Source organism: Sparus aurata, unplaced genomic scaffold (genome assembly GCF_900880675.1).
Source record: "Sparus aurata unplaced genomic scaffold, fSpaAur1.1, whole genome shotgun sequence".
Classification (NCBI taxonomy): domain Eukaryota; kingdom Metazoa; phylum Chordata; class Actinopteri; order Spariformes; family Sparidae; genus Sparus; species Sparus aurata.
In genome coordinates, this window is record NW_022045100.1 from 254165 (window position 1) to 326253 (window position 72089).

Below are 72089 nucleotides of genomic sequence, written 5' to 3' on the forward strand. Positions count from 1 at the left end.
AGATTTAACATGATGGATCAATGAGACGTTTACTGAAGACTGATGATGATGAATCTGTTCATATATAAAATCTTTACGGGAGGGAAATTGACATATTTTCTTCATAACTCATCAATAATATCAATAACTCATTTAACTTTTTGTTGTGTTTATTTAGAAAGTCATTCTGGAGTTTATCGGCGTAAATTTAAATCTAACCTTCAGAAGAAGTTCCAGTGTGTGTTTGAGGGGATCGCTAAAGCAGGAAACCCAACCCTTCTGAATCAGATCTACACAGAGCTCTACATCACAGAGGGAGGGACTGCAGAGGTCAATGATGAACATGAGGTCAGACAGATTGAAACAGCATCCAGGAAACCAGCCAGACCAGAAACAACAGTCAGACAAGAAGATATCTTTAAAGCCTCACCTGGAAGAGATGAACCAATCAGAACAGTGATGACAAAGGGAGTGGCTGGCATCGGGAAAACAGTCTTAACACAGAAGTTCACTCTGGACTGGGCTGAAGACAAAGCCAACCAGGACATACAGTTCACATTTCCATTTACTTTCAGAGAGCTGAATGTGCTGAAAGAGAAAAAGTTCAGCTTGGTGGAACTTGTTCATCACTTCTTCACTGAAACCAAAGAAATCTGCAGGTTTGAAGAGTTCCAGGTTGTGTTCATCTTTGACGGTCTGGATGAGTGTCGACTTCCTCTGGACTTCCACAACACTGAGATCCTGACTGATGTTAGAGAGTCCACCTCAGTGGATGTGCTGCTGACAAACCTCATCAGGGGGAAACTGCTTCCCTCTGCTCGCCTCTGGATAACCACACGACCTGCAGCAGCCAATCAGATCCCTCCTGGGTGTGTTGACATGGTGACAGAGGTCAGAGGATTCACTGACACACAGAAGGAGGAGTACTTCAGGAAGAGATTCAGAGATGAGGAGCAGGCCAGCAGAATCATCTCCCACATCAAGACATCAAGAAGCCTCCACATCATGTGCCACATCCCAGTCTTCTGCTGGATCACTGCTACAGTTCTTGAGGATGTGTTGAAGACCAGAGAGGGAGGAGAGCTGCCCAAGACCCTGACTGAGATGTACATCCACTTCCTGGTGGTTCAGGCCAAAGTGAAGAACGTCAAGTATGATGGAGGAGCTGAGACAGATCCACACTGGAAAAAAAAGAGCAGGAAGATGATTAAGTCTCTGGGAAAACTGGCTTGTGATCAGTTGCAGAAAGGAAACCTGATCTTCTATGAATCAGACCTGAGAGAGTGTGGCATCGATATCAGAGCAGCCTCAGTGTACTCAGGAGTGTTCACACAGATCTTTAAAGAGGAGAGAGGACTGTACCAGGACAGGGTGTTCTGCTTCATCCATCTCAGTGTTCAGGAGTTTCTGGCTGCTCTTCATGTCCATCTGACATTCATCAACTCTAGAGTCAATCTACTGTCAGATAAAGAGCAGTCAAAATCCTGGCGGCCTGAAGTCTTTGGAGACAAATCAACACGGTTCTACCAGAGTGCTGTGGACAAGGCCTTACAGAGTCCAAATGGACATCTGGACTTGTTCCTTCGCTTCCTCCTGGGTCTTTCACTGCAGACCAATCAGAATCTCCTCCAAGGTCTGCAGACACAGACAGGTAGAAGCTCAAAAACCAATCAGCAAACAGTCGAGTACATGAAGAGGAAGATCAGTGAGAATCTGTCGCCAGAGAGAAGCATCAATCTGTTCCACTGTCTGAATGAACTGAACGATCGTTCTCTAGTGGAGGAGATCCAACAGTCCCTGAGTTCAGGACGTCTCTCCACAGATAAACTGTCTCCTGCTCAGTGGTCAGCTCTGGTCTTCATCTTACTGTCATCAGAAGAAGATCTGGACGTGTTTGACCTGAAGAAATATTCTGCTTCAGAGGAGGCTCTTCTGAGGCTGCTGCCAGTGGTCAAAGCCTCCAAGAAAGTTCTGTAAGTGTGGAGAAGTTTTTTCATCATGCAGTAAATGTGCTGTTATTGACCCAAATACAAATAATTTTCATGTTCTGTTCATTATTCTTTATCCAGACTGAGTGACTGTAACCTCTCAGAGAGAAGCTGTGGAGCTCTGTCCTCAGTTCTGAGCTCCCAGTCCTCTAGTCTGAGAGAACTGGACCTGAGTAACAACAACCTGCAGGATTCAGGAGTGAAGCTACTTTCTGCTGAACTGAAGAGTCCACACTGTGTCCTTGAAACTCTCAGGTCAGGATTCATTATTTTATGTCATTAGTTCATGTAACCTTACAATTGGAGCAGGTATTGATGATACTCCTGATATAATTCAATTTATTTCAGAGACCCAACATTTTCCTCATGAGCAAGCAGTTGTTACAGTGGCATGAAAAAAATGACTTTTAACAATCAGAAATCTCAAGCACAACCGGACTAAGTAGTGAGACGCCATCTGTCTCAACTGGTTGGGTCGAGAGAGAGAGAGAGAGAGAGATCATTCACACTGCCTTTTCAAGGCAGGAATCTTGCATCGATATTCCACCTTACTGTAGGTGTGAAAGTTACAAAGGTGGAATTGGGAAACAGTTTCATTCCACCTCTGATCCTCCTACCGAGGTAGTAACAGAGCCACAACAGAGGTGAGACGACATCTGTGTGGAAAGGAGTGTGATGTTCTGATAGTGTTCACAGTCTGACAACTTACTATAATATATATATTAAAATATATGCTTCCCTCAGGATGAACTGTAATTACTTTTCTTGCCATCATCAGGTCATCATTTTAATCTGTACAATATGTTGGTTCATGGCCAAATATTTGCAAAACTAATGGCATTTCCATCAGTTTCAGTTATACTCAATGTTTAGTGCTGATTATTGAAAACTAAGATAATTAATATAATAAATGTTAAACCCTTCAACACAGATGTGCACTGAATTATCAGGACTCTCAGCTGATCTGTGATGTGTGTTGTTTTGTGTGTCTGCAGGCTGTCAGGCTGTCTGATCACAGAGGAAGGCTGTACTTCTCTGGCCTCAGCTCTGGACTCCAACCCCTCCCATCTGAGAGAGCTGGACCTGAGCTACAATCATCCAGGAGACTCAGGAGTGAAGCAGCTGTCTGCTCGACTGGAGGATCCAGGCTGGAGACTGGACACTCTCAGGTATGTAGAGTCCTGCTGCAGCCACAGACAGTCAGTAGCCCAATTCACACTGCACACTGCCAATTCTCCGCCTCTGTGTGAATTTCTCGGAGGCAGCAATGGGTGAAATTTCGCCCCGGCGCTGATCCGCCTCTGGAGGTAGCATCAGGGGCGCATTATTGACGAACTGAACCAGTGTGAATAAATAAGCCAGCTGTGCATATCGAGGGCGTGTCGGTCTGACAGTCTGATAACAACACAGGTCCTTCACTCAACTAAGTAAAGAGAAATGTCCCACAAACCAAAGTTACAGGACCCAACAAAAGCTGAGCAAGAAAATACAGCAGATCCATGTGACTTCAGTGAATTTTCCCCCAGAAAACAGCCTCCATCCCCGTTAGTGAGTCAGACAGCGTGGAATTTACTGATGGAAATTATTTACTTATGTAATTGAGATCCTGACCCACCAATTATCCTTGAAAGTGACAAAGTAACGTTTTTAGCTCTAAATCACTACACATTATAACAACATCCATATGATTATAAACTATTCGAGGGTTTAGATTGACAGAATGAAAACGGGGAAACACCTTAAACACACACTGACGTCATCATCATGATGTGTAGGTCACGCCTCTATAGGAGCCGCAGCGTCGGCTTTCTGTGTGAATTACACGTCAGTTTGTAATCAAGGCGGAGCTGCTTCACTCTGTGTGAGCGACCAACGGCAGAGAATTGATGAACCGCTTCTGCGTTTGGGTAGTTATCATTATAACAGCCTGCAGGGGCAGGAAAGTTTCAGTGTTTTGCACCACCAGCTAAATCAAATGACAGAAGAAGACATTCAGTGATCAATCATCTGCTCCATTGATTAACATGATATGTGACCTGTGCAGAGCTGCAGCTCTCTACAGTAGTTGGTGGACCTCTGGTTTAATGGTGTTGTAATTTACTTCAGCCTGGCTCGTAGCTGCTGACTCAGTTTCACTCTCAGCTGTTCTGGAGTCTGTTAAAGTGCAGCTGGTGGAAATCCAATGTTTCCTGATTTTGCTGCTTCAAAGTAAAATCTGTTGAATAACTACATAATGCAGGACCTTCATTTTGAAAGATTTATAGGAAGTGTTGTATGCAGGAAGATGGCGTGACAACGTTGCATGAATGGACTTTTAATTTGTCTTCTGTGGCAGCAAACAACACATGGTTTCAGTCACTAACTGAGTCTATCCACACACTTTATGTCCGACTACAGTAATAACAGCAGCACTTTACTGGGACTGCAGCAACGTGCTCGTAGCTCTGTCACATACCAGAGAGACTCACTCCCTACCAACACAACACAGAGTAGTGTTTGTTGTCACAAGTTATAGAGCTGCAGCTAACAACTATTTTCATAACTTACATTTTCCTCTTTGGTCTTGTTCAGTTCACTTTCAAACAACTTACAAATTGTAAAAGCAACATAAATGTATTAGAGGTGATGAAATGTCTCCATTATAAGATGCATCATGATGCAAAGACAGAGCATCTTCAAGAGTCTGCAGCTCATGTTAATTGTTGATTGTTCAGCACCAGTGTTGTATCTTAAAGCTGCCATGTGAAAACTAGATTATTGCAGACAAACGTGAAAGACGCTGCAGATGGATACAGGTTTGATTGAAAAGATGCAGCTTTTATTTTGTCATCATTTTGCCAACAGGGATGTTGTAGAGCAGGGTGCACACACTGTTTTAACTTGTGAGCTACTTTCAAAATGACCAGGTCGAAATGATCTACCTACATAAAATATACTAAACATCTCTTTATTTATACATACACTGAGTATACTTAATATAACACAATGCATAACTGATATTGAGAGAGTAATGTAACCCTTGGTGCTGCACATAAACATTGACAGCAGTAATGCACATAGGTGACAAACAGCCGTCAATACTGCACAGTTTACACACCAGGAGCTGCTGCTGGTTTTCTCCTGAAAGTCTTTGAATGACTGAAAAATGTCCTCTCACCACGTGTGTTCTTTCATGAGCAGTAATGTTAACAGCTCCTCTTTTACAGTCATATCTGTAAACATCATCTGAATAAAAATGCACATCTGGGCTGTAACGCTGGTGTCTGTAGACACAGGTGGTGAATAACCCGAGGTTTGTTACCCTTTACCATTTACAATAACTTAAGCAAAATATATTAATCCATTAAACATTTTTTTTACTGTCTTACTGAGTAAAGCTTTAAGCTTCTTGGGGTCCAGAGGCTGCGTCTCTCTGCAGATGGACCGACCTTGTTGACCCCTCCCGTCAGGTTGGACTTCAGTAGGACATCAGTGCTGAACAGGCCCAGCAGAAGGGTGCGGGCCTTTCCTTTCACTGTGGGTTGAGCTTTTATAGTCCCCCAACAATGAGCAGACACTCCGGTGGAGTCTCATTCCCTAGTTGCACCTAATTAATTGTAGGAAGGAAAGAAACAGGAATAAAAACAAAGAAAATCACCAGTGACAGAATGTTTTATGTTTTTAATTGATCATTACAAAAATGTACTTACTGATGTTGGTTTGGGAGATGTGGGTTAAGGAGGTGGTGATTGTAGAGCAACACTGGCCTCATATTCACTTTCACCTTCACAGCCTGAGCTCTCTGTGACCTTATCTGAAATGAGAGTCTTCACAGCTGCAAAGAGTGATGGAATTTCTGGAAAATATGGCCCACCGAATTTACCACAACAGGACTCCAAACAAGTTGTAAACACATAACATGTCAACAAAAATAAGCAAAATACACCTGCGCTCATTTTTGGTGTCTCAAAGTGTAACAAAATGTGTGAGGGGTTCTGAAGTAGCTAGCTAGCTAACGGCCGTTAGTCACTTGAGTTCTGCTTCATTAGCTAACGCTAATATTAGCTAGCCAGCTAACATTAGCGGCCGTTAGCGCGCTAGCTAACGGTCGCTATCGATAGCTAGCGCGCTAACGGCCACTAACGTAGCTAATGTTAGCGAACGTTAGCTAGCTGGTTAAAGGCCGCCAACGTTAGCTAACAGCCGTTAGTCACGCGAGTCCTGCTTCATTTGAACTTTTAGCTAGCTAGCTAACGTTAGCTAACAGTTCTGGAGACGTGAACCACAGACAGACAGAAAGAAAGACAGATTCCTGGCTTCATAGTCAGATGTTCCTCTGGTCACATCTGGACACATCATGTTCACCACAGCAGATTTCAGACTAAGAGACATTTTCTGTCATTGTTTCTGCTTTTAATGGCATCAAACATGACATGAAGTTTTCCTCACAGTAACTATTACTGCTGTAATATACATCAGATATCAATCCAGCACCAAACTATAGTAACATGAACATGTCAACACATGAAACCATGAAACTGTTTCTATCACAAACCGGTTCAGTGACACTTGTGAGGTTCTGGAGGGAAACAGTCTGGGAGTCTCTGTCACTTGGTTTTGTGGCAGAGGGCGGGAACCAACGTCCAATGTTTTCTGATTGATTTATTACGTATAAATTGTATTTGTTTCTTTGCACAGTAAAACAAAGCAGCAGAAACACAGCAAGAACAAAAAGCAGACTGTGCAGCTGAGATTAAGAAAAGCCCTCCAAGCTTCAAACAGGAATCGGACCTCAAAAGTTCTGACGTCCAAATACAAAAGTCCTATAATATAGAAACATAAGCACAAGTTGACATTGGATCAAACAGCAAGCGTAAGGTCGCCCACAGGAAACAGCAACAACATCCAATAAAATAAAGATGAAGTGATAAATCCAACAGGAGGTTTGTGTGTGTTCTCAGATGTTGTGGTCCTCTTTCACACACACCAACATCCTGTGGCTCACTCTCAGTGTGTGAGGAGAGTGGCAGAGGTGAAGAGGTTCAGGGAGAACAGGGAGAAGCAGCCTGATGGACAGATTGTGTTTCTGTGTATGAGAGTCATGTCATGTCCATGTTTGCATGCTGAAAGAGGATGTGCTGCTCTGACCCCCCTCCTCCTTTCAGGGTGGAGCCTGCTGGAGTCCGATGGTTGACACCAGGTCTGAGGAAGTGTGAGTGTCTTTTTACTTTCATTCATGAAAACACTGTGACATCACTCATTCACATCTGTGATGTCATCATCACACTGATGACACATTAATAACTGCAGCTGTGTTGTGTCTTTTTCTCTCCATCAGATTCCTGTGAGCTCACAGTCGAAACAAACACAGTCGACAGAAACATCAAACTGTCTGACAACAACAGAAAGATGACACGTGTGTTAGAGGAGGATCAGTCGTATCCTGATCATCCAGAGAGGTTTGAGTGGTGGCCTCAGCTGCTGTGTAGAACTGGTCTGACTGGTCGCTGTTACTGGGAGGTCGAGTGGAGAGGAAATGTTTATATATCAGTGAGTTACAAAAGAATCAGAAGGAAAGGAAACAGTAAAGACTGTGTGTTTGGATGTAATGATCAGTCCTGGAGTCTGTTGTGCTTTGATGATGGTCGTTACTATGTCCTTCACAATAAGAGACAAACACACATTTCCTCCTCCTCCTCCTCCTCCTCCTCCTCTGGTAGAGTAGCAGTGTATGTGGACTGTCCTGCTGGCACTCTGTCCTTCTACAGAGTCTCCTCTGACTCACTGATCCACCTCCACACCTTCAACACCACATTCACTGAACCTCTTTATCCTGGATTTGGACTCTACTGGTCCAGTTCTGGTTCTGGTTCCTCCTCAGTGTGTCTGTGTGGTGTTTAGTGTGCAGAGTCTCCTCCTGTCACAGAAACATTGTCAGTGCTGAACAGTTGAGTCTGTACAGGATCACAGTCACATCAATCTTTCAGCTTCTTGTAATAAATTCATCAGTCAACTTCGTACAAAATGATTCAAACTGATTGAAAAGATTCTTCATTTACATTTTAAACTTCTTCCATTAAATTGTGTAAAATGCGTTGACTTATACTTTCTGTCATGTGTTGTTTTGAATTCTGGCTCTTGTTCCAATAAAATCCACAACTATTAGTGAAATGTAAGAAACAGAAAACATTGACTCGTCTGCAGCTTTAATGTAAAGAATCATTGTGAACAAAGTTGTGAATGGACAGTAAAATCTGATCAAATGTACTCGACACTCCACCTGAAACACTCTGACTTGTTTCATATGTTTCTAATGATGAAACTAAAAGTTTGATGGTGTTTGTTAACATAATTCTGTCTGTAGTAACAGAGTCAGAAACTGCACAACATCTCTTCATTTCTGTGTGATTATTATATGAGAAAAAACACATTTGAATGACAATCATTGTGTTTCTCTCAGTGTTTTGTGGCTGTTGAAGTCCGGCTGCATTTTCAGGACGTTTGTTGGATTTTAATCTCTTCCGTGAAACTAAACAGCTGTGTGAAAAGTCTTTCTCTGTCTGACCCAGTGGCTCCACTTGTTACAGACCAGTTTTAAAGTCCAGCAAGAACCACTTGATTATCAGTATATAGAGGGTTTTGTAGGTAAAGAGGAATAAAGTAGAGCAGGTATAGAAGATCCCCTACAGGACGATAGTTCCAATTTACACCAAGAGGATTCAGGAGATTTGAACCAGTAGCAAAGTTTATGGATGTGAGCAGCCCAATAGTAAGTTAGAAAATGAGGTAATGCAAGTCCTCCACTAAGTCTGCATCTCTGCAGTAAAGTTTAACGAACCCTCGGTGATTTCCCACCACAAATAAAAGAACAAATGATCTTATCCAATGAGTCAAAGAAATATTTTGACAAAAAAAAAGGAACTGACTGGAATAAAAATAGAAATGTTGGTAAAATATTAATTTTAACAACATTGATCTTGCCAATTAATGAAAGGGGAGGTTACCCCATCTTTGAATATCAGATGTAATCTTTGAGATGAGGAGAGTGAAATTAGCAGATGCAAGGCTCGATAAAGAACGAGTCACATTAATACCTCAGTATTTAAACCCTGATGGACTAAATTGAAAAGGTGAATCTGACTGTTGAAGAGGACGTGCTGCAGTATTAATGGGAAAACACTCACTTTTCCCCAAATGTAATGTATAACCTGAAAAGGTGCCGAAGTTCTCCAGAATACTTAAAAGAAATACTTAAAGCTGAGGCTTCACACAAATATATGATTTTTACTACAATAAACTTTATTTATACAGCAGCTTTAAACACAGAGTTTACAAAGTGCTCTGACAATCAAGCAGAATCAAGAACATTACAGAATAAACACTGAACAGAAAAAGGTGATGCAAATAAAGAGATGAATAAAAGAATGAGATCAATAAAGGACGAGAAGACGACGACATCACATCACAGAAATGAAGAGCAGATTCAAAGATTCAGAGCAGTGTTGGGACCAGCAGATGAAGTCGTTCATTGTGGATTTCAAAATGGACTCTAATACACACATAAAGGAGTTGTTAAGGCTTTGGGTCAGAACGTCTTTCCCCACCACAGTCGTTGAGCCGATGTGATTCTGGTTCCTCTGGTTCACACTCCTCCCTTGATGGAAGGTTAACTCCCTCTCCACTCAGACCATGTGAACACTTCCTGACTGACCTCCTTAGTCCTTGGGAATGAAGTCAGCTCCTCAACCTCCATCCAGACACAGAGATAAGTTACATGACTTCCATCTTTCTGAAACAGACAGTGAGGTCACAGGTAGTTTTTCCCCCAGAAGATATTCTAGCCACTGTTCCCAGTCTCTGATGCATGACACCTTCATCAGTGCCCATCCCTCTGAAAGGGAGACCAGATCAGTCCAGGAGTGCCCCGCCTCCTCTCTGCACCTCCATGACAGTGATAACAGCTGTCCTGCCCCTGACACATTTGTGACGCCCTTCAGCAGCAAAACCTGCCTGAAGGACCAAATTTTAAATCTGCCAAATAAGTCTGACTACCACTTAATGAGCATTGTAATCCAAGGAGTGAACACAAACACTGTTGGACACTCCAGAAATGACTCTATCATTGTAGGTGCCACTCTCTGCATCTCACCCTAACAAACTGATATCACTAACTTTCCTGTTCTCACTAACCCAGAGATTAACTGAGAAACAGGTATTTAGTGAATTCAGTATCATAACTATAGTGTTTATCTGGGTTTTTCTTTTCTTTGTGTAACTTCTGATCTTGATGTTGTGTTTACGATTCTTGCTGAGCCAAGATGGAGACTAAGCCGATGCCCAGCTGGTTACTGAACTGCCCAGATGTTACCAATATTAATGAACTGACAGATGAACTCCTTAAAACTCTGGATTATACAAGTAGATTTGTGCTCTCAGGATCACACAATTATTTTGTGGTCAAAAGAAGTGAAATGCTCAAAGAAAGTGATTCATTTAAGACTGATTCATCAGCTCAGGATGGTGAAGTGATGCTGTGAAGTCTGGAGGTTGTGGGTTCAATTCCTGGGTAGTTCAGCTGATTTTAAACCTGATGTCCACAAGAATAAAAAAGGGACAAACTTATTCAGGCCCACATCTGTTTGTTCAGAATAAAGAGTGGTAAGAATACCCACAATCCTTTGCTGCAGTAAATAAAGAGCTGCCACACAGTTAAAGTCGTCAGTACAACAGCACAACTTCAGCAAACCTGTTTCTTCAACACGTATGAATGTATTGATTTGTTATTGGATCAGCAAACATGAGATCAGATCAGATGAGATGACTGAAAACACGACACACGATCACTGAAATGTTTCTCCTCTGCTAAAGTAGCTGAATATAAAACTCTACTTGTATCATCATCATGTTGTCTCTGTCAGTGCGCTGGTGGAAAGTAATTGAGGACTTTTACTACAATTAGTCATCAAATGAATTTCTGTATTTTTTTTAAATCTACTAATATGTGCCCAGGTGAAATTGCAAACAATTAATATTGTTTTCATGCTATATTAAAAGGAACCAGAACACATGAAGTGACATGTAGTCTGTTGATTTGAGATGTGGACCTCCAGAACCTCGTTAGATTGTCCAGCACACATTTTAGATGCTTCCTGTGGTTGTTAACAATCACTTGTACGGAAGAGGATTAGGGCCACACATGAATTTTTTTTGTAGTTCTGACTTTAAAGTCAGAATTCTGAGATTAAAGTCAGAATTCTGAGAAAAAAGTCAGAATTCTGAGAAAAAAGTCAGAATTCTGAGAAAAAAGTCAGAATTCTGACTTTAATCTCAGAATTCTGAGAAAAAAGTCAGAATTCTGACTTTAATCTCAGAATTCTGAGAAAAAAGTCAGAATTCTGAGAAAAAAGTCAGAATTCTGAGATTAAAGTCAGAATTCTGAGAAAAAAGTCAGAATTCTGACTTTAATCTCAGAATTCTGAGAAAAAAGTCAGAATTCTGACTTTAATCTCAGAATTCTGACTTTTTTCTCAGAATTCTGACTTTAAAGTCAGAACTAAAAAAAAAATTCACATGTGGCCCTAATCCTCTTCCGTACACTTGCAACAATCTGAGAAGGTTTTTTTTTTTTTTTTTTTTTTTACGCCAGCAGAGGACAAACACGAACACCAACATGTTACAAGTCATATCAACAACCAGGAGGCGAAGAGGGAGAGACAACTCCCAGACTCCCTTATAAAATCTCTACATTTAGTGAGTTTTTGAGTTAGGAGACACTTTATAAACTCCGTGAAGCTGTTTGTGACTGATTCTTCATTATTTGGGCCTTCTTGTAAATTCGGCATGTGTTAGCTCGTTGTGGGTCGTGCTGCAGCCCCCTCAGTCTAACAGGAAGACTCCCAGTCAGTCACACGCCTCTCTGGGTGTTTCCTCAGAGTTTAGTTTCACTTTCTCTGACTGGGATGTTGCAGATAGTTTTCTCCGTCTGAACCTCCAGCTGAAGGTAATGTAATGAATCTGACATGTTCGACTCGCTAACACAAGCTCTACTTTTCATTGTTACACCGGAAACAGCACAAAAAGTGAAGTTGGGTTGTTTATTTCTCCAAACTCAAGAGTTTAAACTCGGAGCGTCCGGACACATATCCGCCATTTTGTGTCTGCCTGAATCAGCCTGTGGAGGAGGCCGAGACGAGCCGCCGCTCTCCCGCTGTGTGACGCACTAAACGCGGCTGGAGAGCAGCTGTTGGTGTCGGTGAATAATCTGTGGTTGTCAGAACAGTCCAGGACTGATGAGGAGGCAGTAAGAGCAGTGGTGTAGTGGTCCCTGGAGAAGTGGGTATACTCTCAAGTTTTGCCCTTTTTTAACGCAGCCAAGAAAAACGCCCTGTTTTAGAAACAGTGACATGTAAGACTACTCTATTTAGTTTACCCAAAACTCAATAAGTAGTATTTGTTCATTGTCACATAATCTCTGCTGCTTGATCTCAGGGAGGAAGGATTATGAAATTACTAAACCAGTACTGGACCAAAGACTAGTGAGAAACAACTAGGCATTTTGTGTTAACTATTCCTTATTCCTTAGCTCTCCTTTGTCCTGACTCCTGCACTTCCCTTCCTCATAAACATCCTACATAACGAACTCAATGTTAATAATCCTGAACATGGAAGTGTTGAAATATGTTATGTAAACTTAGAACAAACCTCTACAGCCTTGGTTTTGATTAGGAAACATTCCTTTCTTTTGTTGTTCTTTTTTACTGCTTTTTATTAATTATTTTACATATATTTTGTTGTTCTAATCTGTTTTAACTAATCTTTCATCCTAGCCTTTACTGTACTCTATATTATTTCATTCCTCTTATTATTTAAGATTTTAACAGTTTTATTGCATTTCATTGTCTTCATTTATATTCTTTTTTAGTTTCTGAGAGCAGTAACAGGGATGAGTAGATGTAGGAGATTTTCTTCATTGAAGAGAAGATTTTAAGCTCCAACACATAGCTTTAACTTACGTAAATGAACGCCTATGGCATTAATGCAAGAATATGAATGTACTATTATAAACTTGAATTAGTGCATTAGATTGAAAGCGAGCTTTCTGTTTCCATCCTGTCATAACTCCACTTACATGTCAACTTGTTTTGAAAAAGAAGTCAATCTTCTGCTACCTCTTCCCTTTTGGCATTCCTCACAAGAATAATAATGATCATGTTGAATAATGTAAAAATCAGTGGATGTCTCTAGAAAACTGTCAGTTACCATTAACTTTACCTGGCGTGCATTCACTTTGTTTGCCACCTGGCTTGCTTGATATTAGCTGACATGCCACAAAGCAAGACATAGTTTATTTATTTACAGACAAGATTCCACATGATTAACTAGTTAAATAGCCGTTTCATTCACTGCATGAAAAGTGGGATTTTCATCAGTAAGCGGCACTGCTGGTGTAGAAGTTCAAGTTTACGACTGCACATGGCAGTTTGCAAGCAACACTGAGAACTGCGTGAATTGTCAGAAATTGACGTGTGCCTTGCTTGGATGAACATGACCCCCCTCCCCCTGATTCTAGGGGAGGCTTTAACATGTAAATGGAATGGTGTGAGCTGTAAAAATGCAAATCAGGGTAGCAGGGGGAGATTTACCCCAGGTGAACTTTTTCTAAAAGTTAGGTTATTAACATAATTTTAGGAAAATCTCTGGTATAAATAGATCAGGCTCAGCCTAATTACAGATCCTTTAATTTTAGCTTGAATTGATTTATTTAATGAAAGTATGCTAGATTAATCACTGTGTATGTCATTAGCAATGGCCAGTGTTATGTAAAAAAGATACATTTAGATACAAGATACAATTAGCCTATTTATTTGTTTCTCTCAAGTTAACAAGGTATGTTTGTGTGTATATGTACATATACATTTATAATGACCCAAGGTGACCAATAGTGACAGATCACGAGTTAATTTTCTTGTTTATAAGTAATGGTTTCTGACTGAGGACATTCAAGCCAGGCCACACATCCTCTGGGCAGGTGTGGTTTCACTGCTATTCATATGCAAATTGGAGCCGTTCGCACCTCCGCGAGCTCCACATACGTCATGGTTCGTTTCCGTCAATATGTGGCACAGACGATGCGACGCTCGCAGGCTGTAACCTGTCGTTAACTGCCGAAAATTAGGGAGATTTCCGGGCATTTACGGGGACGAAAATCCCCCTTTTCATACACTGATACCTCTGCTCAGTTCGCTGTCTGCGGCAGCGAATGACGGCAGCTTTCGGGCGGCCGGGACTAGTGGGTTTGGTCAAATGGCTGTGATTGGCTTGATGGCTTTGTCAATCAATCTAACTTGACCAATGGGTTTGAGGTGCGCTCCATTTCAGTACGCTGGTACACCGCGAGGGCGGGCAAAAATGTGGGAGGGATGAAATCACATGTTGTTCACCGGTGTGACACTATTGCGTGCGCATCAAGGGGTATTCAGAAGTGGGTATACGCAATGCTGAATGACAAATAAGTGGACTACACCACTGAGTAAGAGGACATCCAGGAGTCTGAAGCTTTATCTAATTAATACAAATATAACTTCATCACTGAGCAACAGTCAGCAGGAACACGTCGGCTCTCAGTGTTAGTACTTAAAGTGCCCGTTACGTTACTCGAGTATTTCTGCTCCTGATTACTTCTCAGAGGAAGAGATTCTAATTATTACTTTGTAGATAAATGTTTTAAATAAACAACAGATGTCCAGATTGACTCTTTTAGATTAAAAGATATCAGAGAAACGTGTGTGTTGACTCCACCACAGCGTCATGACGTCATCTAGTGGACTGATCCAAGTCCAGCAGCTGATGTTCTGACAGGAGACGTGACGTCAGTCAGAGACGTCATAGCCTCTACAGACAAAACCCACCTGAACACACCTGAGACTTTCATATTTTATAATAACACAACAGGTTATTAGAACAATTTCTGCCTCTTGGTTAAATCAACTTGTCAGTATTTGTTTTTAATCAGTTATTTAACACTCCAAGCTCCACAGAAAGTCTCCACAGTCATGTACAGAAGGAAAGTGACTGTTTTTATACCCTTTAAAATGTGATAATGTTTACGTAGAAATAAATAAATAAAATTCACTTACTATATGACAAAAGTCTTTTATTTTGAAATACAACTCAGACTGATGACATCACTTTCCTTCCTACAGATCAGTGAAGACAGGTCCTGGATCAGTCCACTGTCTCTTTTCTGTCAGAAGACATTTTCACATTTGTCTCCAGATTTCACGTCACTGCTGTGAGCGACTTTATTAGTAGAGAACAGTAAAAAACAGAATACAAATGATTTAATGACATGATTTAGTTTTGGTTTGATGTCCTGTAGCAGCCATTTAGTGAAATATGTATTAATAGAGTCGGTGAGATCTGGAATAATGTGCTCTGAGTTTAAATGTTAGAAGAGGAAGTCGACTTTCAGACATTTTGTCCTTCAAGAGTGTTTCTGACCCAAAGGCTGATTTCAGTTGATGTGCAGATGAATGATTTGTGTTTCCTCTCCAGATGAAAGTGTGTGTGAGATGAGCAGCATGAATCAGTGTGAGGACAGAGAGGAGGGAGGCCCTCCCTCTAAAACCACTGGACCTGGACCTGGACCTGGACCTGAACCTGGACCTGGACCTGAACCTGAACCTGGACCTGGACCTGAGCCCAGCTGTGTGTCCTTCAAGAGTGACCAGTCAGTAGATCGTTACATTCATTTTAAAGGACAACCAGCTCCTGCTGTAAAGAGGTGAGCTGTTAATAACATTAATATGTGACTGATTCATGTTTTAACTGTGGAGAAAGATGTTTTATGAAACCTGATGTTTATTTCCAGCTTCGGTCTTCTTCACTTAAATGTATCTTCTCACTTTTGAAAGCTGCCCAATGGAACCAGTCTTCAACTCTTCATTTTACTTTATTGAATTAGTTTGGTCCAATATTCTCTGAAGGTTTATTCCTGATGTTTTCTACGATTTTATGGACAGAAGCTTCTGTGTCTGAAGACTAGAAAGTGAATCAACATCTCTGGTGGTCTTCTTCTCTGTCCAACAGGAGACCAGCCTCTACTGGACCTGGACCTGAACCTGAACCTGGACCTGGACCTGAACATGGACCTGATTCTGGATCTGGACCTGGACCTGATCCCAGCTGTGTTTCCTTCAAGAGTGACCAGTCAGTAGATCGTTACATTCTTTTTAAAGGACAACAACCTCCTGCTGTAAAGAGGTGAGCTGTTAATAACATTAATATGTGACTGATTCATGTTTTAACTGTGGAGAAAGATGTTTTTTGAAACCTGATGTTTATTTCCAGCTTCGTTCTTCTTCACTTAAATGTATCTTCTCACTTTAGAAAGCTGCCCAATAGAACCAGTCTTCAACTCTTCATTTTACTTTATTGAATTAGTTTGGTCCAATATTCTCTGAAGGTTTATTCCTGATGTTTTCCACTATTTTATGGACAGAAGCTTCTGTGTCTGAAGACTAGAAAGTGAATCAACATCTCTGGTGGTCTTCTTCTCTGTCCAACAGGAGACCAGCCTCTACTGGACCTGGACCTGAACCTGAACCTGGACCTGGACCTGAACATGGACCTGATTCTGGATCTGGACCTGGACCTGATCCCAGCTGTGTTTCCTTCAAGAGTGACCAGTCAGTAGATCGTTACATTCTTTTTAAAGGACAACAACCTCCTGCTGTAAAGAGGTGAGCTGTTAATAACATTAATATGTGACTGATTCATGTTTTAACTGTAGAGAAAGATGTTTTTTGAAACCTGATGTTTATTTCCAGCTTCGTTCTTCTTCACTTAAATGTATCTTCTCACTTTAGAAAGCTGCCCAATAGAACCAGTCTTCAACTCTTCATTTTACTTTATTGAATTAGTTTGGTCCAATATTCTCTGAAGGTTTATTCCTGATGTTTTCTACGATTTTATGGACAGAAGCTTCTGTGTCTGAAGACTAGAAAGTGAATTAACATTTCTGGTGGTCTTCTTCTCTGTCCAACAGGAGACCAGCCTCTACTGGACCTGAACCTGAACCTGGACCTGAACCTGAACCTGGACCTGGACCTGAACATGGACCTGATTCTGGATCTGGACCTGGACCTGATCCCAGCTGTGTTTCCTTCAAGAGTGACCAGTCAGTAGATCGTTACATTCTTTTTAAAGGACAACAACCTCCTGCTGTAAAGAGGTGATGTTTTTTTCAGCACCGTTCCGCAACTGTTAAATCAGCTGCTATAGTTGATCTGAAGTTCACAGACATTCACAGATTTAAATACCTGTTTGCAGCGAGTGTCCATGTTCATGTTTCTCTGATCAGATCCACTGGGATGCTTTTAGATTGGAAGACAGGATTACTGACCTCCAGCTTGCAGAGGAACGCACCATGAAGCCAGTGTTTTCCCGTCACTCTTCTCTGGTGTGTTAGTTTTGCTGCAGCCTCCAGACTGTCCAGTTCCATCCACAACACAGAGCTGGCCTTCCTGTCCAGCTTATTCAGTTTGTTTGTACCACAGCTGTTGATGACACCTCTCCATCCACCACAACACAGCTGACACTGGACCACAGACTGGTAGAACATCCGTAGCAGACGAGTGCAAACATTGAAGGACCTGAGCCTCCTCAGAAAGAACAGCCTGATCTGTCCTTTCCTGTCGAAGGCTTCAGTGTTGTCTGACCAGTTCAGCTTGTTATTCAGTTGCACCCCAACGAAACATGGAGGTGTCAAGCATCTCCACCTCCTCCCCATTTATTACAATAGGGATCTGAGGCTTCTTCCACATGACCTTCAGCTTGTGTTTGTCTCTGAGTGGACAGACACAATGTGACTGATTCTTCATGATTCCTCCACAGAGTCGACCAGGAGAGCTCAGAGGTTCCCAGAGGTCCGTCTGTCCAGCAGCATCAGACACACCTGGACTCCATATTTATGGTCTGTACATGAACAACAACTACTTTTACATCCAGTCTGTTCACAATAATCTCCATGCTGCACTTTACAGACCAGTGGTGAATCTGTCCAACATGGATCTGATGTTAAATGTTGTCATTCACATAATATTCTGTTTCAGCTGCTGGAGGAGAACATTGTCACTTTTGTGAAGAACGAGCTGAAGAAGGTCCAGAAGGTTCTGAGTTCAGATTACCCAGAATGCTCAGAGAGTCAGAGGGAGGATGAGGAGGTGTTGGACGGTGAGGATGAAGAGCGGAGGAGGAGCAGCAGAGAGGCATTTCTGAAGATCACACTTCACTTCCTGAGGAGAATGAAGCAGGAGGAGCTGGCTGACTGTCTGCAGAACAGTAAGAGGATTTCTCTAAAGACTTAACATGATGGATCAATTCAGACAATTTGTCTCAACAGATGGCGGAAAAACATGGAAAACATGTTTATATGTGCTACTTAAGGGGAAGAAAATTGTTGTATTTTCTTTATAGATAACTTGATCTTTTTGTTGTAAGTAAGAGGATTTCTCTAAAGATTTAACATGATGGATCAATGAGATGTTTACTGAACTCTGATGATGATGAATCTGTTTATATATACAATCTTTAGAGGAAGGAAATTGTCTTATTGTCTTTATAAGTAGCTTAATGATCGTGTTTGTTGTGTGTTTATTTAGAAAGTCATTCTGCAGTTTGTCGGCGTAAACTTAAATCTAACCTTCAGAAGAAGTTCCAGTGTGTGTTTGAGGGGATCGCTAAAGCAGGAAACCCAACCCTTCTGAATCAGATCTACACAGAGCTCTACATCACAGAGGGAGGGACTGCAGAGGTCAATGATGAACATGAGGTCAGACAGATTGAAACAGCATCCAGGAAACCACACAGACCAGAAACAACAATCAGACAAGAAGACATCTTTAAAGCCTCACCTGGAAGAGATGAACCAATCAGAACAGTGATGACAAAGGGAGTGGCTGGCATCGGGAAAACAGTCTTAACACAGAAGTTCACTCTGGACTGGGCTGAAGACAAAGCCAACCAGGACATACAGTTCACATTTCCATTCACTTTCAGAGAGCTGAATGTGCTGAAAGAGAAAAAGTTCAGCTTGGTGGAACTTGTTCATCACTTTTTCACTGAAACCAAAGAAATCTGCAGCTTTGAAGAGTTCCAGGTTGTGTTCATCTTTGACGGTCTGGATGAGTGTCGACTTCCTCTGGACTTCCACAACACTGAGATCCTGACTGATGTTAGAGAGTCCACCTCAGTGGATGTGCTGCTGACAAACCTCATAAGGGGGAAACTGCTTCCCTCTGCTCGCCTCTGGATAACCACACGACCTGCAGCAGCCAATCAGATCCCTCCAGGGTGTGTTGACGTGGTGACAGAGGTCAGAGGGTTCACTGACCCACAGAAGGAGGAGTACTTCAGGAAGAGATTCAGAGATGAGGAGCAGGCCAGCAGCATCATCTCCCACATCAAGACATCAAGAAGCCTCCACATCATGTGCCACATCCCAGTCTTCTGCTGGATCACTGCTACAGTTCTGGAGGATGTGTTGAAGACCAGAGAGGGAGGAGAGCTGCCCAAGACCCTGACTGAGATGTACATCCACTTCCTGGTGGTTCAGTCCAAAGTGAAGAAGGTCAAGTATGATGGAGGAGCTGAGACAGATCCACACTGGACTCCAGAGAGCAGGAAGATGATTGAGTCTCTGGGAAAACTGGCTTTTGATCAGCTGCAGAAAGGAAACCTGATCTTCTATGAATCAGACCTGACAGAGTGTGGCATCGATATCAGAGCAGCCTCAGTGTACTCAGGAGTGTTCACACAGATCTTTAAAGAGGAGAGAGGACTGTACCAGGACAAGGTGTTCTGCTTCATCCATCTGAGTGTTCAGGAGTTTCTGGCTGCTCTTCATGTCCATCTGACGTTCATCAACTCTGGAGCCAATCTGCTGGCAGAAGAAAAGCAGTCAACATCCTGGTGGTCTAAACTATTCAGAGACAAATCAACACATCCCATCAACTCCCAGAAGTCTGTAGCAAGAAAAAACTTAGTTGCATTTACACAGTACCTCCAGAGTGCTGTGGACGAGGCCTTACAGAGTCCAAATGGACATCTGGACTTGTTCCTCCGCTTCCTCCTCGGTCTTTCACTGAAGACCAATCAGAATCTCCTCCTAGGTCTGCAGACACAGACAGGAAGTATCTCACAGAACAACCAGAAAACAGTTGAGTACATGAAGAACAAGATCAGTGAGAATCTGTCTGCAGAGAGAAGCATCAGTCTGTTCCACTGTCTGAATGAACTGAACGATCATTCTCTAGTGGAGGAGATCCAACAGTACCTGAGTTCAGGACGTCTCTCCACAGATAAACTGTCTCCTGCTCAGTGGTCAGCTCTGGTCTTCATCTTACTGTCATCAGAAAAAGATCTGGACGTGTTTGACCTGAAGAAATACTCTGCTTCGGAGGAGGCTCTTCTGAGACTGCTGCCAGTGGTCAAAGTCTCCAACAAAGCTCTGTAAGTGTGGAGAAGTTTTTTCATAATGCTGTAAATGTGCTGTTATTCACTCAAGTAGAAATAATGTTCTTTCTTGCTCATTATTCTTTATCCAGACTGAGTGGCTGTAACCTCTCAGAGAGAAGCTGTGAAGCTCTGTCCTCAGTTCTCAGCTCCCAGTCCTCTAGTCTGAGAGAACTGGACCTGAGTAACAACAACCTGCAGGATTCAGGAGTGAAGCTACTTTCTGCTGAACTGAAGAGTCCACACTGTGTCCTTGAAACTCTCAGGTCAGGATTCATTATTTTATTTTATTTTGAATGTGCTGTTATTGACCCAAATAAAAATTAATTTTCTTCATCATTCTTTGTCAAGACTGAGTGTCTGTAACCTCTCAGAGAGAAACCATGCTACTTATTATTGTTTAATGTCTGTTGAATCCAGATTTAGTATTAATGATTTTTCATATCCCTGACATATTCGCGTAAAACAGAAAGAAAGTCTACATGTGCCACAATGATATTATGAATACTGCATCGCCTAATGTCTTCTTCACTGTTCACGCTCCAGACTGAGTAGCTGTGACCTCTCAGAGAGAAGCTGTGAAGCTCTGTCCTCAGTTCTCAGCTCCCAGTCCTCTAGTCTGAGAGAGCTGGACCTGAGTAACAACAATCTGCAGGATTCTGGAATGAAGCATCTGTCTGTTGGACTGGAGAGTCCACAGTGTAAACTTGAAACTCTAAGGTCAGGTAGCTCATAGTTTGTCTCAAATTATTTTTGTTATTTCTTTACCATTTGAATTCAATGTTCTCTCTCTCTCACGTCAGAACTCTTATGTTTTGAAACCATACTACTTATTTTTGTTAAATGTCTGTTCAATCCAGATTTAGTTTTGTTGATTTTTCATATCTCCCAACATATTAGAGTAAAACAGAAAGCAAGGTCACATGTGCTCCAATGGTATCATAAATACTGCATCATCTAATGTCTTTTTTACTGTTCACGCTCCAGGCTAGTTGTCTGTAACCTCTCAGGGAGAAGCTGTGAAGCTCTGTCCTCAGTTCTCAGCTCCCAGTCCTCTAGTCTGAGAGAACTGGACCTGAGTAACAACAACCTGCAGGATTCTGGAGTGAAGCATCTGTCTGTTGGATTGGAGAGTCCACAGTGTAAACTTAAAACTCTAAGGTCAGGTAGTTCACAGTTTGTCTCAAACTACTATTGTTATTTCTTTAACATTTGAATTCAATGTTCTCTCTCTCTGCCTTGTGTTAGAACTATGTTTTGAAACCATACTACTTATTTTTGTTAAATGTCTGTTTATTCCAGATGTCCTTTTGTTGATTATTAATTTCTCTGACATATTAGAGTAAAACAGAAAGCAAGTTCACATGTTCTACAATGATATTATCAATACTGTAAATGTCTTTTTTACTGTTCACGCTCCAGACTGAGTAGCTGTGACCTCTCAGAGAGAAGCTGTGAAGCTCTGTCCTCAGTTCTCAGCTCCCAGTCCTCTAGTCTGAGAGAGCTGGACCTGAGTAACAACAACCTGCAGGATTCTGGAATGAAGCATCTGTCTGTTGGACTGGAGAGTCCACAGTGTAAACTTGAAACTCTAAGGTCAGGTAGCTCATAGTTTGTCTCAAATTATTTTTGTTATTTCTTTAACATTTGAATTCAATGTTCTCTCTCTCTCTCACGTCAGAACTCTTATGTTTTGAAACCATACTACTTATTTTTGTTAAATGTCTGTTCAATCCAGATTTAGTTTTGTTGATTTTTCATATCTCCCAACATATTAGAGTAAAACAGAAAGCAAGGTCACATGTGCTCCAATGGTATCATGAATACTGCATCATCTAATGTCTTTTTTACTGTTCACGCTCCAGGCTAGGTGTCTGTAACTTCTCAGGGAGAAGCTGTGAAGCTCTGTCCTCAGTTCTCAGCTCCCAGTCCTCTAGTTTGAGAGAACTGGACCTGAGTAACAACAACCTGCAGGATTCTGGAGTGAAGCATCTGTCTGTTGGACTGGAGAGTCCACAGTGTAAACTTAAAACTCTAAGGTCAGGTAGTTCATAATTTGTCTCAAACTACTATTGTTATTTCTTTAACATTTGAATTCAATGTTCTCTCTCTCTGCCTTGTGTTAGAACTATGTTTTGAAACAATACTACTTATTTTTGTTAAATGTCTGTTTATTCCAGATGTCCTTTTGTTGATTATTAATTTCTCTGACATATTAGAGTAAAACAGAAAGCAAGTTCACATGTTCTACAATGATATTATCAATACTGTAAATGTCTTTTTTACTGTTCACGCTCCAGACTTGGTGTCTGTAACCTCTCAGAGAGAAGCTGTGAAGCTCTGTCCTCAGTTCTCAGCTCCCAGTCCTCTAGTCTGAGAGAACTGGACCTGAGTAACAACAACCTGCAGGATTCAGGAGTGAAGCTACTTTCTGCTGAACTGAAGAGTCCACACTGTGTCCTTGAAACTCTCAGGTCAGGATTCATTATTTTATGTCATTAGTTCATTTAACTTTACAATTGGAGCAGGTCTTGATCATACTCCTAATATAATTCAGTTTATTTAAGATACCCAACATTTTCCTCATGAGCAAGCAGTTGTTACAGTGGAATGAAAAAAATGACTTTTAACAGGCATAAATCTCAAGCACAACCGGACTAAATAGTGAGACGCCATCTGTCTCAACTGGTTGGGTTGAGACAGACACAGAAGCCCCATTCACACTGCCTCTTCATTTCATCTTACTGTACATGTGAAAGTTACAAAGGTGGAATGGGGGAACAGTTTCATTCCACCTCTGATCCTCCTAAAACTATAATATATATATTAAGATGTATGCTTTCCTCAGGATGAACTGTAATTTCTTTTCTTGCCATCATCAGGTCATCATCTCAATCTGTACAATATGTTTATTCATGGCCAAATATTTGCAAAACTAATGGCCTTTCCATCGACTTCAGTTATATTCAACGTTTAGTGCTGATTATTGAAAACTAAGATAATGAATATGATAAATGTTAAACCCTTAAACGCAGATGTGCACTGAATATCAGGACTCTCAGCTGATCTGCGATGTGTGTTGTTTTGTGTGTCTGCAGGCTGTCAGGCTGTCTGATCACAGAGGAAGGCTGTACTTCTCTGGCCTCAGCTCTGGACTCCAACCCCTCCCATCTGAGAGAGCTGGACCTGAGCTACAATCATCCAGGAGACTCAGGAGTGAAGCAGCTTTCTGCTCGACTGAAGGATCCAGGCTGGAGACTGGACACTCTCAGGTATGTAGAGTCCTGCTGCAGCCACAGACAGTCAGTAGCCACATTCACACTGCACTCTGCCAGTTCTCCGCCTCTGTGTGAATTTTTCGGAGGCGGTGAGGGGTGAAATTTCGCTCCGACGCTGAACCGCCTCTGGAAGTAGTATCAGGGGCGCTTTATTGGTGAACTGAACCAGTGTGAATGAATAAGCCAGCTGTGCATATCGAGGGCGTGTCGGTCTGACAGTCTGATAACAACACAGGTCCTTCACTCAACTCAGTAAAGAGAAATGTCCCACAAACCAAAGTTACACAACAAAACAAAAGCTGAGCAAGAAAATACAGCAGATCCACGTGACTTCAGTGAAACAGCCTCTGTCCCCGTTAGTGAGTCAGTGTGGAGTTTACTGATGGAAATTATTTACTTAAGCAAGTGAGATCCTGACCCACCAAACATCCTTGAGAGTGACAACGTAATGCTATGCTAGCAAGATTCAAAGTCAATAACATTGCATACGGTTGACAAACAGTAAATATAATTTGACAGTATGCTAGCTAACACGATTAGCTAACTAACCAGTCATGTCATTGTCCCCAAATCAATAGCAAGATTTTCACGAACAAATGAACGGCCGTGTGTAACATTACTGTGGCCGCAGCCTGAAGCAGAGAGCTGAACAGTGAACGGGATATGGGATTATTCGCGTATCAGTAAGTTTAAAGGGGAGGTGTACTTTCTGCAGCTTGTGTGTTACAGTCGCCACCCTGTGGTGTTCAGAGGATACTGAAGGACTGATACACTGAACTCAGTGCTGGAAATAAAATATTCAGATTTGGTACGCCAGCTAGTGCATTAATTTACAGTGATGAACAGTCAAATTGACTGGAACTACTTAGTAGGTGTCCATATATCAGGGGTTAATTGACACCCTGCAGCCAATCAGAATCGAGTATTCCCCCAGACCATGGTATAAATGATTATAAACTAATCGTGGGTTTAGATTGACAATGAAAACGGGGAAACACCTTAAAAACACACAGACGTCATCATTATGATGTGTAGGTCACGCCTCTATAGGAGCTGCAGCGTCGGCTTTCTGTGTGAATTACACGTCAGTTTGTAATCAAGGCGGAGCTGCTTCACTCTGTGTGAGCGACCAACGGCAGAGAATTGGTGAACCGCTGCTGCGTTTGGGTAGTTATCATTATAACAGCCTGCAGGGGCAGGAAAGTTTCAGTGTTTTGCACCACCAGCTAAATCAAATGAGAGAAGAAGACATTCAGTGATGAATCATCTGCTCCATTGATTAACATGATATGTGACCTGTGCAGAGCTGCAGCTCTCTACAGTAGTTGGTGGACCTCTGGTTTAATGCTGTTGTAATTTACTTCAGCCTGGCTCGTAGCTGCTGACTCAGTTTCACTCTCAGCTGTTCTGGAGTCTGTTAAAGTGCAGCTGGTGGAAATCCAATGTTTCCTAAATTTGCTGCTTCAAAATAAAAGCTTTCAAATAACTACATAAGGCAGGACCTTCATTTTGAAAGATTTATAGGAAGTGTTGAATGCAGGAAGATGGCGTGACAACGTTGCATGAATGGACTTTTAATTTCTCTTCTGTGGCAGCAAACAACACATGGTTTCAGTCACTAACTGAGTCTATCCACACACTTTATGTCCGACTAGTTATAGAGCTGCAACTAACAACTATTTTCATAACCCATTAATCACATAAAATCACAAAAGCAGATGTTTCTTTTTTTACATGTCCAGCATTTTATTAAAAGAATAAAACATTGCTCTTAAATTTTCCTCTTTAGTCTTGTTCAGTTCACTTTCAAACAACTTACAAATTGTAAAAGCAACATAAATGTATTAGAGGTGATGAAATGTCTCCATTATAAGATGCATCACGATGCAGAGACGGAGCATCATCAAGAGTCTGCAGCTCATGTTGATTGTTGATTGTTCGGCCCCAGTGTTGTATCTTAAAGCTGCCATGTGAAAACTAGATTATTGCAGACAAACGTGAAAGACGCTGCAGATGGATACAGGTTTGATTGAAGAGATGCAGCTTTTATTTTGTAGACTGCTGTAGTCTGATTATTGGAAGGACTTTCAGAATAAAACATCATTAAGGTTTAGAGCCCGACAGATAAAGGATTTTTAAGGCCGATACCGATACAAATATTTGGTGATTTAAATATCCGATATTCCAATATATCGGCCAACATATATATATTTATATTTTTAAAAAATCCAGAAACACGTCACAAAACATAAACAGATTTCAGTAACATTAGTTATTTGTAGTCACTTATGAGTCTTCACTGAAATAATATGATAATGCAGTTTAAAAATAAACTTGTTTGTTTTATTGTCACAACAGAACAGAGGACCATCAAAATATATTATAGGGTTTGTGACGTTGTAGAGCAGGGTGGCCACAGTGTTTTAACTTGTGAGCTACTTTCAAAATGACCAGGTCGAAATGATCTACCTATATAAAAAATACTAAACATCTCTTTATTTATACATACACTGAGTATACTTTATATAACACAATGCATAACTGATATTGAGAGGGTAATGTAACCCTTGGTGCTGCACATAAACATTGACAGCAGTAATGCACATAGGTGACCAACAGCCGTCAATACTGCACAGTTTACACACCAGGAGCTGCTGCTGGTTTTCTCCTCAAAGTCTTTGAATGACTGAAATCCTCTCACCACATGTGTTCTTTCATGAGCAGTAATGTTAACAGCTCCTCTTTTACAGTCATATCTGTAAACATCATCTGAATAAAAATGCACATCAGGGCTGTATCGCTGGTGTCTGTAGACTCTATGCTATGCTAACAGCTGATCGACAAGGCTAATGGCTAATCAGCGGAGAGTCAGTGTCGTACTTTTTAATGGTTCGAAAGTGCCTCTCAACATTCTCCTCCTTCGGAATAGCGATGGTAGTTTGACAAATGCACATTTTTTTTATATCCCTTCTTTTGTTGATATCAGTTCAAGCCGCTAACCAGGACACTTAGCTCGCTTGTGTTTTGCAGTAGCTAGCTCATTTGCATATACATAGTGACCCATGATGCGTGACCCTACAAGAAGAGATCTCAGATTGGCCGTCCTGTACGTCAATCAGGTGGCAAAGACTCGACCTGTTGTAGAGCTCCCTCTGGTGGATGTTAACACTCATTACATGGTTGGAGGGTGTTTCATCCGTTTATATTTTATTTTTCAAATATTAATTTATCTGCCATTATAAATGCCGAAACCGATAGTTTGGAAAATGCCCAATATCGGCCGATAATATCTGCCCGCTGATAAATTGGTCAGGCTCTATTGAGGATGACGAACAAGGAGATGCATCGAGAATCATCGACAGCTGAATCGTAATGGAATCTTGAGGCCACTGAAGATTCACGCCTCCAAACTGTTTGTTACATGAAGTTAGATATAGTTTGTTTTCTAAAGTGCACATAGCACTCCTTCATCCTCCACCATTGATAGTGGCCTCATGTGTGTTAGCATCATACTGAGTATACCATCAGTCAGAACAGCTGCTGGCTGTGGTGTCACGGGGCGTCCTTCCTCACAACGTAGTCATCATATCCCTTACACAACAAAAACATATTTCTCAATATATTATCTGACAGGATATTTCATGTGTATTCATATATTGTGAAATTTAGATATTAATATACCATAGCATATTATATAATAATATATTATATATATGTAATTCATATATTGCAATTTATGGGAAAATACTGCAATTATTGCCGTTTCCACATATTGAATAAATACATAGTTATACTATATAATATATTGTTATATATATTGAAATATGTCCCAAATTAGATATGAGATTATATATTGGAAGAGACATCGTAAATATATTTAAATATATATGTACAATTATATGAGATAATATACCTCAATGTACAAGATAATATAATCAGATCTATATGGGAACATGTCTTAAATGTGTTGAAAAATATATTGATTTACATTAAATATATACATAATTATATTATATACTTTATACATGGTAAATATGAAATAATCTCATGTACAATGTCTATCATATATTTTAAAATGAAAATAATATATTGAATAATACATCAATATAGTTTACATTAACTGAATGAAGTTTATTTCAAAAGCAGCAGCTGAAAGGACATTTACTCGAGAACACACAGAATATCATATCATAGTTCCAGGCAATAAAATCATTTTTTTTTAAACATATTATATTTTTATGATATCCAATCGATGGCAACACAACAATAAATGAACAAAAACACTTCCAATAACATTTGCAATAGGACAACTGTCCATTATAATAAAACAGTCATCAGTGGAAAAAACAGGACAACAGTCCTTTAGTGCAGTGTCATGGACACATGCTAACATCAAGACCCGCTCTGATTGGCCAGCCTTGGCCAGTCCTTCACAGTTGTCCTTGGACTTTTTCTTCTCCTAGTGTCTTAACTCACAGATCCTTTTGTTTATGGCCGTCCGTATGTCTGGAATCTTCTTCCCTGGGTGTTGTTGAACAACTGCATCTGAAAAAGATAATAAAGTAAGAGAGACATCCACAATGTTAGCCTCTGATTGTTGCAAAAGTAAAGATGAGGTGGATACCAATACTGGTAATATTTTTCTTGTATGCCGAGTCCTCGCTCCTCAGTCGGTTACCTGTAAATAGTTCAGTCTGAAATCAGAACTGGCTTCTCAAGGAACCAAAGTTCTCCAAGGGGCTTTTAGAGCGAGGAGGTTATACTACTGTATCCACTTTAAGTTTTCCAGGAACCATTGTGGTCAGTGAGAGCAGCTGTACTTTGCTATAGCCAAGCGTCTGCCTATGGGAGGTGAATTGGTGCTGGGATTTTAAAGGTACTGCAGGGGATCCATTTTAATGCTGATAAGATATTTGATGGATTCTAACTAGACAGAGAAATTGCTTTATATCTAAAAGAATATCAAAGCTGTTAAAGCTTTTTATTCATCCATCTGTTTTGCTATTAGTTGTGTACATTTCAGTCCTAAGGTGTTTGTTACCCTTTACCATTTACAGTAACTTAAGCAAAATATATGAATCCATTAAACATTTTTTTTACTGTGTTACTGAGTAAAGCTTTAAGCTTCTTGGGGTCCAGAGGCTGCGTCTCTCTGCAGATGGACCGACCTTGTTGACCCCTCCTGTCAGGTTGGACTTCAGTAGGACATCAGTGCTGAACAGGCCCAGCAGAAGGGTGCGGGCCTTTCCCTTCACTGTGGGTTGTGCTTTTGCAGTCTCCCAACAATGAGCAGACACTCCGGTGGAGTCTCATTCCCTAGTTGTACCTAATTAATTGTAAGAAGGAAAGAAACACAGGAATAAAAACAAAGAAAATCACCAATGACAGAATGTTTTATGTTATTAATCGATCATTTCAAAAATGTACTTACTGATGTTGGTTTGGGAGATGAGAGGTTAAGGAGGTGGTTATTGTAGAGCAACACTGGCCTCATATTCACTTTCACCTTCATAGCCTGAGCTCTCTGTGACCTTATCTGAAATGAGAGTCTTCACAGCTGCAAAGAGTGATGGAATTTCTGGAAAATATGGCCCACTGAATTTACCACAACAGGACTCCAAACAAGTTGTAAACACACAACATGTAAACAAAAATAAACAAAATACACCTGCGCTCATTTTTGGTGTCTCAAAGTGTAACAAAATGTGTGAGGAGTTCTGAAGTAGCTAGCTAGCTAACAGCTGTTAGTCACTTGAGTCCTGCCTTGTTAGCTAACGCTAACGTTAGCTGGCTAGCTTGAAGTTCGAATGAAGGACTCATGTGACTGATGTTCGCTAGCCAGCTAACGTTAGCGGCCGTTAGTGCGCTAGCTAACGGTCACTATCGATAGCTAGCGCGCTAACGGCCACTAACGTGGCTAACGTTAGCGAACGTTAGCTAACAGCAGTTAGTCACGCGAGTCCTGCTTCATTTGAACTTTTAGCTAGCTAGCTAACGTTAGCTAACATGTCTGGAGACATGTGAACCACAGACAGACAGAAAGAAAGACAGATTCCTGGCTTCATAGTCAGATGTTCCTCTGGTCACATCTGGACACATCATGTTCACCACAGCAGATTTCAGACTGAGACATTTTCTGTCATTGTTTCTGCTTTTAATGGCATCAAACATGACATGAAGTTCTCCTCACAGTAACTATTACTGCTGTAATATACATCAGATATCAATCCAGCACCAAACTATAGTCACATGAACATGTCAACACATGAAACCATGAAACTGTTTCTATCACAAACAGGTTCAGTGACACTTGTGAGGTTCTGGAGGGAAACAGTCTGGGAGTCTCTGTCACTTGGTTTTGTGGCAGAGGTCGGGAACCAACGTCCAATGTTTTCTGATTGATTTATTATGTATAAATTGTATTTGTTTCTTTACTCAGTAAAACATCCATCCATCCATCCATCCATTTTCATCCGCTTATCCGGGGCCGGGTCGCGGGGGCAGCTGCCTGAGCAGGGACACCCAGACTTCCCTCTCCCCGGATACTGCCTCCAGCTCTTCCGGGAGGACCCCAAGGCGTTCCCAGGCCAGCTGGACGACATAGTCACACCAGCGTGTCCTGGGTCTTCCTCGGGGTCTCCTCCCGGAGGGACATGCCAGGAACACCTCCCGAGGGAGGCGTCCTGGGGGCATCCGAAACAGATGCCCGAGCCACCTCAGCTGGCTCCTCTCGATGTGGAGGAGCAGCGGCTCTACTCTGAGCTCCTCCCGGGTGACAGAGCTCTTCACCCTATCTCTAAGGGAGCGCCCTGCCACCCTGCGGAGGAAACTCATTTCGGCCGCTTGTATCCGGGATCTTATTCTTTCGGTCATGACCCAAAGTTCATGGCCATAGGTGAGGGTCGGAACGTAGATTGACTGGTAAATCGAGAGCTTCGCCTTTCGGCTCAGCTCTCTCTTCACCACGACGGACCGATACAAAGACCGCATTACTGCGGCCGCTGCACCGATCCGTCTGTCAATCTCACGCTCCATCCTTCCCTCACTTGTGAACAAGACCCCAAGATACTTAAACTCCTCCACTTGAGGCAGGAACTCTCCTCCCACCTGGAGGGAGCAGGCCACCTTTTTCCGGTCGAGAACCATGGCCTCGGATTTGGAGGTGCTGATTCTCATCCCAGCCGCTTCGCACTCGGCTGCAAACCGCCCCAGGACATGCTGGAGGTCCCGGCTCGAAGGAGCCAACAAGACCACATCATCCGCGAAAAGCAGAGATGAGATCTATTGGCTCCCGAACCAGATCCCCTCCGGCCCGTGGCTGCGCCTAGAAATTCTGTCCATAAAAGTAATGAACAGAACCGGTGACAAAGGGCAGCCCTGCCGGAGTCCAACATGTACTGGGAACAGGTCTGACTTACTGCCGGCAATGCGAACCAAGCTCCTGCTCCGGCAGTACAGGGACCGTGCAGCCCTTAACAGAGGGCCCCCGACCCCGTACTCCCGGAGCACCCCCCACACTATGCTACGAGGGACACGGTCGAATGCCTTCTCCAAGTCCACAAAACACATGTGGACTGGTTGGGCAAACTCCCATGAACCCTCGAGCACCCTGCGGAGGGTATAGAGCTGGTCCAGTGTTCCACGGCCAGGACGAAAACCGCATTGTTCCTCCAGGATCCGAGGTTCGACTATTGGCCAAATTCTCCTCTCCAGTACCCTGGAATAGACTTTCCCGGGGAGGCTGAGGAGTGTGATCCCCCGATAGTTGGAACACACCCTCCGGTCCCCCTTTTTAAATAGGGGGACCACCACCCCGGTCTGCCAGTCCAGAGGCACTGTCCCCGACTGCCACGCGATGCTGCAGAGACGTGTCAGCCAAGACAGCCCCACAACATCCAGAGACTTGAGGTACTCAGGGCGGATCTCATCCACCCCCGGTGCTTTGCCACTGAGAAGCTTACGGACTACGTCAGTGACTTCGGCTTGGGTGATGGATGGGTCTAACCTCTGAGTCCCCAGCCTCTGCTTCCTCTATGGAAGGCGTGTCAGTGGGATTGAGGAGATCCTCGAAGTATTCCTTCCACCGCCCGACGATGTCCCCAGTCGAGGTCAACAGCTCCCCACCTCCACTGTAAACAGTGTTGGTGGAGGACTGCTTCCCCCTCCTGAGGCGCCGGATGGTTTGCCAGAATTTCTTCGAGGCCGACCGGTAGTCCTCCTCCATGGCCTCCCCGAACTCTTCCCAGACCCGAGTTTTTGCTTCCGAGACTGCCCGTGCTGCCGCACGCTTGGCCTGCCGGTACCCGTCAGCTGCCTCAGGAGTCCCCCGGGCCAGCCAGGCCCGGTAGGACTCCTTCTTCAGCTTGACAGCAACCCTTAATTCCGGGGTCCACCACCGGGTTCGGGGATTGCCGCCGCGACAGGCACCGGAGACCTTACGGCCACAGCTCCGGACAGCCGCGTCAACAATGGAGGTGGAGAACATGGTCCATTCGGACTCAATGTCCCCAGCCTCCCTCGGGATCTGGTCAAAGCTCTCCCGGAGGTGGGAGTTAAAGATCTCCCTGGCAGAGGGTTCTGCCAGACGTTCCCAGCAGACCCTCACGATACGTTTGGGCCTGCCAGGTCTGTCCAGCTTCCTCCCCCGCCAGCGGATCCAACTCACCACCAGGTGGTGATCAGTTGACAGCTCAGCCCCTCTCTTCACCCGAGTGTCCAAGACATACGGCCGGAGGTCAGATGACACGACCACAAAGTCGATCATTGATCTCCGGCCTAGGGTGTCCTGGTGCCACGTGCACATATGGACACCCTTATGCTTGAACATGGTGTTTGTTATGGACAAACTGTGACTAGCACAGAAGTCCAGTAACAAAACACCACTCGGGTTCAGATCGGGGAGGCCGTTCCTCCCAATCACACCCCTCCAGGTAACACTGTCATCGCCCACGTGGGCGTTGAAGTCCCCCAGGAGAACGACGGAGTCCCTGGTTGGAGCACTCTCCAGTACCCCTCCCAGGGACTCCAAGAAGGCCGGGTACTCTGCACCGCTGTTCGGCCCATAAGCCGAGACAACGGTGAGAGTCCTATCCCCGACCCGAAGGCGCAGGGAAACGACCCTCTCGTTCACCGGGGAGAACTCCAACAAATGGCGGCTGAGCTGGGGGGCTATAAGCAAGCCCAAACCAGCTCGCCGCCTCTCGCCGCGGGCAACTCCAGAGTAGAAGAGAGTCCAGCCTCTCTCAAGGAGTTGGGTTCCAGAGCCCAGGCTGTGCGTGGAGGTGAGCCCGACTATTTCTAGCCGGTACCGCTCAACCTCCCGCACCAGCTCAGGCTCTTTCCCCCCCAGTGAGGTGACATCACCATCCGGGGATTGGGCCGCCGGGGCCCCCGCCCACGACCGCCACCCATATCCCTCTGCACCGGCCCCTTCTGAACCCTCCCGCGAGTGGTGAGCCCACGGGAGGGCGGGCCCACGTTGCTCGTTCGGGCTGCGCCCGGCCGGGTCCCGTGGGCAGAGACCCGGCCACCAGGCGCTCGCCTGCGAGCCCCAACCCCAGGCCTGGCTCCAGGGTGGGGCCCCGGTGACGCCGATCCGGGCGACGTGCACGTCCTTGGTCTTCTTGTTTTCATCAGGGGCGAGTGAACCGATCTTAGTCTGACCCGTCACCTAGGACCTGTTTGCCTTGGGAGACCCTACCAGGGGCATTAAGCCACTGACAACATAGCTCCTAGGATCATTCGGGTGCTCAAACCCCTCCACCGCGATAAGGTGCCGGTTCAAGGAGGAGCAGAAACACAGCAAGTACAAAACTGTGCAGCTGAGATTCAGAAAAGCCCTCCAAGCTTCAAACAGGAATCGGACCTCAAAAGTTCTGACATCCAAATCCAAAAGTCCTATAATATAGAAACATAAGCACAAGTTGACATTGGATCAAACAGCAAGCGTAAGGTCGCCCACAGGAAACAGCAACAACATCCAATAAAATAAAGGTGAAGTGATAAATCCAACAGGAGGTTTGTGTGTGTTCTCAGATGTTGAGGTCCTCTTTCACACACACCAACATCCTGTGGCTCACTCTCAGTGTGTGAGGAGAGTGGCAGAGGTGAAGAGGTTCAGGGAGAACAGGGAGAAGCAGCCTGATGGACAGATTGTGTTTCTGTGTATGAGAGTCATGTCATGTCCATGTTTGCATGCTGAAAGAGGATGTGCTGCTCTGACCCCCCTCCTCCTTTCAGGGTGGAGCCTGCTGGAGTCCGATGGTTGACACCAGGTCTGAGGAGATGTGAGTGTCTTTTTACTGTCATGAAAACACTGTGACATCACTCATTCACATCTGTGATGTCATCATCACACTGATGACACATTAATAACTGCAGCTGTGTTGTGTCTTTTTCTCTCCATCAGATTCCTGTGAGCTCACAGTCGACACAAACACAGTCGACAGAGAGATCAAACTGTCTGACAACAACAGGAAGATGACATGTGTGAAGGAGGATCAGTCATATCCTGATCATCCAGAGAGGTTTGAGTCCTCATGGTGGCCTCAGCTGCTGTGTAGAACTGGTCTGACTGGTCGCTGTTACTGGGAGGTCGAGTGGAGAGGAAGTGTTTCTATATCAGTGAGTTACAGAAGAATCAGAAGGAAAGGAGACAGTAATGACTGTTTGTTTGGATACAATGATCAGTCCTGGAGTCTGGAGTGCTTTGATGGTGGTTACTCTGTCAGGCACAATAAGAGACAAACAGACATCTCCTCCTCTTCCCCCTCCTCCTCCTCCTCCTCCTCCTCCTCCTCCTCCTCCTCCTCTGGTAGAGTAGCAGTGTATGTGGACTGTCCTGCTGGCACTCTGTCCTTCTACAGAGTCTCCTCTGACTCACTGATCCACCTCCACACCTTCAACACCACATTCACTGAACCTCTTTATCCTGGATTTGGGTTCATCTGGTTCAGTTCTGGTTCCTCCTCAGTGAGTCTGTGTGGTGTTTAGTGTGCAGAGTCTCCTCATGTCACAGAAACATTGTCAGTGCTGAACAGTTGAGTCTGTACAGGATCACAGTCACATCAATCTTTCAGCTTCTCGTCATAAATTCATCAGTCAACTTTGTACAAAATGATTCAAACTGATTGAAAAGATTCTTCATTTACATTTTAAACTTCTTCCATTAAATTGTGTAAATTGTGTTGACTTGTACTTTCTGTCATGTGTTGTTTTGAATTCTGGCTCTTGTTCCAATAAAATCCACAACTATTAGTGAAATGTAAGAAACAGAAAAAATTGACTCGTCTGCAGCTTTAATTGTAAAGAATCATTGTGAACAAAGTTGTGAATGGACAGTAAAATCTGATCAAATGTACTCGACACTCCACCTGAAACACTCTGACTTGTTTCATGTGTTTCTAATGATGAAACTAAAAGTTTGATGGTGTTGGTTAACACATGTAATTATGTCCGTAGTGACGTGATAAACTGCACAACATCTGTTCATTTCTGTCTGATTATTATATGAGAAGAAAACACATTTGAATAACAATCATTGTGTTTCTCTCAGTGTTTTGTGGCTGTTGAAGTCCGGCTGTATTTTCAGGACGTTTGTTGGATTTGAATCTGGTCCGTGAAACTAAACAGCTGTGAGAAAAGTCTTTCTCTGTCTGAGCCGGTTGGCTGAAGATGTTTGGAAGTCTGAGAGCCGGATGAAATACTGAAACACTGTCAGAGATCACAAACTAAACTGTCCTGATGAAGTTTTTAAACAAGTGCTGAAGAGATTTGAGCTCATGTTTGATGCTTCTGAACGTTGATGCTCAGAGCAAAGAGTCCAAAACTTGTACAAATTGTTCCTTTTTGTTTCAATCTGACTGTTTGTGAAACAATCAGCTGACAAGTTTATAATCAGACTGAAAGATGTCGCACAGCATCACTGAAATGTTTCTCCTCTGCTAAAGTAGCTCAATATAAGAAAATCAAATATTTACAATATTAATGAGGTAATAAGACAATTTTTTTCCCAACAGAACACTGTTTGAAGCCAGAGAGGTGGCAGGGTCCGCCACATATAAACACAGTGAAACAGTATAAAGTTTGTTTATTTAGTTTGTTGATCAGCTGATGAAGATCTTTGTCTGCTCGTTGTTGTTTCTTCCACTAAACTACAAACTGCTCCTTTAAACTTTCTTTCCTGGCATCAGAAATCGAGTGAAGAACAAAAACTTTGACTTGATTGTAGAAAATATCTGAAACAAGTATTATTCTGTGTGATTGCAGCACAGCGAGCACAACTTAAACTCCTCTTTTTATTTTATTATTCTGACTTGTTTCAGGATAAAAGACTTTTTTAAAACAGATTTTTAATATTCTTAAAGCTTAAACATGTTTTCTTTTAGAGAAGGAACAAATAAATAATAAAACCAAAACAGAATGAGTGTAAAAGTTTGCTGAGACATGAATTGATGCTGAAATGAAAGCAGGTGGCAGCACAGAATCAGTGGGACTCAGAGATCTTCTGTCCTGACGACTCTCATCAATCTGTATGTGACTCATTTGTTTAACACTCACATTCAATCATTCATTTTCTCTTCAGTTCTTTTGTTAAACGTTTTAAGTTCTCACCAAATATGTTCAATGCTTCAACATGTGTGTGAATCAATAAGTCATGTAGTGATTATGGGTCGTTCCAACCAGCCAACTCACCCACAATCCAGAACTTTTCCCGCTTCTCCAGAACAGTTCATGTAGAAACTTAAATGAACTGAATGTGATCGTGCAGCTGAACTCCAAATACTTTTTAACTTGTGGATTTTTGAACTTTGACTCTTCAAACTCAATTTCAGGATTTTGGTGAATTTGAGACAAAACAACTATTTGGATTTTACAAGTTGTCATGAATTGAACAAAAGTTTCAACACAAATGTCTTTAAAAAGAATGTGTGACATGAGCTGGCAGGTCCTGGGTCAGTCGGTGTGGAGCGACCCGTATCTACAGAACATCTAAATATCTTATTTTACTCTGTCGTTTACTGATGTTCTGAAAATAACACATGTCATACTTTCCATACGACTTCAGTTTTTATATTTCAACACTTTCACCTGAAAAACATTCAAAGACGTAAAATCAAACGTCCCTGAAGCTTTATTTAACAAGATGTGTGTCACTCACATGTTGATGTTTCTGGTTGTTTTATGTGTTTTTATAACGATGAGAAGAAAAAAAAACCTGTGATCGTGTTCATAAACTCATCTGATGGTTTCCATGGTGCCATAATAAACAGATGGATGTAAAAACAGGTTGTTTATCAGGATGTTTTATTACAAAAACTGAATATTAACAGCTGATTAGAATACAAAACAAACAAACAAGTCTGTAGTATTATGTATATATTCATTAAACTGTCTCATTTTGCTGACGTGGTGTTTTTCTGCTGTTAACTTCATGTTATTTATTTTTTTAAGTGTTTCTACCGTTCTGACAACAGATGTGACACGTTTAACCAGAGTTTGATCACTTTTACTTTGAAAATACTCAGGATGGAAGAATGAAAGAGGTGGAAACCTTTTAGAAACAGGTGAGCATCATCAAAGATTGTATAGTCTGAGGGTCTTAGCAGGAAGTAGACGGAGCCGGAATGATCTCCTCTGTCAGTAGAAACACCTGGTTTCACCTTTTAGAAACAGGTGAGCATCATCAAAGATCGTCTAGAGTCTAGATGATCTTTGATGATGCTCACCTGTTTCTAAAAGGTTTCCATCTTTTCCCAGAGATGATAAAGAGCTCTGTGAGGAGCTGTTGTCTGTAACACCACTGAGACACATCGAGAGGAGAGGACATATATGCAGCAATAAAGGAGATGTTGAGACAGAGAGGTGTCGATCTGAACCAGGTGGTCTCATCACCACAGATGGAGCCCCTGCCATGGTGGGAAGAGAGAAGACGACCCTGATCTCAGAGCTCACCACCGTCTCATCCATCACACTGTTCTGTGTGCTGAAGTCATGAACAAGAGCAGCTCAAGAGTCAGACAGCAACACAGATTTCACTGTTTCTGCAAGATGAGCACAACATGGAGACGGTTGCTGTGTCGGCTGACATCACATCACACCTTCATGAGCTCAAGTTAAAGCTGCAGGACCGGAAACATTCAGTGGTTCATTGGATGACAGCTGCTGGATGTTTCCACAGGAAGCTGCACATTCTCACAGCAGATGTTGAAGGAGAGTGAACACACTTCCCAAAGCTGCAGAACACACTCAGTCTGAGAGAGATGTTCCTCCCCGTGTTGACTTCATACACAAGCTGAGTGGAAACTTCAGTAAAAGCTTTGACAGCTTCAGCCTCGGGCAGCAGCTCCTCCTGCTGACCCACAATCCTCTCCTCATCACAGAACTTTTCACAGGAGGTGACACAGACGTTGAGGTGGGCTCATGTGGGATCTCTGCAGCTGGAGCTCATTGATCTGTGAGGAAGTGATGCATGAAGAGCATTTAGAGGCCACTGACCTGCTGCTTTCTGGCTGCTGCACACTGTTTTCATGGTCTAACCAAAGCAGCACTGCACACCTGGACCACGTTTGGACCCACTGACGGCTGTGAGTCGGCTTTTTCCACCGTCAACAACATGAAGAACAAGTCTGGTTCCAGGCTCACAGGTGAACACCTACAGATCTGCATGAGAACGGCACCGACTCCATTCAGCCAAGATTGAAATCAGTGGCAGGACCATCACATGCCCATTCCTCTCAGGAAGACAAGTCAAAGAAAAGAAGCAGATATTCAAAGAGAAAAGGCTGTTTGCACTTTTTATTGACTGTTTTCTGAATATGTTGACGTGTTTTCACTTGAAATGTCTAATTGAAGCGTAAAAAAGGTTATTCTGAGCTCTGTTTTCACCTTTTATAGCTTTTATACTGAGGCCTCTGTTTTCTTTAACTTGAAATAAAGGCCTTAAATTAATTCGCCTGGGACGACTTCTATTTCTGGTAAAATATCTGGTTGATGACTGTACAAGTGTTGAACACTGAATGTGGGGAAGACTGTAAGACACAAGCTGGACTTTGTGAGGTTCAGACCTTTTACTGGGAGGAAATTTTAGTAACTTTAAAATCTTTGATTGATTGATTGAATCAATGAATTGAGGCACTGGAACTGGATTTGTTCAAAGAGAATCAGACTCCCCCACAGAAATGGTACATTCCGGGGGCGGGGCCACTGCAGTGCACCTGATCAGCCACCTGTAGCCTATAAAGCTGAGCTGCTGCCACACAGACGGTCTTTTGTTCCTCAGTGTGACATTTGTAGTGATGTGTCTTCTGTGTCGAGCAGTCCAGGAAGATATTTGTGAAGCGCGTATCGAGGTTTGTTCGAAGCCTCACGAGCAGGTCGTACCACGTGACTGATTCAGGAACTGTTTTGTGGTTTTGGCGTTCAATTTGAAATTTAAGGGGCAACAAAATGCAATGGAGGTCCCCCGTTACCTCACATGTTGTGTAGTTTCTGTTTTTTCTTTGCGATCTATTTGAGTGTCATTTGACTTTACGATGGAACCTGCGAGAAAGAAAAGATTTTCCCTGTCTGGGAACAATTTGAGCTGATCTCCCATAATGATGTATACACAGTAATGACTAAATGTGGCAACGCAGCATATCCCTTGTTCTGATTTCTTTCTTCTCATGTCTGGTATTTTAAAAGGTGAAGTGTCTGTGTTCCAAAGATCTTGGATACAGCAACACCTCCTCTATGCTGAGGCATTATATGGCCTTACATGGGAACAAGGAGACCAACCAAGGTGGACCAAACTCGGGTAAGCCATTTTAGGATGCAATGATAAGACAGCATACAAACATACAACTCCAACATTAATTTATATTTTAAATTTGATTAATTAATGACATCTGTAATTGAATACTGCATTTTTTTGTCATTAGGAGGGAAGACTGATGTGGATGAGGCATGGTCACCATGGTTACTGAGGATTCCCAGCCCTTCACTAATGTGGAGGACAAATGGTTCAGAAAGCTTGTGAAAGCTTTGAACTCTACCCATGTTCTCCCCACAAGGCAGGTGCTTATGTGAGCACATGAAGCATTTTCCCCCATTTCCTAATATTTGCCATTCCAAGAATGTTCTCTTTTCTTTAGACTTTGAAAGCTGTGGTGGAGGACAGATATAAGGAATCCAAGGACAAAGCCAAAGTCCTTGTGTCCCAGGCATCTGCACTCAGCCTGACTTCAGATATGTGGACCTCAGTTAATACTGATGCGTATCTGGCTGTGATTTGCTATTTTGTAGATGCAAGCACCTCATTACAATCTGTTGTTTTGGGGGTGCTGCATTTCCCTGAGGCCCACACTGTCGAGGATCTGGCTAGGATGAAAGCAGCACCTTTGTCAGAGTGGAGAATCACCCACAAAGTCACGTGCCTCGTGACTGATGGTGCAGCAAATAGGGTGCTTGTGCCAAGGAGCTCCGTTTGCATCACACAATTCGTGTGGCACATATGTTAAAATTAATTGAATAAAAAAGCTCCTGGACAAAACACTGTGCTGTCTAACATCAGGGTAAAAGCAAGAAAGATGGTGGGCTATTTCAAGAGCAGCACCACTGCAAAGGTGAGTTCCTTTATTTCATTGCAATATTCTAAATCACTCTGTTTTGTTTAAGTTGCTGCTGCAGTAGTGACACTTGAATTACTCACTTTTTGTTGGCAAATTTTATAGGAGAGGCTGACAAAGGTTCAGGAGCAAATGGGACGGCCTTCTCTAAAGCTCATTCAAGACGTGGAAACACGTTGGAACACACATGCTCCAGCGCGTTCACAAACTAAGGGAACCTGTAGGAGCGGCTCTGGCAGGTCTACGTATGGACATTGTCCCACTGACAACAGAACAGCACGACATCATTGCAGAATCTCTGAAAGTGCTGTCCCGCTTCAACGATGCCACAGTGGAGCTGTCAGAGGAGAAGAGGGTGTCGGGATCAGAGTAATTCCCATCATTGTCATCAAATTGTGTTATTGTAGGCCTGTTTAGTCACTTACAGCCTGTTTCTCTATCCTCAGTAGCAAACTGTGGCATCGGTTGGACGCCACAGTTGTGCAGAAGAGGACCACAAACGTCACAGCTGATGCAACAGAGGTCCAAAAATACCTTCAACCATCATTCTATCAGAAAAACAGACATTATGACTATATTATGTTTATTGGCATTATCATTTAAGCACAGTTCAAGTCAAAGCTTCTTGCACCAAAGCCGTGAAGCTTCGGCCCAAGTGTGAACCAACTGGATGGAAAGCTTCAATGCTTCATGAAGCTTCATCTCGCCATCACTAGGCGTGCGTACCTGCTCAGGTGAGTGATGTCATGACTTGGTGTTGGTGACGTGATGCTACTTTAGGTTTGGACACATTCTGGGAGCTGCTGTTGGGTTCTGGATCACATTTGTTGGGCTGTTGGTCCACTGGGTCTCTATTTAATGATCATTATGGTTGACTGTCACTTCTGATGCACTTATGGTGTTGCTGAAGAGGACTTTGGTGAAATCAAAGGAGAATTTACAATTATGGATTTTCGTTTGTAAAGTCACCAGTCTGAGTTTGTTACTAATTATTTCTGTTTGTTTCTTTTATAGGAGACCACTCCTACTGAACTGTTTCCAAATCATCACACTCAATCTTCAATAAAATAACTGAACAGAATCTGAAATCCTGAACTTCTGATTCTAATAGATCATCTATGGTGGTTAGTTTATCTGCACCGGCAACAGTTTTTCAGGAGAGCTGAAGTCAGCCGATCCTCCGTCACAACATTTCTTGGAATACATTTTTTTTTTAATTTTCCTGACTTTTTTGAGCTGATGTCAGATCAGTTCCTTCACAGGTTAATTCCTCATTGTGTTTGCATCTTATCCCTGATGCCCTGCTTCATCTTCATGATGATCACTTTGGGATGATGAGTCTGTAAATCCACTTAGAAATGCTTTTAAAAGAAGTTCATGTGCAGAACTTGCCTCAGAAACTTGACATTTTTAAGTTTCCATCAGTATGAAAGTAATCTGGTGACAGTAGCGTGTATATCCACAGGCACACTGCAAACAGGAAGTTCTGATAACTAATTCAGCAAAGGTTAATTGAGCTCCAGAGATGTTCTGTGGACTACGACACTTCACCTGACTCTCCATCAGCACGGAGCTGAAGAGATAATGACTGAATTCCTATTTTCAGTGAAATTTACCCTTTAATGTCTGACAGCAGCTCTGGGTAGATACAGATGAGGTTCATTTTACACACAGAAAAATAACATGAACAAAAAGGTGAAAAATTAAAGCTTTCAACCCCCCTGATGATAATTCATGGAGCACTTTCTGAATCAAATCACACATAAAAAGAACATATAAACGAGTAAAGTGACAGAAAACAGTGTGAAACAGGTCAAAGACATTTATTAAAGTATGTTTTTGTGTCTTGTGGTGCTTCTCCTCTGCTCTGCTGCCCTTTAGCTCCCTCTTGTGGTGAATCTCGTGTCCTGCGCTCTCAGTCTGACAGCTCTGACTCTTCATCCAGCCCTGAACTGATCTTATAACAGAGCTGCTTTTATATTCAACATGACTAAGAAGTAGCTCATGTTACAGTAGTTACTGTTTAATGTATGCTGGTGCAAACTGACACGTTTTACAAGGAAATAAACATCCTAATCTTTTGCATTTTAAAGCCGAATTTACAAGAAGGCACCAATGATTTAGGATTTGTTGCAGCTGTTTCACAAAGTCTATAAAGTTTCTCCTCACTCAACAACTCTTATAAACAGACGATTTGTTAAGGGAGTCTGGTTATATTGTATTTGCGTATAATCCTTGCCGAATTAACAAGTAGGTCCAGATAGTTAGGAATATGTGGAGAAAGCCTTTTAAAACGTTTGTTAAATTTTTTTAATTGAATTCTGCTTCCATCTCGTGCTTCTTTGCTGCCATGTAAAAAGGTGGAAACCAGGTGAGCATCATCACAGATTGTATAGTCTGAGGGTTTTCTGTTCCAGTGTGATAAAAACACATTTGTTTTTCATCACAGCAGCTAAATCACACAGACAATATATTCAAGGATATTCATTGAAAATGTGCCGTATTTAATAATGAATCATGTCCACATCAGCTGTGAAAACATTCTGCCAAGACTTCTGATGTGATCGTTACTTTTCTTTACTTCCGCACTGAATATTCAGCATTATTTCACATCAGTAACAGTTTGGCTGTGGAAGAAGAAACGCCTTGTTTCAGCTCAGTGTCTTCTCTTTGTCCCACAGGACACTCAGATGAACGACCAACACATTCTACTCTTGACTGGAACTTCAATACCCAGAAATCCTCTGTGGCGACGTCACTAACAGTTTGAACATGTCAACCCCCAGACTCCCTTATGAAATCTCTCCATTTAGTGAGTTGTGGGTTAGGAGACACTTTATAAACTCCCTGAAACGCTGTTTGTGACTGATTCTTCATTATTTGGGCCTTCTTGTAAATTCGGCATGTGTTAGCTCGTTGTGGGTCGTGCTGCAGCCCCCTCAGTCTAACAGGAAGACTCCCAGTCAGTCACACGCCTCTCTGTGTGTTTCTTCCTCACAGTTTAGTTTCACTTTCTCTGACAGGTGTGTTGCAGTTCCGTCTGAACCTCCAGCTGAAGGTAATGTAATGAATCTGACATGTTCAACTCGCTAACACAAGCTCTACTTTTCATTGTTACACCGGAAACAGCACAAAAAGTGAAGCTCGTTGTTTATTTCTCGACGAACTCGTTTAAGTTTAAACTCGGGACGACGGAGGAGAAACAGCTGTCGATAAGAATATCCGCCATTTTGTGCCGATATCTGCTTACTTACTGAAACACAGCCAACACAGACTGACGACAGTTTAACTACCTTGGTTAAACATCTTTGAGTATTTAGAGTTTCACTGTAGAAGCTTAATTTCTTCTCATTATTCATATTATTACTCCGCGGTGTGTTACGTCATGTGACCTCAGACCTCAGCTACGTCACACAGGTGAAGCACACTCGCAACCATAAAGTAAACAAGTGTAATGTTCGTGACATAGGTCTATATTATATATTATATTATATTGTTGAGCTTGTAACACATTTAGTCACACATGAGGTTAAACTCAGATCGCTGCTCTTTGTATCAGAGTAAGATGACGAGCAGAATCTGTAAAAGATTCACTACATAAAAAACATGTTGGAAAACTCTTTTCTTACAAGCATTTATATTTTATTGATCACATATATATGAATATATATAATATATTTTCACATAAACAAGAAATATTTTTAGGCTCGATGTCGAGACACTTTTCTCCCTGAACTCAGTTGCAGTTATGAATGCAGTTAATTAACAACAACAACAATAATAATAATAATAATAATAATAATACATCAGTGTCTTTATTTTTCTTGATGTTTTTCTGACATTAAATACATTCAAGTGAAATATTTATGAACAAACTCAGACAACAGTAAATATGTTAATAAATAGAAACTATTAGAGTTTTAAATGATTATTATCAACAGAGGTGGACTGAAACTTAGTACATTTACTCAAATACTGTATTTAGGCTCTAATATTTCTTTTTATGCAACTTTATGTTTCTACTACACGACATATTAAATCTAAATATTTGTCTGACAGACTTAATTCATAGTTAGTTTTCAGTTTCTCCCTCCTGTCCTGCCAAGTGAAGACTCTGTGTCGTTTGGTCTTTAAGATGTCAAAAGTTGTGGAGAACACTTGACAGTTTCTTAGAGCCAAACGTTGTTTAGAATAATAATATTAGCCACAGTTTGTAGAAACTGTCAGCTGACTGTATTTGTCTTTAGTCACTGTTGGTGTGTGTGTGTGTTGCTGTGTAATCTTTGCTTCACGCCTCTTGAATTTAGTCCATTAAACCACCGATAACGTTACTGACACAGACACATTACAACATGTAAAATGCTGTTTACTGACATTTGCAGCTCAAATCAATCAACTTGTGAGCAAAAGATATTATCAGCTGCTGCAGAAACTGTTTGACCAATTGTTACGACCCCCACGTGCAGCTCGTCCCTAGAGGGCCCAACATAATCACATAGACCAAAAAGTCACAATAATCAATCAATTTATTGAACCAGGAAACAGATTTAGTATCCCAACAAAGCTTGGTCAGCCGGCAAGGGAAAATATAGAAAACAAAAGGAAGGGAAGACACCCAGGCCAACCCACAAAGGGTCGTAGGCTCTCCCCTCTAACCTACGTCCACGCAAACTACAACTGAAGAAACAAAGCAGTGAAAACAAGGGCTACCGGGCTCACCAAACTCTCCATAAGATAAAGACACCAGACTGACAGATTTTAGACCAGACAGCACACTTGGAAATTGCAGCTCAGGCTGGCAGCAGCAGAAGTCAGAGAGAGTAGCCACATCACATGTCTCCCTCTTTATAGGTCCTCCCCCTGAATCAAATTAGGGCCACCTGGGAGGAAGCACAGAACAAAGGACATTAGAAACTCTGGTCCTACATCTCACCTCCAGCAGGGGGGGAGCATGTAACACCAATCAGGAGCTACGCTGTGTAATTCTGCAGCTCATCTTAGTTTTTAACGTTATCATTTTATTTGTTGAATGTTTCAAACATTTTGTCCTTTCTCTGTTTTTCAAAGGTCACTTTATACTTGTTGTTGTGAAATAATTGTTTTATGTTCAAATGTTCATGGTTGAAATGAATAATAGTCAATTAATGTTCAGTTGATGTGCAGATGAATGATTTGTGTTTCCTCTCCAGATGAAAGTGTGTGTGAGATGAGCAGCATGAATCAGTGTGAGGACAGAGAGGAGGGAGGCCCTCCCTCTAAAACCACTGGACCTGGACCTGGACCTGGACCTGGACCTGGACCTGGACCTGGACCTGAGCCCAGCTGTGTGTCCTTCAAGAGTGACCGGTCAAAAGGTCACCTCATTGATTTTAAAGAACCTCCTGCTGTAAAGAGGTGAGCTGTTAATAACATTAAAATATACCTGATTCATGCTTTGTACACCAGATCCTGCTTGTCCCGATCAATGGATGAGATCATTGATTTCAAACAAGAACATTCCTCAGACAGACAGTAAGTTGTTGTCATGTTGCTCTCTGTTGATGTTTGTCCTCATTAAATCCAGTCTGACCAGTTGTCCTGATGGTCTTCATGTTCTCAGAGTGATGATGGAGGTCAGAGCAGGATTAGTATTAAAGGACAGGTTCACATTTCTTCATGTCCGTCCCTAAACAACTCTGACAGGACAGTGTTCCTCCTGTGGACAAACAGCAGTGACTCACCTCCTGCTGAAATCTGAGTCCTGCTGCTGAGGAGAGGAAGGACTGTGTGTTATATCTGACGTTACAAAGGCTCGACCCATCCAGACTTCATGGGGCCGGTACCGAAACCCATATGAAGGAATAAAAAACAATGATAACTGATACATCAGCTACAGTTTTACAATATTTATTATATATGCAAAAATAATAAAGTTATACAAACAGTTACATGGAGCATTTTTAAACTCAGACTTTAAGTATTTTTTCTTACTACACGTCATGTCTACATGAATATTGCTTATATTTTCAAATGATGAATTCATTAGTTTCTTTATATTTAGGCGGTTGTGTCATTAATCACCCAAAATCAACACACAAAATAGTCAATAAATGACTTTCGGGTCATAAATCAGACAAATTAAATATCAAAATCAAGTTTGTATGAAAAACAAACCAGTAATTTAGTTTTTTGGTATCTGACAGACACAATGTGACTGATTCTTCATGATTCCTCCACAGAGTCGACCAGGAGAGCTCAGAGGTTCCCAGAGGTCCGTCTGTCCAGCAGCATCAGACACACCTGGACTCCATATTTACGGTCTGTACATGAACAACAACTACTTTTACATCCAGTCTGTTCACAATAATCTCCATGCTGCACTTTACAGACCAGTGGTGAATCTGTCCAACATGGATCTGATGTTAAATGTTGTCATTCATATAATATTCTGTTTCAGCTGCTGGAGGAGAACATTGTCACTTTTGTGAAGAACGAGCTGAAGAAGGTCCGGAAGGTTCTGAGTTCAGATTACCCAGAATGCTCAGAGAGTCAAAGTGATGATGAGGAGGTGTTGGACGGTGAGGATGAAGAGCAGAGGAGGAGCAGCAGAGAGGCATTTCTGAAGATCACACTTCACTTCCTGAGGAGAATGAAGCAGGAGGAGCTGGCTGACCGTCTGCAGAGCAGTAAGAGGATTTCTCTAAAGATTTAACATGATGGATCAATGAGACAGTTTGTCTCAACAGATGGAGGAAAAACATGGAACGTATGTTTATATGTGCTACTTTTGGGGAAGAAAATTGTCATATGTTCTTCATAGATAACTTACTGAACTTTCTGTTGTGTTTATTTAGGAAGTTATTCTGGAATTTGTCAACTTAAACTCAAATCTAACCTTCAGAAGAAGTTCCAGTGTGTGTTTGAGGGGATCGCTAAAGCAGGAAACCCAACCCTTCTGAATCAGATCTACACAGAGCTCTACATCACAGAGGGAGGGACTGCAGAGGTCAATGATGAACATGAGGTCAGACAGATTGAAACAGCAACCAGGAAACCACACAGACCAGAAACAACAATCAGACAAGAAGACATCTTTAAAGTCTCACCTGGAAGAGATGAACCAATCAGAACAGTGATGACAAAGGGAGTGGCTGGCATCGGGAAAACAGTCTTAACACAGAAGTTCACTCTGGACTGGGCTGAAGACAAAGACAACCAGGACATACAGTTCACATTTCCATTCACTTTCAGAGAGCTGAATGTGCTGAAAGAGAAAAAGTTCAGCTTGGTGGAACTTGTTCATCACTTCTTCACTGAAACCAAAGAAATCTGCAGCTTTGAAGAGTTCCAGGTTGTGTTCATCTTTGACGGTCTGGATGAGTGTCGACTTCCTCTGGACCTCCACAACACTGAGATCCTGACTGATGTTAGAGAGTCCACCTCAGTGGATGTGCTGCTGACAAACCTCATCAGGGGGAAACTGCTTCCCTCTGCTCGCCTCTGGATAACCACACGACCTGCAGCAGCCAATCAGATCCCTCCTGAGTGTGTTGACATGGTGACAGAGGTCAGAGGGTTCACTGACCCACAGAAGGAGGAGTACTTCAGGAAGAGATTCAGAGATGACAAGCAGGCCAGCAGAATCATCTCCCACATCAAGACATCACGAAGCCTCCACATCATGTGTCACATCCCAGTCTTCTGCTGGATCACTGCTACAGTTCTGGAGGATGTGTTGAAGACCAGAGAGGGAGGAGAGCTGCCCAAGACCCTGACTGAGATGTACATCCACTTCCTGGTGGTTCAGTCCAAAGTGAAGAAGGTCAAGTATGATGGAGGAGCTGAGACAGATTCACACTGGACTCCAGAGAGCAGGAAGATGATTGAGTCTCTGGGAAAACTGGCTTTTGATCAGCTGCAGAAAGGAAACCTGATCTTCTATGAATCAGACGTGACAGAGTGTGGCATCGATATCAGAGCAGCCTCAGTGTACTCAGGAGTGTTCACACAGATCTTTAAAGAGGAAAGAGGACTGTACCAGGACAAAGTGTTCTGCTTCGTCCATCTGAGTGTTCAGGAGTTTCTGGCTGCTCTTCATGTCCATCTGACATTCATGAACTCTAGAGTCAATCTGCCAGTAGAAGAAAAGCAGTCAACATCCCGGTGGTCTAAACTATTTAGATACAAACCTGACCCAACACATCTCATCAACTCCCAGGAGTCTGAAGCAAGAAAAAACGAAGTTGCATTGACACAGTATCTCCAGAGTTTTGTAGACGAGGCCTTACAGAGTCCAAATGGACACCTGGACTTGTTCCTCCGCTTCCTCCTCGGTCTTTCACTGGAGACTAATCAGACTCTCCTACGAGGTCTGCAGACACAGATACGAAGTTGCTCAGAGCCCAATCAGAAAACAGTTGAGTACATGAAGAAGAAGATCAGTGAGAATCTGTCTCCAGAGAGAAGCATCAATCTGTTCCACTGTCTGAATGAACTGAACGATCGTTCTCTAGTGGAGGAGATCCAAGAGTCCCTGAGATCAGGACGTCTCTCCACAGATAAACTGTCTCCTGCTCAGTGGTCAGCTCTGGTCTTCATCTTACTGTCATCAGAAAAAGATCTGGACGTGTTTGACCTGAAGAAATACTCTGCTTCAGAGGAGGCTCTTCTGAGGCTGCTGCCAGTGGTCAAAGCCTCCAACAAAGCTCTGTAAGTGTGGAGAAGTTTCTTCAGAATGCAGTTATTGTGCTGTTGTTGACTTAAATAGAAATAATTTACTTCATTATTCTTTATCCAGACTGAGTGGCTGTCACCTCTCAGAGAGAAGCTGTGAAGCTCTGTCATCAGTTCTCAGCTCCCAGTCCTCTAGTCTGAGAGAACTGGACCTGAGTAACAACAACCTGCAGGATTCAGGAGTGAAGCTACTTTCTGTTGGACTGGAGAGTCCACAATGTGGACTTGAAACTCTCAGGTCAGATAGTCCATAGTTTGTTTCAAACTATTTTTGTATTTCTTTAATGTTTGAATTCAATTCTCTCTCTCATATCAGAACTGTTGTGTTTTGAAAGTATGCTGCTTATTATTGTTTCATGTCTGTTCAGTCCAGATTTAGTCTTGGTGATTTTTCATATCTCTGACATTTTAGAGTAAAACAGAAAGCAAGTTCACATGTGCTACAATGTTATTATAAGTAATGTAAATGTCTTTTTTTTTTACTGTTCATACTTCAGGCTGAGTGTCTGTAACGTATCAGAGAGAAGCTGTGACGCTCTGTCCTCAGTTCTCAGCTCCCAGTCCTCTAGTCTGAGAGAACTGGACCTGAGTAACAACAACCTGCAGGATCCAGGAGTGAAGCATCTGTCTGTTGGACTGGAGAGTCCACAATGTGGACTTCAAACTCTCAGGTCAGATAGTCCATAGTTTGTTTCAAACTATTTTTGTATTTCTTTAATGTTTGAATTCAATTCTCTCTCTCATGTCAGAACTGTTGTGTTTTGAAAGTATGCTGCTTAATATTGTTTGATGTCTGTTTAGTCCAGATTTAGTCTTGATGATTTTTCACATCTCTGACATTTTAGAGTAAAACAGAAAGCAAGTTCACATGTGCTACAATGTTATTATAAATAATGTAAATGTCTTTTTTTTTACTGTTCACACTTCAGGCTTAGTGTCTGTAACCTCTCAGAGAGAAGCTGTGAAGCTCTGTCCTCAGTTCTCAGCTCCCAGTCCTCTAGTCTGAGAGAGCTGGACCTGAGTAACAACAACCTGCAGGATTCAGGAGTGAAGCTACTTTCTGTTGGACTGGAGAGTCCACAATGTAGACTTGAAACTCTCAGGTCAGATAGTCCATATTTTGTCTCAGATTATTTTTGTATTTCTTTAATGTTTGAATTCAATTCTTTCTCTCATGTCAGAACTCTTGTGTTTTGAAAGTATGCTGCTTATTATTGTTTGATGTCTGTTTAGTCCAGATTTAGTCTTGGTGATTTTTCATATCTCTGACATTTTAGAGTAAAACAGAAAGCAAGTTCACATGTGCTACAATGTTATTATAAATAATGTAAATGTCTTTTTTTTTACTGTTCACACTTCAGGCTGAGTGTCTGTGACGTATCAGAGAGAAGCTGTGAAGATCTGTCCTCAGTTCTCAGCTCCCAGTCCTCTAGTCTGAGAGAGCTGGACCTGAGTAACAACAACCTGCAGGATTCAGGAGTGAAGCTACTTTCTGTTGAACTGACGAGTCCACACTGTGTCCTTGAAACTCTCAGGTCAGGATTCATTATTTTATTTTATTTTATTTTGAATGTGCTGTTATTGACCCAAATAAAAATTAATTTTCTTCATCATTCTTTGTCAAGACTGAGTGTCTGTAACCTCTCAGAGAGAAACCATGCTACTTATTACTGTTTAATGTCTGTTTAATCCAGATTTAGTATTAATGATTTTTCATATCTCTGACATATTCGCGTAAAACAGAAAGAAAGTCTACATGTGCTACAATGATATTATGAATACTGCATCGCCTAATGTCTTCTTCACTGTTCACGCTCCAGTCTGAGTAGCTGTGACCTCTCAGAGAGAAGCTGTGAAGCTCTGTCCTCAGTTCTCAGCTCCCAGTCCTCTAGTCTGAGAGAGCTGGACCTGAGTAACAACAACCTGCAGGATTCAGGAGTGAAGCTACTTTCTGTTGGACTGGAGAGTCCACACTGTGTCCTTGAAACTCTGAGGTCAGGATTCTTTATTTTATTTCATTATTTTATGTAACTTTACAATTGGAGCAGGTCTTGATCACACTCCTAATATAATTCAATTTATTTAACAGACCCAACATTTCCCCCAGAGTGTTGAGAAACTACTACCTTTTAACAGGCAGAAACCTTGAGCAAAACCAGACTTAGTGGTTGTCCGCCATCTGTCTCAAGTTATTGGGTTGAGAGATAGAGACATAGAATCCCCATTCACACTGCCTCTTCAAGGCAGGATTCTTGATATCTCGATATTCCACCTCACTGTAGGTGTGAAAGTTACAAAGGTGGAATGGGGGGACGGTTTCATTCCACCTCTGACCCTCAAACAGACCCAACATTTCCTCTATGGGCAAGCACTTGACACAGAGGTCAGAAAAAAAAGCATTTTAACAGGTAGAAACCTCGAGCAGAACCGGACAGAGGCCCCACTACACTGCCTCTTCAAGGCAGGAATCTTGCGTCCATATTCCACCTCACTGTAGGTGTGAAAGTTACAAAGGTGGAATGGGGGGAACAGTTTCATTCTGCCTCTGATCCTACCGAGGTTGTAACAGAGCCAAAACAGAGGTGAGACGACATCTGTGTGGACAGGAGTGTGATGTTCTGATAGTGTTCACAGTCTGACAACTTTTCAAATCCTTCACTCATCAAAGTAATAATACAAAACCAATGACACCCCTAATCTATGTATATATTTAAAATGTGGGTCAGTCAGTCTATTCTGCACTAATCCTGACTTGTATATCTCAACAACCATTGGATTGGTTTTCATGTGGGTTTTGACATTCATGCTCCCCTCATGATGAACTGTAATTACTTTGGTGATCGTCTCACTTTTCATCATCATTATTTTAATCCGTACAATATGTTGGTTCACGACCAAATATTTGCAGACCTAATGGCATTTCCATCAGCTTCAGTTAGACTCTGTGTTCAATGCTGATTAGTAAATTATTGAAAACTAAGATGATGAATATAATAAATATTAAACCCTTAAACACAGATGTGCACTGAATCATCAGGACCGTCAGCTGATGTGTAATGTGTGTTGTTTTGTGTGTCTGCAGGCTGTCAGGCTGTCTGATCACAGAGGAAGGCTGTACTTCTCTGGCCTCAGCTCTGGACTCCAACCCCTCCCATGTGAGAGAGCTGGAGCTGAGCTACAATCATCCAGGAGACTCAGGAGTGAAGCAGCTTTCCGCTCGACTGGAGGATCCAGGCTGGAGACTGGACACTCTCAGGTATGTAGAATCCTGCTGCAGCCACAGACAGTCAGTAGCCCCATTCACACTGCTGAGTCAATTTTCCGCCTATGTGAGAATTTTTCGGGGGTGGTTAGGGGTGAAATTTAGCTCCGACACTGATCGGCGCATGTAATAAAAGCTTTGAAATAACTGCATAATGCAGGACCCTTATTGTGAAGGATTTATCAGAATTATTAAATGCAGGAAGAGGGCGCGACAACTTTGCATGAATGGACTTTTAATTTCTCTTCTGTGGCAGCAAACAACACATGGTTTCAGTCACTAACTGAGTCTATCCACACACTTTATGTCCGACTACAGTAATAACAGCAGCACTTTACTGTGACTGCAGCAACATGCTCGTAGCTCTGTCACATACCAGAGAGACTCACTCCCTACCAACACAACACAGAGTAGTGTTTGTTGTCACATTATAGAGCTGCAGCTAACACCTATTTTCATAAACCATTAATCACATAAGAAAAAAGCAGATGCGTTTTTTTTAACATTTCCATCATTTTATTGAATTAGTAACATTTCTCTTACATTTTCCTCTTTAGTCTTTTTCAGTTCACTTTCAAACAACTACAAATTGTAAAAGCAACATGACGTGTTAGAGGTGATGAAATGTCTCCATTATAAGAATCATCACGATGCAGAGACAAAGCATCATCAAACATGAAAGACGCTGCAGATGGATACAGGTTTTGTTTGATGATTGAAAAGATGCAGCTTTTCTTTTGTAGACTGCTGTAGTGTGATTATTGGATGGACTTTCAGAAAAAAAGTAGCCGTGTGCAGTGATATAGATCATTGAAGATGACGAACGCTGAGATGTATCGAGAATCGTTGACAGCTTAATCGTAATGGAATCATGAGACCGGTGAAGATTCACACCTCTAAAATGTTTGTTACATGAAGAATGCAAAAGTAAAATATAGTTTGTTTCCACCATTGATGGTGGCCTCATGTGAGTTAGCAGCATACTGAGGATACCATCAGTCAGAACAGCTGCTGGCTGTGGTGTCATGGGGCGTCCTTCCTCACAACGTAGTCACCATGTTGACTTGTTTCTTTGTGAAGTGAGAGAGACAATATTATATCATATCAGTTTGCATAGAAGCACAATTCACAATAAGATATTCCTGTACAATAAAACACAACATGTGAAAAGTATAAGCAAGTTAGAGAAACACAGGTTGAACATGTAATAGATTACATGTTAAACATGTAATAGATTACAAAGGCTTTGCTGATCCAGTAGATGCAGAAACATGAACAGTCCTACTAGGGGAGAACCCAAAGAGCTGTGATCCAGCAGCAGTCTATGTTCTGCTGCCACAAACTGAGGGACAGTGAGTGACAGTCAGCTGACAGTTGTTCATCTTATATGTGAGGACACTTATTATTTAGTGCTGTGCTGTTATTGTCAGCTTTGGTTACACTTATATCTATGTTGTGTTTGATCTACTTTACTAGTTTTTCCACTACAATGTTCTTTTTCTTTTCTTGCTTTGGCGACATGTTTTGTGCCAATAAAGACATTTTGAATTTGAATATAGAAAAAGAAATAAAAAGCTAAATGTATGTTTTAAATGCAGCCTGGTCCATGCACTGAGAATAAAAAGGACATGTAATATATATTTTAACAGAACAGATGTGCTCAAGTTTCTATGTGAAGAAATAAAGACTTGACTTCAGATGATCTCTGACTCCGACATGAAATATTCTAAAACCTCCTCTGATGTACTCCAGTGTCTCTGAGCGTACTTCAGCTAATTACCCACCAGGGGGCGACACTGATCCATCACAGACCTGAGAGCACAGACGGAGGCTGTTTCTGTCTTAAACGTTGGTTGTTAAATTGAAACCTGTAATGTAGCTGGGCCCTAATCTTTGTTTGTAGGAACAACAGGTTTACTAATGGATGAAGTGGATCAGGTCCAAAAGTTCATCCTGTCCAAACTTTTGTCAGTCAGCCTGTCCAACAAACAAATCCTGCTGCTCATTAAAACACTGAACAATAAGTGACTAAAGGGACAGACACTACGGATCAGTGGAGACATTTTCTGGGTTTGAAACCTTTACTAAGTCACCGTGCTGAGTCTCCTTCACCCGTAGTGGCTCCGACCTGCTTTCTCTTCAGGTCTCAGTGATGTGGTGCTACCGGGCCATGTGAGATCAGCTCTGCACATCTTGGAGCTGTTTTCTTTGAAGACTTTAATATAAAGTGCTGCCACACTTTTGATGACTTGGCTCGTACACTTTTCTCTTCTATAATGTTTGTAGTTTTTGTTCCTCCGTGGCCTCCACTATGTTGCAAATGTGGAACTGAGCCGATTCAGAAAGGAGACAGCAGAACTCTGAGTAGCTTCCTGTTTAATCACCTGAGCTACACGAGGCGTGCCATTGGCTGGCTTACTGCTCTCCAATGTAGGAGACAAGAACTGCAGCACTGAATTGTTTTCCAGATGTATTTTCCGCTCTACGTCTTTGACTATGAAGTAGGGCTGGACGAAATGGCTGAAAAATGTATCACAATATAAGTGTTTCATATCAGTCGATATCGATAATTATTGATATATTTTTTTTTACCCATTTCAAATGAGATAAATTTGAAAAATAAACATTTAAATGGTGACTACAGGTGAGATTTCTGAAGAAAAAAACGCGACAAAATAGTGTAGAAGCTGACATTGCTGCTTGACAATATGTTAAAGGGATAGTTTGGGTTTTTTGAAGTGGGGTCATATAAAGTACATAGCTGTAGTCAATCTGTTCCCCTTCGTAATCACCGATCAGCGCAGCCACAGTTTGGAGGAGCAGAGAGCCGCTCCAGCCCGGACGCTCAGCTCAGTACTGCAGTGAACGGAGTCCAGATGCAAAGCGAATTTTAACCACCTAAAACAAGGCCCACCTAAAAAAGTCTATATTATTGCATTGTACGTTGTATAGAGAAAATTCACACCGCTTTACATCGCCGTCAGACCGCCCTTTCTTTTGGCACTACATTTTCTCAACCGTAGAACCTCCGTATCCATATATATACGGAGGTTCTACGGTCTGTGTCTGAAATTGTCAAGTTTGTTTTCATCGAAAGTAAAGAGAGTTGCATGCATAATCCTCTTGTCCGGCCTCACACTGAATTTCGCTGCTCGCAGATCATCTGTTTCTAACGGAGTTCAGTGAAATTATCGAACGTTCTATCAAACATATTTTCTATTGATATTGATCACTTGTTTATCGCGATAGATATCGTTATTGTTTTAACGCCCAGCCCTACTATGAAGTGAAGTAGCTCGCTCCGTGTCAAAGCGTCTGCATCACAACATAAACCAAGTAATCCGCGATGAAACTGGTCGGCAACTATTTTTATAATATAATATATAATGGGTTAGTTGATGCAGCCCTAAAAACTTCTACTATTGAATTCAAGTTGAACACTGCACTTCTTTGAGTCCTCAGCAACAAACCTGCCAAGTATAAAGTAGATTGGATGAACGGTTCTGGAGACATGTGAACCACAGACAGACAGAAAGAAAGACAGATTCCTGGCTTCATATTCAGTTGTTCCTCTGGTCACATCTGGCAGTGTTTCCCATTAATTACTTAGACTGTGGCGGCCCGCCACGGTCTAATTTGTCCCGCCACAGTCTCAGAGTGAACTGAAAAAATTTGTACACTTCTCATAATAACATAAAAGATCTGTAACTTGGGTTTCGCGCTTCAGCAAAGCATCTCTCACTCCAGGTCAGTCGGCTCTGCCCGTTACCGTAACCGACTATAAAATGTAGCGCGTTACAAATTGAAGTTTCTCATTGAAGTCATCCGACTCGGCTCTCAGCCACCGGAGCAGCAGGGCTGCTTTATTTTTCTCCGGTGAGGCAGGAGGGAGGGGCGGGACAAGGTGGAGGTGATGATTGGCTCTTTAAGGTAGAGTGAGAGTTCGTAAGCCAATCACAGGCTGTGTTCGGTTTACACACAAACCACACAGCCTCGCACATACAAACTAGCAGAGGTGAGCTGCAGAAATGGTGAGTCCAGAGGGAAAGTTTACGTTTTCAAAGTGGAAGTACAGACACTACTTTAATCTCCTTTGTCCACGTCCGTTTTAAGCAACTCTAATCTAATGAAGCATCTCTCAACTGCACGCGCTTCTACAACACTAGTGGCCAAAAACTCCGTTGTTGACACTGTTGATGATGACAGCAGGTGTGGCTAACGTGAGCTCCGCTAACACAGAAGGACACGGAGCCGTCCGAGCAGCTAAAGCTGGATGTTTCTGCTCCAGCTTCACTGAAACTTGTGACACAGACTGAACTGAATGCAATGATAGGCAGGTATGTTGTTGAGAACATGCTCCCGTTATCAACAGCTGACCCAGATCCTTCATTGGCTAAATACCAGGGAGAGCAGGTGCCGGTCCACCATGCAGAAAGACATTTTCTAAATACATAGATGCAGAGTACATTAAAATCAATGCCGAGCTCAAAAGGGGAAGAAAAGAACGCAAGAGTTACTTTTCCTGGTAACTAATTACTTTTATATTGGAGTAATTCTGTTACTAACTCAGTTACTTTTTGGAAGAAGTAACTAGTAACTATAACTAATTACTATTTAAAAGTAACGTGACCAACACTGGCTGTCTGTGTATCGTTGCCATGAATGGAATGTAGGGAGAGTTGTATAAATGTGTATTTTGGATGTTTTCTTTCCACTAGTCTGAAAGAAGACATGTTATGGAAACAAAATAGCCCAAAATGTTTTTGCCTGCCATTTCTCCCCTTAAGGCTGCAACTAATGATGAACTGATGATGTACCCTCCCAATCCATTTCATTTTTTATTACAATTTAGCTTACAGTTAAGTTATTTATTAAAAAAATAAACTAAAAAATGAACTAATTCAACACAGGTCACCACTTTTGCTTTATTTCTTTGATGGCTCAGATGTATGCTGTAGTTGATTTTGTGTTTTCACCATTTGTGTCTATACAACCAATGTGTTTGTGATTAAATTGTGTACAAGAGCACACAGTTCTTCATAGATCTAGCCTCTTAATTTTGCTTTCAAAGTGCACCAGATTGATGCATTTAACTTTAAAATGTTAAAAAGATCTTCCGGGGGAACATGGACCCCCGTACATCCACCCACCACAGTCTCACAAAATCCTGTGGGAAACACTGACTGGACACATCATGTTCACCACAGCAGATTTCAGACTAAGAGACATTTTCTGTCATTGTTTCTGCTTTTAATGGCATCAAACATGACATGAAGTTCTCCTCACAGTAACTATTACTGCTGTAATATACATCAGATATCAATCCAGCACCAAACTATAGTCACATGAACATGTCAACACATGAAACCATGAAACTGTTTCTATCACAAACAGCTTCAGTGACACTTGTGAGGTTCTGGAGGGAAACAGTCTGGGAGTCTCTGTCACTTGGTTTTGTGGCAGAGGTCGGGAACCAACGTCCAATGTTTTCTGATTGATTTATTACGTATAAATTGTATTTGTTTCTTTGCTCAGTAAAACAAAGCAGCAGAAACACAGCAAGAACAAAAAGCAGACTGTGCAGCTGAGATTCAGAAAAGCCCTCCAAGCTTCAAACAGGAATCGGACCTCAAAAGTTCTGATGTCCAAATACAAAAGTCCTATAATATAGAAACATAATCACAAGTTGACATTGGATCAAACAGCAAGCGTAAGGTCGCCCACAGGAAACAGCAACAACATCCAATAAAATAAAGATGAAGTGATAAATCCAACAGGAGGTTTGTGTGTGTTCTCAGATGTTGTGGTCCTCTTTCACACACACCAACATCCTGTGGCTCACTCTCAGTGTGTGAGGAGAGTGGCAGAGGTGAAGAGGTTCAGGGAGAACAGGGAGAAGCAGCCTGATGGACAGATTGTGTTTCTGTGTATGAGAGTCATGTCATGTCCATGTTTGCATGCTGAAAGAGGATGTGCTGCTCTGACCCCCCTCCTCCTTTCAGGGTGGAGCCTGCTGGAGTCCGATGGTTGACACCAGGTCTGAGGAAGTGTGAGTGTCTTTTTACTTTCATTCATGAAAACACTGTGACATCACTCATTCACATCTGTGATGTCATCATCACACTGATGACACATTAATAACTGCAGCTGTGTTGTGTCTTTTTCTCTCCATCAGATTCCTGTGAGCTCACAGTCGACACAAACACAGTCAGCAGAGACATCAAACTGTCTGACAACAACAGGATGATGACATGTGTGAAGGAGGATCAGTCATATCCTGATCATCCAGAGAGGTTTGACTGGTGGTCTCAGCTGCTGTGTAGAACTGGTCTGACTGGTCGCTGTTACTGGGAGGTCGAGTGGAGAGGAGATGTTTCTATATCAGTGAGTTACAGAAGAATCAGAAGGAAAGGAGACAGTAAAGACTGTGTGTTTGGATGGAATGATCAGTCCTGGAGTCTGAGGTGCTTTGATGGTGGTCGTTACTCTGTCTGGCACAATAACAGACAAACAGACATCTCCTCCTCCTCCTCCTCCTCCTCCTCCTCCTCCTCCTCCTCTGGTAGAGTAGCAGTGTATGTGGACTGTCCTGCTGGCACTCTGTCCTTCTACAGAGTCTCCTCTGACTCACTGATCCACCTCCACACCTTCAACACCACATTCACTGAACCTCTTTATCCTGGATTTGGACTCTTCAGGTTCAGGTCTGGTTCCTCCTCAGTGAGTCTGTGTGGTGTTTAGTGTGCAGAGTCTCCTCCTGTCACAGAAACATTGTCAGTGCTGAACAGTTGAGTCTGTACAGGATCACAGTCACATCAATCTTTCAGCTTCTTTTAATAAATTCATCAGTCAACTTTGTACAAAATGATTCAAACTGATTGAAAAAAATCTTCATTTACATTTTAAACTTCTTCCATTAAATTGTGTAAATTGCGTTGACTTGTACTTTCTGTCATGTGTTGTTTTGAATTCTGGCTCTTGTTCCAATAAAATCCAGAACTATTAGTGAAATGTAAGAAACAGAAAACATTGACTCGTCTGCAGCTTTAATTGTATGCAACCCATTAGCTGCTTTGAAGACTGAAAGTTGTGAATTCAAACCTTGACTTGACTAAAGTTGAAGGTGTCCACCTGTCTTATCAGCAGCTCAGGTGGACACTCTACAGCTCACAGTTTGATCTCATGACACTCAGTGACTTTTAAAGTCCAACACTTATAAACAAAAACTTGAAAGCGCTCAGAGAAGAGATGTGTCCAATAAAAGTGTCTAAAGCTCCTGACTCTTTATGAAGTTACAGCTCAGAAGAAGGAGTGAAAACCTCTGAGAGACTCTTTGCTTGTTGCATCCTGTTAGTTCAGCAGGGGAAACCAGGGTTGGAAGTATACAGGTCATGGTTTCAAGTCTTGAATCATTTTCGAGTGTTGAGGTTCAAAAGAATGAAATCTGAAAGAAACAGTGAGCATCAGTGAGATCCAACAGCTCAGCCTGATAGAAGCCTGGTTTGAGTCTTGATTGAGTTTGGGGTTCGATTCTCTTAATCTTAGCTGTAGTCTTACTTGCCTGCTTAAATAGGGAGAATGAACAACAAAGGAAAAAGTAGAATTATACAAGTACCTCATTTCCAATAATTCACAGGAGGCTTTGAACCTTTCTGGCTGGTGGTCCTCGGTCTTCCACTCTTTAAGTGAATTCAACCAAACTTTCCCAAAGTAGATGTCCAGGTAGCTCAGTGAATTAGTGCGCTGTCATGAAGTTCTGAGGATGAGGGTTTGGTTTTTGGGTCAGTCTTAGTTTTGAAAACCGCTCTTCAAATAAAAGAGTCAAAAGCTCCAGCTGCTGCTCAGAAGAACGAGTGAAAACCTCTGACAGACTTTTAAGTCTTAAAAATAAAAACATCCCCACAGATCAGCCTGGATTTGATCCCTGAACCTCAGGTATTGAGAATAGAATCTCACATACTCAGCATTTCCCATCTGATGCACACCTGGATTTGATCTATGAACCTCAGGTATCAAGACTAGTAGCATCTTATTCTACTGAACTGTTTCTCTGCACAGTTACTTCTCTTCACATAACTTTTAACATGAATAAATGTGCAGGAGAGCAATCATTTGGTTCTTTCAATATAAAGATTAACAGAGGATTGAACCCAAAACCTCACAGTGTGAAGGCAGCAGTGTAACAAACATTTACAAACATGAAAACATAATTTCAGCTGTCAATTGTTGGAAAAATTATGCTTATATTACCAGTTTCTTGCATTGCATTGATATAACCTGCTTGCCTTCCTTTATATGTTTGTGGAAATGTACCGAGCTCCTGGGAAAGTACTGCGAAGAAACACACTCACCCTCCGGCGGGACCAAAAGGCCTCGAATGGCATCTGGTGTGAATAGCAAATGATGGACATCATAAGAATGTTTGTTTGAAGGAGAGATGCTGAAGGCCATAGGTCCGAAAGTTTGTACGTGTACTTCTCTATTTTGCATAACAACTGTATGACTCACATGTATTGTCAAAGAGCCAATCATACACGTTTACGCCCTGTTGTAGGTAAATAAAAGATGCTTGGGGAGAGCAGCTCGGGGGAGTCAGGAGCCCAGACTTTGTGTGCTGACTTCTGCTCTTCCCCTTTGCAAAGAAAGACAATCTCCGCATCCGTGTCTCATTTCTTAACAGATTTAAACCCAACATTTCTTGGTGCCGTGACCCGGATCTCAATATACCCAACTCTGCCAGAAGGAGGACGACACACCGCAGCCCGTCGACGGCCAGGACCACAACAGGTGGCCTGAAGGAAAGCCCGGGGGAGTGAATTCTCCGCTCGGCCGGTAGTAGAGACGTCCCCTCCAACTGAACAGGGTTGGATTGACGGGATCCGGACTTTGAAACTAAGGAGACAGGACCAGAGAACTGAGAAAAAAACATATCACCTTTTCTTGTGAGTAAAAACACTCACACAAACACACAACAATTAAAATCAGTTTAAATAGTATTTCTCTTTGAAGCAGCAGCATAGACTGAAACCTTATCGGTGTTAACGAACGTCTATGGCCTGTTGAAGTAGAAGAGAACGCATAAAAAAAAATAAAAAAAAATAAAAAAAAACACACAACGCAGACCAGGGAAAAGCATTAAAATAACGATCACTGAAACAAAAATTTGCATACAGTGGGTGGGAAGAATTCTCGTGAAACTGTCGAAGAAGACAGTGATAAAAAATATATGAAACAATGGAATCCTCAAAGTGTCAAGTATCTGAATAAATGGAAAAAGAAGTATGGATTTACAGGCCGCCTAAAAGAAAGAGAAATAGAGGATTTAATATCCCGCTTGGAGACCAGTCTCATCACCAAGCGAGGGAAAAAGCATGAAAAAAGAGCTGACGAGCTCCGCATAGCGCAAGGATGGAGCTTTAGCAGTAACACAGGCCTGTACAGAAAAGCTATAAACCACACTGTCAGTGCACTTCCCGCTGTACATGAGTTGCGCCCTTGACACCCTCCCACAAGCTGTTTGCTTACTGAAGAGGAGGAAGCAGACTTAAAGGGCCTCTCACCCAGTTTATGGACTACAGGACCTGCAGATGTAGGTTTGATGACAACTGCAGCCCCAGTGCGAATCCAGCCAAAATCTGACAGGAGGCACCGCGTTAAACAGTATCCGTTAAAACCGGAAGCATTACAAGGCATTCGCCCAGTGATTGAACAATTGTTGAAAGCTAATGTTATTCGCGAATGCCCCGATTCCCCGTGTAAAACCCTTTACTCAAACTGTAGATTGCAGAGAAGGATTTATGACTTCTGTGCTCACTCAACTGCATGGCGGGAAAATGAAACCTGTTGCATTCTACTCCAGACGAATAGACTCTGTAGCTATAGCTCTGCCTCCTTGTGTACAGGCTATAGCTGCTGCTGCTCTAGCTGTACAACAATCGGCTGATGTTGTTCTGTTTCACCCACTCACGCTGTTAGTTCCTCATGCAGTTGATGTGCTCTTACTTCAGGCCAAAATGACTTTTTTGTCGCCAGCTAGGCAACTTTCATATACAGCAATACTACTGTCACAACCTCATCTAACTGTGAAAAGATGTACTGTTCTCAACCCGGCAACTCTACTCTCCTCCGCTCATGAGGGGGAGCCTCACAGTTGCATATCAACTACTGAAGCTTTGCAGCTGCCGCGCAAGGATCTCACTGACACACCGTTATCTTTTGGAGATGTTTGGTTTGTAGATGGCTCATGCTCAAAGAATGAGCTAGGGGAAAATATGTCAGGATATTCTGTCGTGCAGCTGCCAGATAAAGTTATCGAAGCAAAGAAAATCCATGGGAAACACTCAGCACAAGCTGCTGAATTAATAGCATTAACAAGAGCATGTACTTTAGCTGAGAATAAAGCTGTAACAATTTATACAGACAGCGAATATGCCCTCTACTCTGTTCTTCTTTGCTGCACAGTGGAAACAAAGGGGGATGATAACCTCAACAGGGAAGCCTGTATCACATGCCTCCCTACTCACTTCCCTTCTCTCCGCAGTACAACTTCCTGCACATGTTGCTGTGTACAAATGTGCTGCTCACCAAAAGGGAGATGATACTGTTACTTCAGGAAACCGCTTAGCGGATGAAGTGGCAAAGAGAGCTGCCTCGGGATGTTTTGGCAATTCTGACACGTACTCAGCAGAGGCAATACACCCTCTTATCACCCTCGATGTCCTCCGTGATATGCAGACCTCTACTCCTGATAATGAAAAACAGTATTGGGTCAAACAAGGCGCTGAAACAGACAAAACAGGACTGTATACACAGGCTAACGAACCTATTCTCCCTAAAAACTTGTACAAAGCTGCCGCCATTTTAAGTCATGGGCCTTGCCATGTCTCAACAGGAGGGATGACAGACCTAGTAAACAGAAGCTTTGTAACCTATGGATTTAATTCCAACTCAAAAAACTTTTGCAGATCATGTGTAATTTGCATAAAACACAACCCACAGGGCAATGTAAGACCAAAACGAGGGAAATTCCCAGAACCAACTGAACCTTTTCAAACTATGCACATGGATTTCATAGAACTAAACAGAAGCGGGCCATACAAAAACTGTTTAGTACTAGTTGATGCATATTCAAAATGGGTTGAAATAATACCTTCAAAAGCTGCAGACTCACTGACAGTAGCAAAAGCATTGTGCAAAACAATTGTGCCACAGTATGGGATCCCCGAAGTATTGTACAGTGATAATGGTGCACATTTTGTAAACCAAGTTGTAAGTCAAGTTGCAAAACACTTACAAATAAATCTAAAAAATCATTGTGCCTACCACCCTCAAAGTGCAGGTCTGGTAGAAAGAACAAATGGGACTGTCAAATCTCGGTTAAAGAAATGCATGGAAGAAACAAAGAGACCATGGCCTGACTGCTTAGATCTAGTAAAATTGTACATGAGAATCACTCCGACCGATAAAGGGTTAACCCCATTTGAGATAGTTCATGGTAGAGCATTTAGACTCCCTGTTGTCTCAAAAGACCTTGAGGTGTCTGAAGAAGAGACAACATTGGCGGAGCACATGAGAAAACTGCTGGACCAAAAAGATGTTTCCAAAACAAATTTACTGCCCTCTGATTCTCTTCCCCCTCCACAGGACAGCCAGAAAGTGAGGCCAGGGGACTACATATTCATCAAAATCATCAAAAGAAAATGTTGGTCCAGCCCACAGTGGGAGGGTCCGTACCAGGTCCTGCTAACAACACCAACAGCAGTAAAGATTGCAGAAAGGACAACTTGGATCCACCTCAGCCACTGCAAACTGCAGCCTACCTCTGTCTCAACTGGATAGTGGGGAAGTCTGGGCTACAAAGGGGACTCTGCTATAAAGCGGCAGGGCCATCTCAAACCCCAGTGAAGAAAACAACTGATCCCTGTCCTATAAGGATGACAGAGCAAGGTGATGCAACACTTCAACCAGTGGAGGAAGAAGAGGAGGAGGAAAAGGCTAGGAGGGAAAAGGAAGAATATAAGAGATTGGTAGAGAAAAAGATGAAACGAGATTAAGAAGAAAGGAAAAGGATTGAGGCAGAGGAGAAAATTAGAAAGGAGGAAGAGGAAAGAGTAAAGGCAGAGGAAGAGGAGAGGAGGCAAGAAGAAGCGTGGGAGAAGTTGGCAGAGGAGAAGAGGATAATGGAAGAGCAACAAAGAAAGATTGAGGAAGAGGAAAAAAAGCAAAGGGAGGGAGAGGAACGGATTAGGAAAGAGGAGGCGAAGCGACACCAGGAGGAAGAGGGGAAAAGAAGAGAAGAAGAGGAAAGAATTAGACAGGAAGAGCAGGAAAATATTTCGATGGAGAAGAAAAGGAGGAGCAGAGAAGTGGAAGAGAATAAAGTTAAAATGGAGGAAGAGGAGAGAGGTATAAGAAATGCTGAAGAACAGAAGAAGAGGGAAAATAAAACAAAACAGGAAGTTGCAGGGTCGAAATCCACAGTGGGGAGGTTTATGTGCTCTAGTTTCTCTCTCGGATCATGTTTTCTTCATGCCTGCAGAATCATTCACCCACCCGTCTAATGGCGACGCTCCCCAAACCAGGAAGAGGAGAGACACCATCTCGCTCACTGACCCCGTTCCTATGCAGTACCGCGTCTGGGGGGCGGGAGCGAAGGTTTGTCAGAGCCTCCTCCCTCAAGTGGGATTGGGCTTCGTCAGAGATCACGTGGAGGTCAACCGTTACGCCCCCCTACGTCATATCGACGCAACTCTGGCATTGGGACGAGGCCTCGCCAACGAACCGACGAAAATTCGGGACATGGTGATGCAGAATCGGATTGTTCTGGACTTGCTAACAGGATCACAAGGAGGAGTGTGTGCAGTTATTGGACAAACATGTTGTACCTACATCCCTGACGGCATGAAGGACGGAGGAGATATCTACCAAGCTCTGCAAAACCTGACCGATCTCCAAAGCTATGTGCTGGAGCAAACCCCCGGTGCTGACCCACTCCCGGACTGGATGACTGGATTCTTTAACGGCACCTGGTGGCAGGTTCTCCTAAAGGCATTGGTACCCGTGTTCGTAGTCATGCTGTTGTTCCTCTGTTTTATCTCTTGTGTGATACCCTGTACACGATCGATGTTTGAGAAAATGGTTCAACAAAGTTTTGTGCAAATGCAATTATTATCCCAAAGGTATGAGTTTGTTAATCCTCAACCTTATGCTGATTCCCGAGTGTAAAAATGTTTTACGCCTCGTCTTTTTCCAATGAAGGTAAATGGCGACAAGAGATAATAACCTGACGAACTAAAAGTACGAGCAATAAAACTGATAAACAGGAGGGAAATGTTGGAAAAATTATGCTTATATTATCAGTTTCTTGCATTGCATTGAATATAACCTGCTTGCCTTCCTTTATATGTTTGTGGAAATGTACCGAGCTCCTGGAAAGTACTGCGAAGAAACACACTCACCCTCCGGCGGGACCAAAAGGCCTAGAATGGCATCTGGTGTGAATAGCAAATGATGGACATCATAAGAATGTTTGTTTGAAGGAGAGATGCTGAAGGCCATAGGTCCGAAAGTTTGTACGTGTACTTCTCTATCTGCATAACAACTGTATGACTCACATGTATTGTCAAAGAGCCAATCATACACGTTTACGCCCTGTTGTAGGTAAATAAAAGACGCTTGGGGAGAGCAGCTCGGGGGAGTCAGGAGCCCAGACTTTGTGTGCTGACTTCTGCTCTTCCCCTTTGCAAAGAAAGACAATCTCCGTGTCTGTGTCTCATTTTTTAACAGATTTAAACCCAACACAATCTTAAATTCTGCTTCCATCTAGTGGTTCTTTGCTCCTGTGTAAAAAGGTGGAAACCAGGTGTTTCTAAAAGGGTTCCACCTTTTAGAAACAGGTGAGCATCATCAAAGATTGTATAGTCTTAGGGTTGTCCCTAAGACTATACAATCTTTGGGATGCCACTTACTTTATCAATGACATTGGGTCACTATGCGTCATTTAATTAAATATTAATAAGAAACTGTGATATTGTTTGACTGGATAATTTTAATTGCATGCAGTAGACAAATAAAGTTGGAAGCAAAGTGTGATAATGAAAATCAAGTCAAGTCAAATGTTTCTATTTAACCATTGAATGCTGTGCACCATCGCCCAAAGTACAGCAAAAAAAGTAGAGCAAAAAAAAAAAGGACAACACAAACTTGCACATCCACAGTTTTAAGAAATAAAGCACAAAATAATACACAATCAAAGTTCAGCTTCAGACACCTGATGTCCAGGTAACTCAGTGTGTTGGAGGACTGTCATTAAATTCTGAGATTGTGAGTTTGATCCTTGATCCTTGAGTCAGTCTGAGTTCTGAAAAAGGCTCTTCAGATAAAAGAGTCAAAAGCAGGACGTTCAGGTTTCTGATGAACTGGTCTGGAGGTTGTGAGTTTCAATCTTGACTCTTTATACATTTGTTGCTCAGAAGAACGAGTGAAAAACTCTGAGAGACTCTTTGCTCTTGTCATACTCTTAGCTCAGCATGGTGACACTACTGTGTGAAGTTTTGAGGTTGTGGGTTCAATTCTTGATTGATTTTTTTAGTGTTGAGGTTCAAAAGAGTGAAATATGAAAGAAACAAAAAGCATCTGTCAGATCCAGCAGTTCTGGCTGATAGAGGCCCAGTCAGCAGTGCTGAGGTTGCAGGTTTGATTCTCATAATACTCAGTGAAGTCTGGAGGTTGTGGGTTCAATCCCTGGGTAGTTCAGTTTATTTTTAAACCTGATGTCCAAAACAAAGAGTGAAATCCTCTCAGAAACCAAACTTATCTCTTACTCATTCGCTCAGGAAGCTAAAGTGCTTCTTAGAAGACTGAAGGTTGTGAGTTCAAACTTTGACTGAGATTTGAAGGTGTCCACCTGTCTGATCCAGCAGCTCAGGTGGACATGCTGCATGTCAGAGTTTGATCTCATGAGACTATCAACTTTTGAAGTACAACACATATAAATGAAAACTTAAAAGCGCTCAGAGAAGAGATGTGTCCAATAAAACTGTCTAAAGCTCCGTACTCTTTATGAAGCTGCTGCTCAGAAGGAGTGAAAACTTCTGAGAGACTCTTTGGTTGTTGTGTCCTGTTAGCTCAGCAGGTGAAACCAGAGATGGAAGTTTTGAGGTCTAGATTGAGATTCATTTGAGTGGAATGTGACAGAAACAAAGAGCATCAGCCAGATCCAGTAGTTCAGGCTGATAGAGGCCTGATCAGCAATTCTGAGGTTGTGGGCTCAATCCCTGGGTAGTTCAGCTGATTTTTAAACCTGATGTCCACAAGAATAAAAAAGGGACAAACTTATTCAGGCCCACATCTGTTTGGTAAGAATAAACATAAGCAGAAATACCCACAATCCTTGGCTGCAGTAAATAAAGAGCTGCTACACAGTTAAAGTAGTCAGTACAACAGCACAACTTCAGCAAACCTGTTTCTTCAACACGTATGAATGTATTAATTTATTATTAGAACAGCACACATGAGATCAGATCAGATGAGATGATTGAAAACACGACACACGATCACTGAAATGTTTCTCCTCTGCTAAAGTAGCTGAATATAAAACTCTACTTGTATCATCATCATGTTGTCTCTGTCAGTGCGCTGGTGGAAAGTAATTGAGTACTTTTCCTACAATTAGTCATCAAATGAATTCCTGTATTTTTAGAAATCTTCTAATATGTGTTCAGGTGAAATTGCAAACAAGTAATATTGTTTTCATGCTATATTAAAAGGAACCAGAACACATGAACTGACATGTAGTCTGTTGATTTGAGATGTGGACCTCCAGAACCTCGTTAGATTGTCCCGCACACATTTTAGATGCTTCCTGTGGTTGTTAACAATCATTTACAACAATCTGAGAACGTTTTTTTACAACAGCAGAGGACAAATACGAACATCAACATATTACAATCACATCAACAGCCAGGAGGCAAAGAGGGAGAGACAACCCCCAGACTCCCTTATGAAATCTCTCCATTTAGTGAGTTTTTGAGTTATAAACTCTGTGAAGCTGTTTGTGACTGATTCTTCATTAGTTGGGCCTTCTTGTAAATTCGGCATGTGTTCGGCTCGTTGTGGGTCGTGCTGCAGCCCCCTCAGTCTAAAGGGGCGTTCAGACCGAACGCGATAGACGCGAATGGAGCGGCTACTCTACATTGAAAATTAATGTAAATGGCGCGATGACACGCGATTCAGGCGACGGCGGCGCGAATGGAGCGTCTGGAGCGTCTGAAGCGTCTGGAGCGTCTGGCGCGGCGCGAATAAAGTTGAAAATATCCAACTTTTCAAGCGGCATCGCGCCGCGACATCCAATCAGCGACGAGTTCAAGCCGACGACGTCACTTCCATCACGTACGTTTGTTTACGGTTGCTCAGGGCAACGGTGGAGGAGAAGCTAGTTGTAGCTCCCCTCAGACAGATGGACAGGCGCTCCACAGCTGAGATGGAGCGCCTGTAGTTGGTGTCCAGGCGGGAGATCCTGGCACCGACCCGAGCTAACAGGTCCTCGAACTGGGCTCCAGTCAGCCTGAGCTACCGCTGGAACCGGTCGTCATCCAGACGGAGCTCCTGGAGGAGACAGTGAAATTCCCCCAGCTCTGTGTGTCTTCGGAGGACTTCATGAACCCAGACACGACGGCGGGTGGTTTTCCGGCGTTTCTGAGACTTGTACAGCGGGTACAGTACAGCAACGGTGGTGATATCAGCCATAATTGACGTGGAAAGACAGCGGGTTGAGAAATACCGGTTCAAAAATGAGCGGGCAAGCGGGCAAGCGCGAATGAAGCGAATAGTCCAAAATGATCACGCGGCGCGAATGGAGCGTCTGAAGCGATTGGTCTGAACGCCCCATAACAGGAAGACTCTCAGTCAGTCACACGCCTCTCTGGCTGTTTCCTCCTCAGAGTTTAGTTTCACTTTCTCTGAGAGTTGTGTTGCAGATAGTTTTCTCCGTCTGAACCTCCAGCTGAAGGTAATGTAATGAATCTGACATGTTCGACTCGCTAACACAAGCTCTACTTTTCATTGTTACACCGGAAACTGCTCAAAAAGTGAAGCTCGGTTGTTTATTTCTCCAAACTTACAAGTTTAAACTCGGAGCGTCCGGACACACTTCCGCCATTTTGTGTCTGCCTGAATCAGCCTGTGGAGGAGGCCGAGACGAGCCGCCGCTCTCCCGCTGTCTGACGCACTAAACGCGGCTGGAGAGCAGCTGTTGGTGTCAGTGAATAATCTGTGGTTGTATGTACAGTCCAGGACTGATGAGGAGGCAGTAAGAGGACATCCAGGAGTCTGAAGGTTTATTTAATTAATACAAATATAACTTCATCACTGAGCAACAGTCAGCAGGAACACGTCGGCTCTCAGTGTTAGTAATTAAAGTGCCCGTTACGTTACTTGAGTATTTCTGCTCCTGATTACTTCTCAGAGGAAGAGATTCTAATTTTTACTCTGCAGATAAATGTTTTAAATAAACAGCAGATGACCAGATTTACTCTTTTAGATTAAAAGATATCAGAGAAACGTGTGTGTTGACTCCACCACAGCGTCATGACGTCATCTAGTGGACTGATCCAAGTCCAGCAGCTGATGTTCGGACAGGGACGTGACGTCAGTGAGAGACGTCATAGCATCTACAGACAAAACCCACCTGAACACACCTGAGACTTTCATATTTTATAATAACACAACAGGTTATTAGAACAATTTCTGCCTCTTGGTTAAATCAACTTGTCAGTATTTGTTTTTAATCAGTTATTTAACACTCCAAGCTCCACAGAAAGTCTCCACAGTCATGTACAGAAGGACAGTGACTGTTTTTGTACCCTTTAAAATGTCATAATGTTTATGTAGAATTGACATAAATAAAATTCACATACTGTGGTCGTAGTGTTTTATTTTGAAATGAAACTCAGACTGATGACATCACTTTCCTTCCTGCAGATCTGTGAAGACAGGTCCTGGATCAGTCCACTGTCTCTTTTCTGTCAGAAGACATTTTCACATTCGTCTCCAGATTTCACGTCACTGCTGTGAGCGACTTTATTAGTAGAGAACAGTAAAAAACAGAATACAAATGATTGAATGACATGATTTAGTTTTGGTTTGATGTCCTGTAGCAGCCATTTAGTGAAATATGTATTAATAGAGTCAGTGAGTTCTGGAATAATGTGCTCTGAGTTTAAATGTTAGAAGAGGAAGTCGACTTTCAGACATTTTGTCCTTCAAGAGTGTTTCTGACCCAAAGGCTGATTTCAGTTGATGTGCAGATGAATGATTTGTGTTTCCTCTCCAGATGAAAGTGTGTGTGAGATGAGCAGCATGAATCAGTGTGAGGACAGAGAGGAGGGAGGCCCTCCCTCTAAAACCACTGGACCTGGACCTGGACCTGAGCCCAGCTGTGTGTCCTTAAAGAGTGACCAGTCAATAGAACGTCTCTTTAATTTTAAAGGAGAACAACCTCCTGCTGTAAAGAGGTGAGCTGTTAATGACATTAATATGTGACTGATTCATGTTTTAACTGTGGAGAAAGATGTTTTTTGAAACCTGATGTTTATTTTCACCTTCGTTCTTCTTCACCTAAATTTGGTCCAATATTCTCTGAAGGTTTATTACTGATGCTTTCCACTATTTTATGGACAGAAGCTTCTGTGTCTGAAGACTAGAAAGTGAATTAACATCTCTGGTGGTCTTCTTCTCTGTCCAACAGGAGACCAGCCTCTACTGGACCTGAACCTGATTCTGGACCTGAGCCCAGCTGTGTGTCCTTCAAGAGTGACCGGTCAAAACATCGTCCCATTGATTTTAAAGGACAACCACCTCCTGCTGTAAAGAGGTGAGCTGTTAATAACGTGAAAATATGACCGATAATTTTTTATGTTATTCATTTAGAGAAATGTGTTCAAACATCTTGTTTTTTTCATCATCGTTCTTCTTCAGTACATTTATATTCTCACATGTGAAAACTGCCCAGTAGAACCAGTCTTCATCTCTTCAGTCCAGTTTAACATTTGTCTGATCATTTAACCTCTTCATCATGTTTGACTTCATATAGTGTGTGTTTGTGAAACGTGCAGTAAAACAGTTTGTAGTTGTTATTCTCACTTTGATTCAGTTGATCTGAGCTCAGTCTCAGTCTTTGACAGTTTGTGTTAGCAGCCGACTCCTCCTGTCTTTTCTTAAAGTGCCCTCAACTGTTAAATCAGCTGCTGTAGTTGATCTGAAGTTCACAGACTTTCCATTCAAACACCTGTTTGCAGCGAGTGTCCATGTTTCTCTGATCAGATCCACTGAAATGTTTTTAGATTTGAAGACATGAATGCTGACCCTCGACTTGCAAGGAACCATGAAGCCAGTGTTTTCCCCTCACTGTTCTCTGGTGTGTTAGTTTTGCTCCAGCCTCCAGACTGTCCAGTTCCATCCCCAACACAGAGCTGGCCTTCCTGTCCAGCTTATTCAATTTGTTTGTACCACAGCTGCTGATGACACCTCCCCATCCACCACAACACAGATGACACTGAGCCACAGACTGGTAGAACATCTGTAGCAGCCTAGTGAAAACATTGAAGGACCTGAGCCTCCTCAGAAAGAACAACTGCTCTGTCCTTTCCTGACAAAGGCTTCAGTGTTGTCTGACCAGTTCAGCTTGTTATTCAGTTGCCACCCTACGAAACATGGAGGTGTCAAGTATCTCCACCTCCTCCCCATTTATTACAACAGGGATTTGAGGCTTCCT

The 72089-nt window shown here is 42.4% G+C and overlaps 1 protein-coding gene and 3 long non-coding RNA genes across 4 annotated transcripts; 3 read left to right on the plus strand and 1 right to left on the minus strand.

Annotated features, from left to right (window-relative positions):
* Positions 1-16048: 16048 nt before the first annotated feature.
* On the plus strand, positions 16049-17033 carry LOC115577530 (uncharacterized). Its single transcript, XR_003983180.1, has 3 exons — positions 16049-16208; positions 16514-16687; positions 16993-17033. It is a non-coding gene; the product is annotated as an uncharacterized LOC115577530 (long non-coding RNA).
* On the plus strand, positions 17030-34705 carry LOC115577522 (NACHT, LRR and PYD domains-containing protein 3-like; the record flags this gene model as incomplete). The annotated part of the gene is made up of 8 exons (XM_030410420.1): positions 17030-17178; positions 17841-17919; positions 18059-18287; positions 18608-20456; positions 20552-20725; positions 22760-22933; positions 33977-34023; positions 34146-34705. Coding segments are annotated over 8 exons (3261 nt in total), but the record flags the coding sequence as incomplete, so codon positions are not given.
* On the minus strand, positions 27843-28954 carry LOC115577528 (uncharacterized). Its single transcript, XR_003983178.1, has 2 exons — positions 28846-28954; positions 27843-28282 (listed from the first exon to the last, which is right to left on the minus strand). It is a non-coding gene; the product is annotated as an uncharacterized LOC115577528 (long non-coding RNA).
* A 6242-nt stretch (positions 34706-40947) lies between the features above and the next one.
* LOC115577529 (uncharacterized) lies at positions 40948-41432 on the plus strand. Its single transcript, XR_003983179.1, has 2 exons — positions 40948-41078; positions 41359-41432. It is a non-coding gene; the product is annotated as an uncharacterized LOC115577529 (long non-coding RNA).
* The last annotated feature ends 30657 nt before the right edge of the window (positions 41433-72089 follow it).